The 56,396-nt window shown below is 44.4% G+C and overlaps 1 protein-coding gene across 1 annotated transcript; it reads right to left on the bottom strand.

Moving 5' to 3' along the window:
• Window positions 1–19,246: 19,246 nt before the first annotated feature.
• Window positions 19,247–47,194, bottom strand: LOC142303761 (TRPM8 channel-associated factor homolog). The gene is made up of 8 exons (XM_075345455.1): window positions 47,097–47,194; window positions 35,793–36,419; window positions 34,710–35,662; window positions 31,645–31,739; window positions 31,346–31,559; window positions 24,746–24,985; window positions 23,268–23,602; window positions 19,247–19,840 (listed from the first exon to the last, which is right to left on the bottom strand). The coding sequence occupies exons 2-8, from the start codon at window positions 36,407–36,409 to the stop codon at window positions 19,589–19,591; spliced, it is 2,706 nt and encodes a 901-aa protein (XP_075201570.1). The 5' UTR covers window positions 36,410–36,419; window positions 47,097–47,194; the 3' UTR covers window positions 19,247–19,588.
• Window positions 47,195–56,396: the final 9,202 nt, after the last annotated feature.

The raw sequence follows: 56,396 nt of genomic DNA, 5'->3' as shown, positions 1-56,396 counted from the left end.
GCGTAGCACATGACTACTTTACTATACCTAGACACCACCTCTATGCTTATTGCTGCCGCCGTTCTCAAGTTAATGGCGGTGCACAGGCTATGGGTGGACACACTATATACATACAGTACATACATAGATACATACAGTGGGTACGGAAAGTATTCAGACCCCTTCTAAATTTTTTACTCTTTGTTTCATTGCAGCTGTTTGGTAAATGTAAAAAAAAGTTCATTTTTGAACTCCCAATAAATAAAAAAAGAACATTTTTGAATTTACCAAATGGCTGCAATGAAACAAAGAGTGAAAAATTTAAAGGGAGCTGAATACTTTCCGTACCCACTGTATATAACGCAAGTTATAAATAAGGCATTCACCACTTAGTATAAAAGTTTATTTAGCGGTTCTACAAAGAAAACCGGAATTGTTGAGATAAACTTGGCTAAAGCCTGCTTTACACGAGATGACCGATTGTGTGATAGCACGATCGATCGTACCCGCCCCCGTCGTTTTTTGCATCACGGGCAATTAGTTGCCCGTGGCGCACAAACTCGTTTAACCCCCGTCACACGTACTTACCTTCCAGACGACCTCGCTGTGGGCGACGAACGTCCACTTCCTGGCGTGGGAGGGACGTTTGGCGTCACAGCGATGTCACACGGCAGCCGGCCAATAGAAGCGGAGGGGTGGAGATAAGCGGGATGTAAACATCCTGCCCACCTCCTTCCTTCCATTAAGCCGTCGTGTGCCGCGGGAGGCAGGTAAGCTGCTGTTCATCGTTCCCGTGGTGTCACACGGAGTAACGTGTGATGCCACGGAAATGATGAACAACCGCCGCCATTTTAATTAAACAATTTTATGAAACCTAGCGACGAGTACACGACTCACGATTTGTGTGCGATACTGCGTCGCTAGGAGGTGTTACACGAAACGACGTCGTGTACGATGCTGGATGTGCGTCACGAAAACCGTGACCCTGACGATGCATCGCACAATCAGTCGTCTCATGTAAAGCCCGCATAACCGTTTGCCTTAACAATCCCAGATGCTCAACGATGTAAGTGAACCAAGCCAACTGCATGTGTAAGATTTGCAGAGAGCTGGCAATGATACTGCTCTTATGAGCCAACTAGTCCGGGGAATCGAATGCCTCATCAACTAGTCACAGCCCTCATTTGCAAATTATAAACTGACTTTAGAAATACTTTTTATAAACGTGTTTGTGTCCAATTTAGGGAATTTAGATATTACAACTGCAGGGGCGCTGTCATGTTCACCTTAAAGAGATTTAAAAAGTAGTGGCCAACCCCTTTAATCTTATGTAGATGTTGGCTGCCATATAGTGAACATAACTGGGCTTATATGCATATGCAGCCACTTTGTAAATATCAAATATAATTATAGAGGCACTACCTCAATTTTGAAGGACTTTCTGTAAGTTTGCAATTCTTTTCTACACACAAAAGCCCATGAGTTCTCCTATGCTGGAAACTCCATTTCTGCTATAATACCAATTCCGAGGCATAATCTCAATGTTTCTGGACCTTGTTCAGATCCGATATAAAGCTGCGTAGTAAAAGAAGCTATATTGGAAGCCTTCCCCAGGTCTGTTCATGAAACATACCTATAACTAAGGCGCTGTAGACATGTGACCTGACATAGTGGACATGTAACTGAGCCGCTCTGGGCCATGGTCTCTTTGCCCCTTAGCCAACAAAGGCATTTATTTGCTAATTGCTTTCTTTAAACATTTCAGCAGTGCTGGGTTTTTCTCTTACCATGATGCCAAGGGGAGAGAAGAGATCTGTAACTATGAAGGTGTCAGATTGGAAGTCCACAATTGAACTCTTCATGACCCGATATGTCCATCCCCCCTACTTTGTCAGTGAGATCTATCCTGGAAACTTTGGCTGCTCCCTTCAGTGTCCTCCACCTCTACTCTATGATCATGAATAGTCACCCTTACCTTTTCTCCTCTCCCTGTTGTCTTGGATCATCAAAGCTCACCCATATCTGACCTAAAATATTATCAGGTTCCTACCCATGCTGCAACTCAGAATGCTGGCTGTAGCTAAGCGCCTCCTCTGTTCCAGTCAAACAGGAGGCACCCAGGTGACTCTTAATTGCTAAATTTAGTGCTATGTTCCAAGCTGAAATGTCCGAGGCCACTGCTCATATTGAAGCCTTTTTAAACAGAGAGTTTGCTGAATTTGGTCAACGAGTTAATTTTACTGAGCAGAGCTTTGATGAGGTCATCGCCAAGGTTAACCAAAACTCCAATATGGAGGAAAGGGATAGCAGAGGGTCCCTTAGCTTGAAGGACAGCTTAGGAGCACAGTTTTACATCCACATGTTTGGCATTGTTGTAGTGAGAAAGCCTGCTTAATTTACAGGGTGTGTGCCTCCTGAAGCACAAGCTGGGCACTATTATGTGCTGGGCATGACCAGGGCTTATTTGCAATTTTTAATTCTGCAACATTCACTGCGTTTGACTCCATGTTTGTTTTTAAAGACAAAATTACAGAATCGTCACTACACCCATATATGAATTCCCAGAGGGTTGTAATTTCCAAAATATGGTCACTTAAGGGGGTTTCTTCTGTTTACTGTTTTTATTCCAGTAAAATCTGATTTAACCCCTTAAGGACGAAGCCAGTTTTGTACTTAATGCCCAGGCCATTTTTTGCAATTCTGACCAGTGTCACTTTATGAGGTCATAACTCTGGAACGCTTCAATGGATCCCGGTGATTCTGACATTGTTTTTTCGTGACATATTGTACTTCATGATAGTTATAAATTTAGAACGATATTTTTTGCTTTTATTTGTGAAAAAATCGGAAATTTGATGAAAATTTTGAAAATTTTGCAATTTTCAAACTTTTAATTTTTATGCCCTTAACCCAGAGAGTTATGTCACACAAAACAGTTAATAAATAACATTTCCCACATGTCTACTTTACATTAGCGCAATTTCTGAAACAAAATGTTTTGGGGTTAGGAAGTTAGAAGGGGTCAAAGTTCATCTGCAATTTCCCATTTTTTCAACAAAATTCACAAAACCATTTTTTTAGGGACCACATCACATTTGAAGTGACTTTGAGAGGCCTAAGTGACAGAAAATACCTAAAAGTGACACCATTCTCAAAACAGCACCCCTCAAAGTACTCAAAACCACATCCAAGAAGTTTATTAACCCTTCAGGTGCTTCACGGGAACTAAAGCAAAGTGGAATGAAAAAAAGCAAAAAATAAAATTTTACCTAAAATGTTGCTCTACCCCAAATTTATTCACTTTTAGAAGAAATAACACAACAAAATGAACCCCAAAACTTGTTACCCACTTTCTTATGAACGCGCCAATACCCCACATGTGGTCAGAAACCTTTGTTTGGACAAATGGGAGGGCTCGGAACAGAAGGAGCAATATTTGAATTTTGGAAAGCAAATTTGGCTGAAATAGATTGCGGGCACCATGTTGCATTTACATGTCCGCTAAGGTACCTAAACAGCAGAAATCCCTCACAAGTGACACCATTTTGGAAACTAGACCCCTTGAGGGGTCTTATTTCCAGAATGGGGTCACTTGTGGGGGACCTCCACTGCTTAGGCACCTCAGGGGCTCTCCTAATGCAACATGGCGTCCGCTATTGATTCCAGCCAATTTTGCAGTCAAATTGCACTCCTTCTCTTCTGAGCCCTGTAGTGTGCCCAAACAGTTGATTTCCACCACATACAAGATATCAACAAACTCAGGAGAAATTGCGCAATAAATTTCATGGTGATTTTTTTCCTGTTACCCTTGTGAAAAAAAAAGCTACCTGGTTGAAGTAACAATTTTGTGGTAAAATTTTATTTTTTTATTTTCATGGCTCAACGTTATAAACTTCTGTAAAGCACCTGGAGGTTCAGGGTACTCACCAAACATCAAGATAAATTCCTTGAGGGGCCTAGTTTCCAATATGGGGTCACTTGTGGTGTTTTTTTGCTGTTTACGTACCTTAGGGGTCCTCCAAATACGACATGGTGCCCGCAATCTTTTTCAGCCAAATTTCCTTTCCAAAATTCAAATATTGCTCCTTCCGTTCCAAGCCCTCCCATTTCTCCAAACAAAGGTTTCAGACCACAAGTGAGGTATCACCGCGCTCATAAAAAAGTGGGTAACAAACATTGTGGTCAAATTTTTGGAATTACCTCTTGAAAAAGTGAAACAATTGATGCTAAAGCAACATTTTTGAGAAAACCCCTCGATAGAAGCCTTAAGGCTTTAATCTAGGTGTATATTGAGCATTTTGAATCCACGAATACTTCACAGAATTTGATAAGCTTAGGTTGCCATATTGAAATTTTCATTTTTTTCACAAAAATGTTGATTTAGCGACACATTTTTCACTTTTTCAAGAGGCAACAACAAAACATGTACCCCACAGGTTGTTATCTAATTTCTTGTGAGCGCAGGGATACCCCACATGTGGCCAAAACCTTTGTTTGGATAAATGGGAGGGCTTGGAATGGAAGGAGCACCATTTGAATTTTGGAAAAGTTGAAGTAAATTGCGTGCACCATGTCACATTAGCAGGGCCCCTTGGGTACCTATACATCAGAAACCCCCCACAAGTGACCTCATTTTGGAAACTGGACCCCTCAAGGATTTTATTCAGGAGTATAGTAAACATTTTGAATCCACAGGTACTTCACAAAAATGTTGCTGTAGCAACAAATTTCTCACTGTTAAGGGGGCTTTACACGCTGCGACATCGCTAATGCGGAGTCGTTAGGGTCACGGAATTGGTGACGCACATCCGGCCGCATTAGCGATGTTGCTGCGTGTGACACTGATGAGCGATTTTGCATTGTTGCAAAAACGTGCAAAATCGCTCATCTGTGACATGGGGGTCCATTCTCGATTATCGTTACTGCAGCAGTAACGATGTAGTTCGTCGCTCCTGCGGCAGCACACATCGCTATGTGTGACGCCGCAGGAATGAGGAACCTCTCCTTACCTGCCTCCCGGCCGCTATGAGGAAGGAAGGAGGTGGGCGGGATGTTCCGGCCACTCATCTCCGCCCCTCCGCTTCTATTGGGCGGCCGCTCAGTGACGTCACTGTGACGCCACACGGACCGCCCCCTTAGAAAGGAGGCGGTTCGCCGGTCACAGCAACGTCGCCGGGCAGGTAAGTCTGTGTGACGCGTCTGCGCGATGTTGTGCGGCACGGGCAGCGATTTGCCCATGTCGCACAACAGATGGGGGCGGGTTCCGACGCTAGCGATATCGGGACCGATATCGCAGCGTGTAAAGTAGCCTTTAGGCTATGTGGCCATGATCCAGCGACACGGCGTCTAGTACCCAGTGTCAGCCTCCTGCAGAAATGTGAGTGTTGTCCACGGGAGAACGCAGCTGCCCATGCCCACGATTTGGGTTCAGGCTGCTGTGGACTTTAGTTCTATTCTACCTGCAAAGAACACTCATCTCCGCAGCATAAATTGACATGCTGAGGCTCGGGAAGCTGCACCACAGGTCGATTTATGCTGCGGAGAAAAGAAACACAGTGGGCACGGGATTTCTAAAAATCCTGCCACTGTGCTTCTACTGCACAACGCAGCGTTATGGACGCAGGGAAAACACTCTGCGCCCAAAACGTTGCAAACCCTGATTGTGGGCACACAGCGTAAAATGCTACAATGGATGAATGGATAGATGTCAAACATATATAACGTCCCACCCCCCTGCATATTCTAAGCTGGCGCCCTTTAGTGCCTTTCATGTGACACTAAAGGATGCCTAGCCTTGTATTTAGCCCAAAAAAAAAAGAATTAAAATAAATGACGTGGGGTCCCCCCTATTTTTGATAGCCAGCTAGGGTAAAGCAGACAGCTGTAGCCTGCAAACCACAGCTGACAGCTTCATCTTGTCTGGTGATCAATTTGGAGGGCTCCCCAAGCTGTTTTTTTTTTTTTAATTATTTATAAATAAATAATTAAAAAAAACAAAACAAACGTGGGGTCCCCCCAAATTAGATCACCAGCCAAGGTGAAGCTGACAGCTGGGGTCTGGTATTCTCAGGATGGGAAGAGCCATGGTTATTGGACTCTTCCCAGCCTAAAAATAGCAGGCCGCAGCCGCCCCAGAAGTGGCGCATCCATTAGATGCGCCAATTCTGGCGCTTCGCCCCAGCTCATCCCGCGCCCTGGTGCGTTGGCAAACGGGGTAATAAATGGGGTTGATACCAGGTGTGTAATGTCACCTGGCATCAAGCCCAGCAATTAGTTATGTCACGGCGTCTATCAGATACCCGACATAACTAATTGACAGTAATAAAAAAAAAATTGACAACAAAAAAAAATTTATTTGAAAAAACACTCCCCAAAACATTCCCTGATTGACCAATTTATTGAAAAGAAAAGAAAAAAAAATCCACTGTAATCCATTTGGACGTCCCACGTCGACTCTGGACCTTCTAGAATATGGGGGACACGTTCAGGGAACGTATTCCCCATTTTCTAGGAGGGCAGACCCTCCATTTGAGGAGAGTGGGTGCAAAGAATCTGCACCCACCCTCCCTGGGTCACAGCTGCAGTGTGCCGAGCAGCAGCAGCAGCAGCCAGCGTCCTGAACACAGGAAGCTGTCAGCTGCTCTGCACGTGTGACCGGCGTCTGCTGAGAAGGAGCCGGAGGAGGGGGCCGCGGGGGATCAGCGCTCCGACAGGTATGTATGACACCGGGGAACACCGGGGGGGATAGGGGGGGACCCGGCAGGGCCTAGGGAGCAGGTTTCTGTCGTATGTGTTATGGCACATACGACAGAAACCATAGGAACAGTGTAAATGCGGCCGGCGCGCTGCTGTGCTCGCCGGTGCGCGCGGCCATCTTGGATTTTCGGGAGGGGGTTGGGGGTCGGGGGGGGGCACTTTGGGGATACCGAGGGGACCGGAGGGAACCAGGAAAAAGATTTTTCTCCCATCTGGCATGTTTGATCATGCCAGATGGGAGATAAATCATTTTTTACCGGCGCGGTTATTTACTATAACTTGATGATCGGTATACCGGTCATCACGTGACTGGGGACCGGAAAAACCGGCCCGAATCATGATCTCCAGGGTCTCAGCTACCCCCGGCAGCTGAGACCCCGGAAATTTTCTGACTCTGGGGGGCGCTAGACCCTTTTTTCCGACCGCCGTTAAAAAGCGGCGGATCGGAAGAAGTACCCTAATTTGTCGCCGTTAAAAGGCGTATCGGCGGTCGTTAAGGGGTTAAAATATGTTGCTCCTTCCCTTCCAAGCCCTGCCGTGCTCCCAAACAATAGTTTTGCACCACATGTGGGGTATTTGTGTACTCGAGAAATTATACAAAACATTTTATGATCCATTTTCTCCTATTATCTCTGTGAAAATTAAGATTTTGGGGCAAAAGCAACATGTTTTATGGCTCAATATTATAAAATTCAGCAAAGCAACTGGGGTTTCAGTGTGCTCACCACACATCTAGATAAGTTCCTTGAAGGGTCTTAATTCCAAAATGGTGTCACGTGTGGGCGGTTTCAACTATTGAGACACGTCAGGGGCTCTCCAAATACAACATGACATCCGCTAATGATTGGATCCAATTTTGCACTCCAAACGTTGAATGGGCTCCTTCCCTTCTGAGCCCTAACGTGCTCAAAAAGTAGTTTTCTACAACATATTGGGTATTGGCGTGCTCAGGAGAAATTGCACAATAAATTATACTGTACATTTTCTCCTGTTTGCCTTGTTAAAATGCTAAATTTTTGGCAAAGTAACATTTTTGTGGGAAAACATACAATTTTCAGTTGTTACTTTCACATTACTTTAGTTCTGAAGCATCTGAAGGGTTAATAAACTTCTTGGTTGTGGTTTTGAGCAGTGCGAGGGGTGCGGTTTTTAGAATGTGTCACCTTTGGATATTTTCTGTCACATAAGGCTCTGAAAGTCACCTCAAATGTGATGTGGTCTGTAAAATAAAAAAAATTGGTTTTGTAAAGTTTGTTGGAAAAATGAGAAATTACTAATAATCTTTTAATCATTCTAACTTCCCAACAATTTTTTTTTATGTTTTGTGTGACATAGATTTCTGATCTAAGGGCAAAAAATGTCAAAGTTTGAAAACTGAAATGTTCAAAATTTTCACCAAATTTGCGATATTTTCACAAATTCAAAAATACCGTCCTCAATTTGCCAGAGTTCTAACCTAGTAAAGTGACACTGGTCAGAATTGGGAAAAAAATGGCTCTGTCATGAAGATGAAAACAGGCTGGAGGGTGATGGGTTAAGTTAAAAATTGGCTTTGTCACGAAGGGTTTAAAATCTGATGTATCAGTCTGTTTATTGTTTTTCCCCATCTCTCATGACAACAACCATAAGAGAAAGGGCACTGCCCTATCACTCACCAGAAAGCCCAGAGCAAGATAAAAAGACAACTCCCTTTTCCTCCTGAAGTTGTCTTCCTGTCCTTTAGATAGAAGAGCCTGGAGCTTACAGCTCTAACATCAATAAAATATTGAAACACTATGAAGCAAAACGGACCTCCAAAACGACCACTGCCTTGCTGAAGAAACTGAGCATAAAGGTACTAGATCTAAACCCTAGTGAGCATCTATGGGGCCTCCTCATATGGAAAGTGGAAGAGAGCAAAGTCTCTAATATCCAACAGCTTTGTGATGTCCTCATGGAGGATGTAAGAGGATTCCAGTGACTCCTGTGAAACTCTAGTGAACTCTATGCCCAAGAGAGTTAAGGCAGTGCTTAAAAATAACGGTGGCCACACAAAATATTGATACTTTGGGCACAATGTGATCATTTTCACTTAGGGGTGTACTCACTTTTATTGCCAGTGGTTTAGACATTAATAGCTGTATTTTGAGTTATTTAGAGGGCACAGCAAATTTACACTGATATCCAAGCTGTATACTGATTACTTTACATTGCATCACAGTGTCATATCTTCAGTGTTGTGCCATTAAAAGATATAATAAAATATTTACAAAATTGTGAGGGGTGTACTTGTGGCACCCCAGTGGTCATGGGAGCCACAGTGGTGGTGTTCTCCTCACCAGAGGGCAATGCTACGCCTGGAGGCAGCAGGGAGACCTCTATGCCAGGTACAATCACACACACAATACTTCCTAATCCAGGTCAGAAAGGGGAGCTGAAGTCCTGTTTGCGGCGAGCTTTCCTTTACATTCTGGGCTGGGGAGGGGTTAGAGAAAGTGAAACAGGAAGATAGAACTCAGAACTCTAGTAGCAGTGAGGTTGAGCCTAGAATGTACGGACTGCAGTCAGGTCATGGGCGTGACCGGCTTGGTTGATGGGTGTGACCGTTTGGGTTGGGGGCGTGGCGATGTTTTTTCCTGTCCACTACAATCATGCAAGGGGGGCTTCACCCCCCCCTGCACCCCCAATCTTGGGGTCTTACCCTGAGACCCCCGCTTCTATTCTAATCAACTCTATGCCCATGTGGACTTAGAATAAACATTGGTTTTCTGTCTGGAAAGGTCGGGCTGGCAACATCAGGCCACAAGGGACAAGGCAAATTGGACTTAGGAAGAGGGATGCTGTGCTGCTCCAGGCCACAGCGACCCACAGAGTGCACTAAGGAAGGCCTCCAATGTACCTGGCAGAGAAGGGACTTCTCACTGCTCCCCGGCTGACCGGACCACTCTAACTTGGGACTATAACAACTAACCAGTAAAAGGTAAAGGTGTAGGACCCAGGGATATGGGGTACTCGGTTCCGGGCAGTGACTATTGGGAATGTCACGATGGTGGCCGTTACCCGGTTCTGTGCCCTGGGCCCTTTTTGTAATGGGGATATTTACAGGGGATTTGTGAATAAAGTTATTCGTGACGCCACTTGCAGTGATGCGGCTAAGTGTAGGGAGCCGCCACTGCAGGTTTTGCTGGGGCTGATGGAATGTGCAGCTTTGATGACTTGGGCCCTCCGCAAGTAGGGTATTACCCCAGCAGGTGTATACTGCAGTGGACGTCGGAAGAAGGAGTCCAGATAGGTATTCAGTGCAACTGCTTTACTCACTTTTCGGGTGTTAACTGGTTGCTCGAGGCCAGCTTGTTTCGCCTTCAGGTCCCCTTCGTCCCAGTGCCAGTATGGTTCTCTGGTACCTTCTGCTCCTGCACTTGTCTCTGGTAAGTGGGTACCCGTGGTATGGAACACTGGGGGTCCTCGGTTTGTGGTTTCTCCACCTCTGTCCGCCTGATGGTAGCATGAACCCTGTGGGGTTGGAGTGGTTGGAGTCTCTGGTCCTGTCCCCGGTTCTCTCTTTGCTACTGAGTCTTCGGATTCTTTAGGGTCAGCAAGGTCCTTGATGGTCCCTTTGCTATGCAGGTGTTAACAGGTCAGCTTGAAGATCTTTCCTGTCCTAGGGTCCTGTTCCCTGTCAGTACATAGTTCTGGGAGTACTCCACCGTACTCCACAGGCAACTACCTCTCCTGGGTACCAGGTCACCGTCAACCCGCGTCAGGGAGTCACTTCACTTCCACCTTTACTCCTCACCTGTCAGACACTATCTGCTGACGTCCTTTGTTCCCGACTACTCTCTATAGTCTGCCCCTCCCACCTGGTCAACTAGTGGACTGGAGTGGCTCCACCTCTAGGTGGCCATCCATGGTCCCACCCTAGCTAAGTACCATTGTATGGGGGATTTTGGGGAAAACTGGGATTACCTGGGTTTTTGGTGGCAGTGGCACTGGGATTCTGGGTACCTAAGGGGGTAGTCCCTGCATCCTGGTAGTGATGCAGAACCTTGTAGCATCCTGATGGTCTCAGGGTCACTACAAAAGAAACTACCAGCCTGTGTCGTCCAGTTACTGTTGGCGTCCTCAGCCCCGCTCCCCAGTGTACAACACCATAGACTACCACCCTATCATCCTCCCCGGGGCCCGCTCCACTTGTGGGGAGCAGAAACACCTTAGCTGTTACGACCATCTGCCCTGGAGGACAGCGACAGCAGCGGTGGCTAATCCCTGGCCGCATACCGCAGGTGGCATCACGAGACAAATCCTCCACCATCACCCCCAGCCCTTCTTTATTATACACCTCGGGGCCATTAAACCAAGTAAAAGGGGCCACCCATGACATCCCCAGACCCGACATCACCAGGCCCGGCGACAAGTATTTAACCCCTTGCGCCGTGGGTGCTACATACTCACTTCTGTGATTTACTGTATGTAGTTTATTTATAAAGTGCTCCGTGTGAGCATAAAGTACATCGAAATAAAAACCGAGAAATTATTATTTTGTCCTGAAATGACTTCCACGACACCGCAGGACGGTCTAATTTTGAAATGTCAGTCTCCATTCTCTAGTAATCAACATGGAAAAGAGAGTTGTGATTCAATTGCCAATAGGATAAGAGAACATTTACCAAGGGGTCTGCAGCAGCTGTGATATTATTTACTGTATGGGCAATTATTTTAGTTGTGACAATCACAACCTTTTCAGGTGAGCATCTCCATAACATCCTATCTTTACCTTTCTATATACTTGTCTCTCAACCCCCCACCCCCTCTTTTTCTTTGGTGCTCATTAAATCTCTAAGTTATTTTTCTTAAGTTTCGGGACAAAGAATGTCACCAGATGAACTAGTATTACATGCTTTTTTTAAATAGTCCAGTGATCATTTTTGTGCAAACAGAACAACACAGTTGTTAAATTTAGTGCATGCATACCAGCTGCTCCTTCAGTGTCTGATGTTTATCGCCTGGGGAAGTCTAGTTTAGACAAGACTGCTTTTTTTCAGAAAAAAGAAACTCGGCTTTTCAGTAGAGTATGTGTATTGTTTAAATCTTTCTTTATTGCATTTTTTTCTAATTTCGTCTGCAGCTTTTGTTTCATTTCGCAGTCTGAAAGAGAAAAAAAAGTGTGTGTGTGTATATATATATATATATATATGTATTTATGCGCGATGTGCGCGCACACACACAGTGGAGATCAAAATTAGAGAACAACACACAATTTCCTAAATGTTAAGGTCATTGTGTAGTCCTAAGTGATTATATCCTAACTAGTAAATAGCAGCATTTTAAGCTTAATTCCCTAACTGAATTTATTGTAAAGCACATAATAAAAATGTAAATGAAATAAATGTAAAAGAACACTGATCAAAATAAGAAAACACTTTGAGATTCCTGCAAGTTATTGGTATTAATCTAGCACCTGGTGCTAATTTCATTAATTATCTGACAAACCTTATGTAACTGGCAGCATAACTTTTCAGTTTGCACTGACTTTGTAAAAATGTTGTACTGTTCCAAAATGACTGAAACCCTCCAGTAGCAGGTTGCCCAGGTGAAAGCCCAAGGGGTGACCCATTTCAGCCATAGCAAGAGAAGTTGGTCATTCCAAGTTTGTGATTTCAAGAATATTGTATCTTTACAACATCACAAACTCTTTCAAGTCCCCCAAGAAGGCTAGTCGCCCTCAAACGACAAATACAAGAGAGGTCAGGAAAATGCGGAGAATCTCCATGGGTAATCGTTTCAACACACTGCAGCTGGAATTGCTCGCCAGTTCAGCAATGAACAGGGTTAGGATTTGTCTCGTTATAAAGTGTGACAACATTTAAGAGCATTTAGACAGAAAGCCCACTCTGCAATGACCAAACCTTTCATTAGAAGAAAGAATCAAAAGGCTAGACTCAGTTTTTGTGAGGAGCATGTTGTGTGGACAGAGGAGAAGTGGTCCACAGTTCACAGTGAAGGTAGCAAGTTTAATTTATATGGGTCTGATGGAAAACATTATGTTCGTCGACAAATTGGGGAAAGACTGAACCCAAAGTGTGTTAAGAAGTCAGTGAAAGGCGGTGGAGGAAGTGTCATGGTTTGGGGAATGTTTTCTGCAGCAGGAGTTGAACCTCTCATACAGCTACATGGCTGAGTGAATGAAAGTGTTTATCAGAATCTTTTTCAACAACACGTGGTTCCTTACTTGCGTTCATCACTCAATCAGCCAGCAATTTTCATGCAGGACAATGTCCCCTGTCACACAGCAAAATGGGTAAACAGTTCCTTGAAACAGAAAACATTGGAAAAAAGAAATGGCTGCCCAGAGTCCTGATCTAAACCCAATAGAAAATGTCTGGAAAATCCTTGGTGACAAAGTTATGGCCAAGAAACCCACAACAGTCAAAGAACTGTGGAAGAGACTGGAAGAAGAGTGGACCAAAATCACACCAGAGCAGTGTGAAAGAATAGTGATGTCCTGTGGCCGCAAATGTGCTGAAGTCATTCAAAGCAACGGCCTGTGCACTTTCTACTGATCGGTGACTGTTGTTACCTTTAGAAAATTTACTTATAATCTTTCTCTGTGTTACAGTCACTGCTGTTCTTGAATTATGATCATCATGTTTTGGGCAAAATAAAGGTTTTATGTTGATAAACTTTGGATCTTTTGTAAAACACTGTTCTAGTGGCATGGTGTACCCCTTACAAATAATCTTCAAAATGTTAATCATACATTGCTCTCTAATTTTGATCTCCAGTGTATGTTTTTGTACTCTTAGACCACAAAGACCTGCTTAGAGAATCCCTTTAATTTTCAAAGCAAGGTAAGACTTTGATCTGATCACTCTTCCTAACACTCTTCCTAACATTCTAGACTTAATGCAGGGGAGTGCAGGGGAGTGCATTATTCTATGCACCTGTTGACACACCAGTGATTCGATTTAAGGGTGACGATGGGATGCCATGGCAGTGAGAGGATCTGATGAAGACCCCTGAGCCTGTCTTGACGGTACTCCTGTAAGGCTGGGGCCACACGGGCATTAATGTGAATGAATCGCATGACACTCGGCTCATGCTCTGCTGGAGTGTAAGCCGAGTGTTATGTGATTGTCATGCCACTATGAGCCAGAAGGAAGAATCTCCCTATATTGCCAACTGATGTGATTCTTGCACTGCACTTGCATTACACCAGTGTATTGTGAGTGCAATGCGATGTTTCACTCACACCCATAGACTTGTATGGGTGTGAGTGAAAACAAATCGGATTCCACCTGCAGCATGCTGCGATTGTTTTCTCGGTCCGATTAGGGCTGAGAAAAAAATTGCTCATGGGAGCTGCCCCATAGAGTAACATTGGTTTGGGTGTAATGAGATTTTTTCTTGCATTCCACTCACTCCGTTTTTCTCGCCATGTATCCTTACCCTAAATGCCAGCTCATAGCTGGTGTTCTTACTGTTATTTTCGCTATATACAGTAGTACTGCAGTATTGCTATGTATTATACAAGTGATCGGATAATCACAGATTCAAGTTCCCTAAGGAAACTAATAAAAATAAAGTAAAAAATGTTTTTAAAAATATAAAGTTCAAATTACCTCCCTTTCCCCCATTAAAAAAAATATAAAATGAATAAACTCAAGCAGTAAACGGTGTAATGAAAAAAAAATACAAAGGACAGAATTATGTTTTTTTATCAGTAGGTGCAATACTGCAAAAAGAGAAAAGAAAACAAGAGGCGATGAAAACACTGTACATACCCCAAAAGGGAATCAATAAAAATTTTGGCTTAACCTCTGCTCATTCCCAATGTTCGCCCTCATAAAAATAAAAAAGCCTATACTCACGTCCGCTGTCAGCATGGTTCTAGCAGTGTAGGAACCCTCACTTGGAACCTCTTCCCTGCTTTCCAGTACATCTCATTATAAAATGAATGGTGCTGCTTAAAAGTACAACTCATCCTGCAAAAAACAAGCCCTCATACGGCTCTTGAAAGATGGAGAGGAAAAAGCAGAAAAGCAAAAACGGAAAATAGATATGTCAGGATGGGGTTAACGAACATGTTTGTGTATTTTGATTCATTCTTGTAACATAGCAAACAGTTACTATAGTAAGTAGTACAATACCATACCTATGCATAAAGTAAGCCACAAGCGGCTGTACTGTCTAAAATCAGATACTGGATGTGCGTTTAACCCCTTCATGCCATGGCCATTTTCCTTTTTTTTTCTTTCTTTTCCCTCTCCTTCTTCTTCCAACAGCCATAACGTTTTTTTTGTTATTTCTTGCAAAGTAGCTATATGAAGGCTTGTTTTTTTATGGGATCAGTTGTACTTTTGAATGACACCATTCATTCTGCCCCATATTGTACAGGAAAACAGGAAAAATAAAATCCAAATGCAGTGAAATTGCAAAAAAAAGTGCAAATCCACAGTTGTGTTTTGGGGATTTTTATTTACCATGCTCACTATACGGTGAAACTGACCTGGCAATATGATTCCCCAGGTCAGTATGATACATGGATACCAAATGTATATATTTTTTTTTTGTTTGTTTTTTAAGTAGTGAATAAAAATCGTAAATTTATAAGGATTTTTTTCCTCTTGTCACCTATTTCTGAGACCCATAACAAGTTATTTTTCAGAATCTAGTTCTGTGAGATGGCTTTATTTTTTTGTTAATTTTTTGTTTTATTTTTGTTTAATTTTTTTTTTTGCTGACACTATTTTTGGGTAGATACAATGTTTTGATCGCCTTTTAAAGGGAACCTGTCACCAGTTGTTTCCCTATTAAACCAAAAATATCACCTTCTGCAACTCCTGGGCTGCATTCTAGGAAGGTGCACCTTGTTGTTGGCCCCCCCTGCAGACCCCTAAAATAACTTTATAAAATCTTACCTTTTCCTATGCAAATGAGTTTCAGATGGGCGGGCTCTAATTAATCTCCTGTCCCCTCTCCTGTTCGCCCTCCCCCAGTCACGATTTACATGGATGACGATGCCCCCGTCATCATGCAAACTGCTGGAGTCTCGCGCAGGCGCATTTCGCTGTCCCCCTATCGCAGGGCTGAGCATAAAGTTTCCCTCGCGCGAGCGCCAGTGATGTAGTTGCGCAGGTGCGAGATTATGGGCGGCGCTGTGTATGACCTCACCAGCGTCATCCTTGTACCCGCCAGTGTCTCTCTCCAGTTATCACTACTCACCTAACTAAAATCTTCAATCACTCTCTCTCTTCTGGTATTTTCCCCTCCTCCCTCAAACACTCTACCATTATTCCATAATAAAAAAAACCCTCTCTTGACCCATCCTGCAAAAACAACTAATGACCAGTCTCCAATCTTCCCTTCATCTCCAAACTCTTGGAGCGCCTGGCCTATTCTCGCCTCACCCGCTACCTCTACTTTCACTCTCTACTAGATCCTTTACAGTCTGGCTTCCGCCCCCTACACACACACAGAAACTGCCCTTGTCAAAGTGACCAATGACCTTCTGACAGCAAAACGTAATGGTGACCACTCTCTGCTTATTCCTCTTGACCTCTGTGCAGCCTTCAACACTGTTGACCACCATCTGCTTCTCTCTATGCTCCATTCAGTTGACCTTAAGGACACTGCTCACTCCTGGTTTTCTTCCTATCTTCTGGCCACTCATTCAGCGTATCATTTGCTGGCTCTATATCTTCTCCTCTACCTCTCACTGTTGGGGTCCTCTCAAGGTTCAGTCCTTGACTCTCTTCTCTTTTCCCCCTACACTGCCCCAATTGGACAGACCATCAGCAAATTTAGCTTCCAGTACCATCTTTATGCTGATGAAACACAACTATACACCTCATCCCCTGACCTCACCCCCGCTGTACTACAGAACACCAGTGACTGGTTGTCCGCAGTCTCGAGCATCATGTCCGCTCTCTATCTGAAACTAAAGGGTGCTTTACATGCTGCGACATCGCTAGCGATTGCTAGCGATGTTGCGAGCGATAGCACCCGCCCCCGTCGTTCGTGCGACATTTGGTGATCGCTGCCGTAGCGAACATTATCGCTACGGGCAGCGTCACACGCACATACCTTTTCAGCGACGTTGCTGTGACCGCCGAGCAATCCCTCCTTCAAGGGGGAGGTGCGTTCGGCGTCATAGCGATGTCACTGCGGTGTCACTAAGCGGCTGCCCAATAGCAGAGGAGGGGAGGAGATGAGCGGCCGGAAAATGCCACCCACCTCCTTCCTTCCTCATTGCCGGTGGACGGCAGATAAGGAGATGTTCATCTTTTCTGTGGTGTCACAAATAGCGATGTGTGGTGCCGCAGGAACGACGAACAACCTCGCTACTGACCAGACAACGATTTTTGGTAAATGAACGACGTGTCGCAGACCAATGATTTTTAACTCTTTTGAGATCGTTTAAGGTCGCTCCTAGCTATCATACGCTGCGATGTCGCTAACGACGCCGGATGTGCGTCATAAACACCGTGACCCCGACGATATATCGTTAGCGATGTCGCAGCGTGTAAAGCACCCTTTACTCTTTCCAAACTGAACACTTCTATTCCCTCCATCTTTTAACCACCCTAAATCTGACATCTCCCTAACTCCTAGGCCGCAGGCTCGCTGTCTGGGTGTTATACTTGACACCAATCTCTCCTTCTCCTCCCACATACAATCTCTTGCCTGCTCCTGTTGCTTGCACCTCAAGAACATCTCTAGAATCTGCCCCTTTCTCACCATGGAAACTACAAAAACCCTCACCATCGCCCTGATCCACTCCCACCTTGACTACTACAATTCTCTATTAAATTGTCTCCCCCTAACTAGACTCTCTCCTTTACAGTTCATCCTTAATGCAGCAGCCAGGGTCACCTATCTGGCTAACCGTTTCTCGGATGCTTCTACTCTGTGCAAGTCATTGCCCATACATCACAGGATCCAATTCAAATAGCTTGTTCTCACCCACAAAGCTCTCCACAGTGCGGCACCCCCCCTACATCTCCACCCTCATCTCTGTCTATCACCCTACCCATTCTCTACGCTCTGCAAACGACTTTCGACTAACGTCCACACTAATCCGAACCTCCCACTGCTGTGTCCAAGACTTCTCCCGAGCTGCACCAATCCTCTAGAATGCTCTACCCAAAGAAACCAGGACGATCCACAACTTACACAGCTTCAGACGCTCCCTAAAAACACATCTTTTTAGGATGGCCTATCACACTAATCGAATTAAATTCACATAGTTCCACCACGATGGATAGATAGCTGGATTGTCATTGTAAATAAGCACTCGTACCATGTCCCCCCACCCCACCTCATTGTAGATTGTAAGTTCTCACAAGCAGAGTTGTCTTCGTTGCTTTAATTACTGTATTTTCTATAACTATTGTTTGAATGTGAACCTCTGAATTGTAAAACGCTGTGGAATATGTTGGCGCTATAGAAATAAAGATTATTATTATTATTATTCAGTCTGCACCTGTTCACATTAGAAAGATAGGATGTTGCATCATACTTTTTCTTAGATTATAGGGTAATGCCTTCTGATTGAGCACTCCTGGTCTTCAGCCTCAGGCGATTTTAATTCTCCATTTGCAGGTTCCTGTTTTCCCATAAATTGTAGGGGTTTTTAACCCAAAGAGAGGCATTAGTCTGATAGGGACCAAAATAAAATGAGGTTGTCTGTTGAGCTGACTTAAAATGGGCCACTTTTGTGTGCTAATTATCTCAATTTTTATATGTTTTTCATAGCAGTATTGCATGTCTATATTCCCATATTCATTGTTCCACATAGCTTAACACTGCAGTGTGCAACTGTCTCCTTTTTGTTATAATGTTTCATGTTTAGTATACACCTGTTCACATTAGAGAGGTAGGATGTGCCATCAGTCTTTTTCTTAGATTACACTGGGAATGGACTGGGGAAATCTTTATGTGACCACTGAAGAGGAAGGGGGCTGGTCCAGAAGTGACAACTAAACTGGGATGGGAATGGGAGAAACGTTCTGAACAACTGGGTCTGCTTTGGCAGTCTTGCTTTGACTTCTCTTGGGTGAAGAGGAATACTGGCTATGACTTCTGTACATGTGAGGTGACATTACTGCTGTGACTGATCATGGAGGATACCTGATGACAGTATTTGAGGTGGTTATATAAAAAACTGACCAACGCATCAAACAAATGTGAACAGTTGCCAGCTAAAAACACATTATAACTACAAAAATATATATAACTGCATTCTAGAATGCCAACATTGAATAAAGGAACTTAGCTTATGTATTGGCAAATGCATGTGAGCCCAGTGACCACGACAAGGTGAACTCATATAGATATATACCATGACCCTATCTGGGTTAAAAACCTATCTGCCTCTATTTGGGTTAAAAACCTACATGTCTAGGCAGAAATGATCCAGCAAGTAAAGAGGGTGGACAAAGCCTGGTATTTGAGGTGGTATTATGCCAATTGCAGACTTATTTAAATTAGGCCGCTTTCACCATCTGTCCATAAGAAGACTCCACTGAACACATTTGAGAGGCAGTAAAAGTTAAGCCAAAACCTTTTTATTCAAACTCGGAATGGGAAGCATAATGTAATTATAAAACAGTGGATGTAGTGAACTTACAATGAACAGAACCTCATTTTTATACAGTATTCTCTGCTTATTTCCAACCCATGTAGACCCATTTTTCTAACAGCAGATTACAATACATTAAAAGAACAAATGTGATATGCATCTATAACGTAATACATCAACATTGATAAAAAGCAAAATATATAACTCTATAGTTAAATAGGAGATTGCATACGGTTTAGGTTCCTGAATTATTAAGAAAATACAATTCACTTTCAGAGAGTCTAAGTTTTTGGTTTACTTTGAACTGACATAAGATTTCATAGGATTCTTGTCCCATTCAGGCAGTGTGGATAGTTTGCTGCTGGTTGCGTCATCAATGGGCCATCCCCAGCACTTGAAGAATGGCGCTAGGTTTTTATTAACTGCATGAGAAAACTTTTCTGCCCAAAGATTCATCTTGACATTCTTGTTATTGCTGACATTGGTCATTGTTTGGTACTCTGAGAAAACCTTTTTAAAGGGGTCCCACCCGAAGCCTTCTTGTAGCTGAAAAGGTAGAAATAGAATAAATTGTGTTATTATGATTATTATGTAAAATTAATTGTTCGAAGTTATTTCAATAAAGTTGATCGGTCAAAAAACTTCATAGTATAAGCTATATAAACATTAATAGATATCTCACAGCTGATGATGATGGTATGATTACTTTGAAAATCTATTTCCGAATGCCTATATAATTCTGATTAACAGATAAGTATTTTATGAGTCAGGCAGTAAATCTTTTAAAAAAGATTATACAGTATTCCGATATTATTTTTTTTAAAATAAGTACACCATCCTCATCAGGTGTAAGAGATTTATTTAATATATTATGTAGTTTGTGTTCTGAAATCTGGAGACCGTTTCTCTCCAAGGGGGCTTTCCGTACTTTAAAACAAATTGCGTATGGGCCCAGGATGAAGAATGAAAACTAAAAACCTGTACTCACTCCCCAAACTGGCATCACTCCTCTGCATTAGCTTTTATGTGTCCTCAGGCTTCCTGACACAAGTAAGCTTACCATTAGGTATTAATAGGCTGCAGCCTTCCCATTCTTTCTGATCAGGACCCTGAGTCCATACACAATAATTTACACTGAGAGCAAGTGTATTTAGGAACACTCATTTCACGATAATAATGCGGTCTAAACAGGCTGCCAATCATCCAATGAACAAAATAAATGCTTGCTTTTCAAGTTAAATGATCTTTTGCTGTGCTCAAAAGATCATTTTTCTAAGTCCTGCATAAAAAGGACCTGTGATACCAAGACAAATATCTCTGAACAAATTAATAAACTGCATGTATGTAAGTACTTGGATAAGAATACAGTAATTAACTAGAGCCAGCATGGGTTTGTAGCAAATAAGTCATGCCAGGCTAATCTAATTTCCATCTAAGATGAAATCACTGACTGGGTAGATCAGGGTAATGCGGTAGATATAATATATCTCGACTTCAGCAAACCAATTGACAAAGTATCTCATACTTTTCTTATTGAAAAAATGACCAAGTATGGGATTGACAAGGCTACGGCTAGGTGGATTCATAACTGGCTCAATGATCGAACTCAAACAGTGGTAATCAATGGTTGCTTATCCAAGTGGAAGAGTGATTCAACTGGGGTACCAGAAGGCACTGTGTTGGCCTTAGTGTTGTTCAACATTTTTATAAATGATCTAGAAAAGGGAACTGTAATCAAATTTTCAGACAATGCAAAGCTAGGAAGGATAGCTATCACTAGAGAAGACAAAGAATGGATTCAGAAGGGTCTAGAAAAGCTGCAACAATGAGCAGCGACAAATAGAATGGTATTTAACAGGGAGAAATGTAAAATTCTACATCTGGGTAAAAAAAATGAAAATAACATCTAAAGAATGGAAGGAATAGAAGTAAGTTACAGCATGTGTGAAAAAGTCTTGGGTATACTAATAGATCACAGACTGCACATGAGTCAACAGTGTGATGCAGCAGCAAAAAAGGCAAGCAATTCTGGGATGTATAACAAAGCATAGAGTCTAGATCACGTGAAATAATTATCCCCATCTACTCGTCTTTTGTCAGACCTCATCTGGAATACTGTGTCCAGTTCTGGGTACCGCATTTAAAAAAAACATTGAAAAACTGGAGCAATTTTAGAGAAGAGTGACCAGGATGGTGAATGGACTGCAAACTATGTCCTACGAGAAACAGTTAAAAGATCTGGGAATATTTAGCTTACAAAAAAGAAGGCTATGAGGAGACTTAATAGATATCTACAAATATCTGAAAGGATGTCAGTGTAAAGGGATCATCCTTATTCTCATTTGCACATGGAAAACACGAGAAATTATGTGATGGAACTAAAAGGGAGGAGACACAGATTAGATATTAGAAAAAACTGCTTGACAGTGAGGGTAATCAATGAGTGGAACAGGCTGCCACGAGAGGTGGTGAGTTCTCCTTCAATGGAAGTCTTCAAACAAAGACTGGACAGACATCTGTGTGGGATGATATAGTGAATCCAGCATTGAGCAGGGAGTTGGACACAATGACCCTGGTAGTCCCTTCCAACTGTAACATTTTATGATTCCTATGACAATCGCAGTCTATGTGCACTGAACAATCAATTACAGTTTGCTTGGTGCACATTGGATCGCCAGCTGTTTAGCGTTGAAAAATCATAAAGATTTATAGTAGAGGAAACCGCTTTAGGCAATGTACAGAAGGCTTCCTTTAGATGCAGATGCAGCTGCCAAGTTTTCCCAGGTAAAACCGATTCAGAAAAATAGTAATGGTCATTTTATTAAAACAGCTTTAAGCTATGTGCACATGTTGTGTACTGCCATAACAAATACTTTGCAGCGATTTGGCAGCACGTGCGCTTCAAATCGCTGCAGAAACACTGCGTAATGGATGCAGTGTGTCGGCAGAATAGATGCCGATTTCACGCTCTCTGGATGCTGCCTCTCCCATAGACAGAGTGGGAGCAGCATCTACAGCGCACAAAATAAGTGACATGTTGCTTTTTTGAGCGCAGCGATTTGGATCAAAATTTTAGCATGCAAATCGCTTCGCTCTCAAAAGCAACTTGCGGATGGATTATGCACAATCTTCATAAATTATGCTGGGGACGCAGGACGCATGCGTCTACTCTGCAGTGCAATAAGCAGCGTAAACGCATGAAATTAAGCAACGTGCGCACACAGCCTTACTGGCAGTTTTGACATTGTTCTCTGTTCTTGCTACCATTGGTGTCTTTTACGCTATACTTAGCTTAGAAGCCACCCAAAGAATAAACACGTTACTTCTTTATACCCTGAAGCGGTTGAAAGCAGTGACATAAGACGGATGTGCACAGCAAAGTCGTTTTGACATTGCTGTGAATTATGTTCATTTTTGTGGCGCTTTTCTGGCACTTTTTCAAGAGGATTTCGGGCGGAATCTGCCTGAAAAAAAGCCATTGTGTGCACATAGCCCAAAGAAGGAACACACATATGGGCTATTCTCTGGCTGAAAGAAAAAAAATGATGGGCCAAATCATAAAAAAATGAACACCAGAAAACTGGTGGTAAAAAGTTGCAATTAAACACGCAATTGTGCAAAAACTTTACGACTTTTGGGGTTTTATTCCAGCTCGGGCAGCTTTTTGAAAACTAGGTGGAGCTTAGTGGAATGGGCTTGGCCTACAGCAACTAAACAGATTCACTATGATTGGATTAGAGCCCATTTTCTGGTGCACGGGCAGCTCTTGGTGTATTTGGGGTAACTTACTCAAGCGGACTCTGGATCAAGACTAGCATACCAAACGCCATTCTTGATGAATCACCCCCCCATCCTAGAATGTTGTTTTACAGCAATACTTTACATTAAAAAACACAGGTATAGGAGACTATTAGGATTTTATATATTTATTCCACAACTTGAACGATTATTTTAAAAGTTATGCCTAAAATACCTGAAGATATGTCTCAAGCGCTGTCCATACGCTCCACTCATTAAGATTGGCTCCATTCTTCACATACTGCTTGATTCGGTTTTCTCTGGCGTCTGGCTTGAGGTTGGGGTGAGCTTTATCCCTTGAGATTCCCAGCACTGTTTCATGCACATATACTGCCCACAGGTTACAGGTGGCTTCTGTGGTGTGAGGAGGGAATTCCCAAACTCCTCTCTGCTCATTGTGACCAAGCTCATGTATCGGCCCCCACAGATCTTTCTTCATTTCTGTAATGCTTACTAATGTAGTGGCTGATGGTAAATGACACATTATTGGGTATCCAGCATGCATCCAACCTATAGTAATAAATAAAAAGAACATGTTTAATGTGAAAATAGAAGGTACAACCACTCTGCATACAAAAAATACTTTATTTCTACACATGTTCTACCCATATAACAATCATTAATGAAAACCTGTCAACAGGATTTAGAACTATAGAGTAAAGACATGGTAATAACGGCACTGTGATGTTGATTAAACTGATACCTGCAGTGAAGGAATCTGATCTCTAGTTGTTAAATGCTCTTCATTTAAAATTTTCATCTGATGGCATCTTCTGTGCCTTGGTCTGCATCATGGCGGGGCTTGGGGGAGGGTCTTCTTCTGCTTCTCTGCCCCTCCACCTGCCTCCTTTGTTTCTTCTACAGGTCATTGATTATTCAGTGACCTGCCTTCTTTTTGAAATTCTGCACCGCCACCATCATTGCGGTTTGCGGCGCATGTGCAGTGTGATTCTACAAGTGGTCTGCAGGTCTTCAATAAAATGGTGCCAGAGGTGGCACATGCACAGATCGAGATTTCAGCTGAATGACCTCTTCAGTAAGTCGTAATCTTGATCTGCGCATGCACTGCCTCTGTGCCATTTTATTGAAGACAGTCTGTAGAATCACACTATGCACGGTCTTCCATAAAATGGCACTGGGAGTGGCACATGTGCAGATCGAAACTTTGGATTAATGAAGAGATCATTGAGTTGAAATCTTGATCTGCGCATGCGCCCTTTCCGGTGACATTTTATTGATGACCTGCAGAGTGACACTAAGCACATGCCGCCCACCGCAATGATGGTGACGGTGCAGAAGTTCAAAAAGGAGGCAGGTCACTAAGTAATTAGTTACCTGTAGAAGAAACAGAAAAGGTAGGTGGAGGGGTGGAGAAGCAAAAGATCCTACACCCAAGTCCTGCCCCAATGCACACCAATGCATAGAGGACATCATCAGATGAAAACTTTAGAGGAAAATCATTCAACATCCACAGGTTGGATTCCTTCACTGCAGGTATCAGTTTAATCAGCCTCACAACGCCATTATGGCCATTACTTTACAGAGTTAGATCCTGCAGGCAGATTCTTTTTTAAACAAAATTATTACATGAATTCTTAGAATTTTGTTCAAGACTAGTGAAAAGAACAAAAATTCTCAAGAAGATCGACTTACCAGCTGAGATTTGCACATCCGTAACAAATCTTTCCGGACGTGGAAATTTCTTTGGAATTGCAGCAAGATCAGCTATAGCTTCCATGATCGTATCCCACTGAGCCATTAAAGCGTCTGGATCATCCAGTGAGCGGATTGCATCAGAGGGGACAGTAAGGATAATGTTCTCTGTAAGAAGCTCAGCCCAGGGAGATGGATATTTCCGAATTTCTTGCACCCAAGATGAGTTGCTAGTTTTACCTAATAAAAGATAAGAATTTCAATGTAATTGTGTTTTCAGGAGTTTTTCGTTCTTCCATTGATTTAAAGGGGCAAATATCGCCGAATATATCACTTTTAGAGGGAACCTAACTGATTCTGATTAAATTGAATCTGAGTAGAATTTTCGTGACTTTGCTGAATCTGACAATATGTGACATTTCTGTCATTCAGCTAAAATTGCACTTGCCATATTACACATTACAGAATATTGTATTAGTCTTAGGGGTACTTTGCACACTGCGACATCGCTACTGCGATATCGTCGGAGTCAAATAGAAACTAACGCACATCCAGCGCCAGTAACGATGTCACAACGTGTAAAGCCTAGATGCGCCGATAAACGATCGCAAAAGCGTCGTAAATCAATGATCTGTGTAGCGTTGGTCATTTCCATAATGTCGGATCGACCGCTGTTACGATGTTGTTCCTCGTTCCTGCGGCAGCACACATCGCTGTGTGTGAAGCCGCAGGACCGAGGAACATCTCCTTACCTGCCTCCACCGGCTATGCGGAAGGAAGGAGGTGGACGAGATGTGTACGTCCCGCTCATCTCCGCCCCTCCGCTTCTATTGGCCGCCTGCCGTGTGACGTCGCTATGACGCTGCACGACCCGCCCCCTTAGGAAGGAGGCGGTTCGCCGGCCAGAGCGACGTCGCAGGGCAGGTAAGAGCGTGTGAAGCTGCCGTAGCGATAATGTTCGCTACGGCAGCTATCACAAGACATCGCATGTGCGACGGGGGCGGGTACTATCGCGCTCGGCATCGCTAGCATCGGCTAGCGATGTCGCAGCGTGCAAAGTACCCCTTAGAAGGAACAGATATTAGATCACATGATTAATTGCAGCCAATTAATCAGCATGGGGTATCATGGCCTGTATAAAAGGTTCAGAAATGTATCAACTTACTCCACTGCTCGGCTGGCCAATAAGGCCTTAAAGATGAAAGAATAATGACATGGCCGATACCTCACCCGACCTAAACCCCATTGACGTCTGGGCTCTTTTTCAAGTGGAGATTTACGGTAAAGAAAAACAGTCACCTGTCTGATTAGGGATGCTGAGGTTGGTGCTGCCCAAAAGCTTGATCATCAACAGTTTAATAAACTGACAGACTTCATGGATAGAAGACTCATGACAGTTATTGAAAAGAAGGGGAGCTATATGGGTCACACATACATTATATATATAGAATTATATAATTTTTAGTTATTTATCTTTTTAACTGTCCGTAATGTATCTTTATATAATTTTGAGCTTTTTGGTTATTACTCTCACTTTAACAGGTGAAAATAAACAACTGAGATGGGAAAGTTAATGTTTTTCATTTAGTTGCATAATATTTCTGCACACTAATAGTTGTACAATGGTTGTGCACACACAGATATTCTCTTTAGAAAGGCAAAACCTCATTTTTACTTTCTTAAATATTCAGGTTTATTAACCTTATGGATTAATCAACGGCACTATAGACAGCAAAAATACAAATTGGCTAATAATTGTTCACCCAGTGTATTACTCTAAATTTACGTATGTGCATACCACGCTGATACTGCTGCCTCCGGCCTGCTGCTGGTGTTTTTTTTATTGGTGTTTATTAAGTTTTTGATGGCTCCTTTTTAGAAGGTGGAAATTGTTCAAAAAACAAAAGCTGATTCTATTGCAGTAAATGTGTATGATAAAAAGAAGTGAAATAGATGGTATAATGTAAACAAAAAATACCATGGCATCTGGCAATAAAAATGTAGAAGCCATTAGAAGGAACGCATGACCAGGTGTGATTCCCCATAATGGCTGGCAGATATTAGATCACATGATTAATTGCAGCCAATTAATCAGCATGGGCTATCATAGCCTGTATAAAAGGTTCAGAAATGAATCTGCACCACCATTAGCAATAGTACATCCAAAAGCAGGTCACAATAGTCCTCCTTTGCCTCCAGGAATCATATTATTGGGAAGATAATGTAGGACGTTATGATCTATTTGGTTCATCATTCATCCCAGTCCCAAGAAGAGGATGTTGCCTTTGACTCAATTTTTTTGTCAATTTCAGTCAATTTTCTGCCCATTCTACCTCCTCGTCTTTGACCACTAGTGACGTGCTTTGTCCTCTAAGCCACAGTACTCTGGGTGTAAAAGAAGATAATTCACAACTTCTATTTAATGCATTGGATGAGAACAGCCAGCGTTTTGACTTGCATGAGACTATGGTGAAGGACATGACTGAAATGCCTAGCTGTGATGGCAGTAGTAGTTGGGGCACTAGCAGCCATGATGGTAGGGGCACTTGCAGTTATGGTGATGGCACTCAGAGTATGGGCACGTTTAGTGGTGGAAATCAGGAAGGAGAAGAAAGGTACTCAAAACATTTTCCACACTGAGACACGTGTCACCTGATTAAGGGATGACAATGATTATGTGGCCGACAGGGTGAGCAGGTGATGTTAGAGAAAGAGGTTGGTAAAAGAGTAGAGCTGACATCTAGCTAAAATATCTGCCCAAGGCAGATCTGCTTCTATTGCGGTCAGCTTGAGAGAAGCTAATTGTCCAGGCTCAACAATGCCTGGAAACTCTGCTCAAGGTCTTGGTGGTTGTAAATCCCATATGGGTCATTTCCAGTGTGGGAATTCTTTTCCACATTGCCAGGCGTTAACTCTTTTGACCTGTGCAGGCTCTGTAGTAGGAAAATAAGCCATGGACCTCCCAGCACAAATAGACTAGGAACTACAGGTCTCTATCAGCACTGGAAGGAGCATAATCTGCTCATATGTTAAAAGCAAACTGGCCAGTAACATGAGCAAGTCTCAAGACATTTCTTCTCATTGTGATCGTCTTTCTGGTAGTCAGTTATGATACTGTTATACGCCTCCTTCATTGCAGCGTCAGTTACTCATACTCATGTGCAGTCAGGAAACAACTACTAGTGCCCAGTCATCCAATTGTGTGTCAACTCAACTCCTAGCTGGTCAAATTGCTGTTGGTGCAGTCGCTGCACTACCGCTTATGCTATGTGCTTATTTAGTGATTTGAGGATTTTTTAAAAGTGGATCCACTAAAAAAAACACCAGAAAAATAGCTTAAAACTGCTTGATTTTTTTTTTATTAATTTCAAAGTAAATCTTTTTTGCTGTTCATATGTAGATTTTTTTAAACATTTTTTAATTTTTTTGTCACTTCAGGCATTCAGGAAACAAAAAACTACTCCAAAAACTTCCCAAAGAAGGTGCGTTTCCTTAATTGGTTTCTTCTTGAAACACTCTTAAGGGTGCTTTACACGCTGCGACATCGCTAGCAATCACGTTAGCGATGTGATACGCCAGATCGCAGATGCGATCTGCCGAGATCGCACATGTGACCGGCGCTATAAAAACGACCTATGTGCGATCTCGACAGATTGCATCTGCGATCTGGCGTGTCACATTGCTAATGAGATCGCTAGCGATGTCGCAGCGTGTAAAGCACCCTTTAGTGTTTGAATATCTCATAAAATTTCCATGTGCACACAGCCTTTGAGAATTCCACTGCCTCTTGGAAAATGATGAGTGCGCTCAGACTGTAAAGATGATATCCAACTGCCATTATTGATAATAAAAAGAGGTGCCCACTCTATGCTCTCACGTGCAGTAGAATGGGGCCTGCAGCGGTCTACCATTGGGCTTGAAAGAGTGCACACCTGTGTCAACATGTGGAGCAATAATTACAGCCATGGATACATGTTTTTCAGAGACCACGTGGTATATTTTTTGAGTGCACGTCCTCAACTATCATAGTTGGTGACACCTCCATGGTTAGGCACTAAGTCTGTTTTCGACACCCGGTAGTGCCTCCTCCACATTCTCCTCAATGGACATATCCCTGTTCCCAACAGCCAGAATACTGCACTCACTCCCCGCCCTCAGTCTTTTTGTTTTTGTGAGTTGAAGCACTGCCTTGCTATCCTAAGCTTCTGAGCATGGGTGAAAAAAGCAAAGTCAAGGACAAGTTGCTACTCTATATAGATAAGCAAGTTTCTTCCTATCAACTACAAATAGTCAGTGTCAGGAACATTGTGGTTGAACTCCATATGGGCAAAGTACCATATACACTCGAGTATAAACAGAGTTTTTCAGCCCATTTTTTTTATGCTGAAAACGCCCCTCTCAGCTTATACTCGAGTGAGGGTCCCACAAAAAATTATTCTCACCTGTCCTCCTTTGCAGTGCCGCAAAGCATTTAATTGAAATAAAGCGCTAATGGCAGCGGCGGCATCATGTACCGGCTGAGATCACCTATGTGCCTGTGATCTGGAAGAAGCAGGTAAGAGGACACCGTGGGAACGGAGAACAGGCGAGAAGAATCTTTTTTGTGTGTGTGTGTGTATATGTGAACAACGGCATAAAAGAGAACCAGTAGGAGGACATTACTAAATGATTGGCACATTACTACAGGGCACAAGGATAGGCCCATTACTACAGGGCACAAGGATGGGGCACAGTACTACAGGGAACAAAAATGGGAACATTACTACAGGGCACAAGGATGGGCACATTACTACAGGGCACAAGGATGAGCACATTACTATAGGGTAGATGCTAGAATGTATGGGCTCCTTCCAGGTATGACATATATGGGGTGTGTTCAATATGCAGCCCGATGTTTCCAGACAGAATATACATTATTTTATAAGTCCACATGGTCACAGAGTTGTTTATAATAGAAGGGGTCTGGTGGGAAGACCCTCAGGCGGGGGTGTGCAGGGGGGGAGAAGCCCCCCTTGCAAGATTATAGTTGATGGGAGGAAACATCACCATGCCCACCAACCGAGCCGGTCACGCCCATTAACCATGCCGGTCAGACCCACTAACCTGGAAGGAGCCCATACATCCTCAGCTCAACCATTACTACAGGGCACAAGGATGGGGCACATTACTACAGGGCACAAGGATGGGGCACATTACTAAAGGGGACAAAGATGGGCACATGACATTTTATTGGTATCTATTATTAAAATTTACCAGTATCTGCTGCATTTTTACACCCTAGGCTTACACTCGAGTCAATAAGTATTCCCAGTTTTTTGTGGTAAAATTAGGTGCCTTGGCTTATGCTCAGGTCGGCTTATACTTTAGCATATATGGTAAACATGCTCCCTTTCTGATTCATGACTTAAATTTGATTGAGTAAATTTTCATTAAAGAAATATAATCACTTGAAGAAGGTGGTGCTCATGTCCAGTGTTTCAGCTGTTCTATTTCTGCAACGCCTGGAGGCCATTCTTTGTCACATAAAAATAGACTTTCCAAACACCACATGATTTGTGACGTTTCAATGCGGTGGAATTCAATGCTGCATATGTCAGAATCACTGTATGAGCCGCGTAAAAAGCAGTGATGGACTATATAATGCAGCTGGCAAACTGGAGTTTGGATTACTTTGAAAATCAGCAATAGTATGAGGGACCCGTGGTACCTACTGAGGCCTTTCAAAGAGGTTACTAATTTTGTCAGTAGAGAAAACTGTGGCATCAATTATGTAGTTTTTCTCATTTATATTGGAAAAAATGGTCAAACGTTGCAACAACGGATGATGGAAGAACACAACTTCCCCATGTCCATCACCACCCTGGGGCTATTTATTATACAGCAGATACACAACATGTGTAGAAACACCAGAACGGCAGGCATTTGCCCCCAAATAGGGATATTTTTGAGTGTTTTTTTATTTAACAAAGCATAAAAAGTCTGACAGTGCAGTGTATTATTAACCAAGCTTTTGTTTACCACTGATTACTATACAATAAACCAAAACCATATATGTTCATGTAGCTTTGACATTACTAAGGTTGTCTTTGCATTAAAAAGCTTGAAAAAGGTCCTAGGAGTCCACATTGTGGTATAGTACAATAATTGGAGGCTTTGGAGTACTTTTAAGAATAGATTTGCAGAGAATTGAATTTCCCCCGCAAATTTGGCAAAGTTGACAAGTTTGAATATCACAAGAATTTTTATTCACTATTCTCAATGTCAAAACTAATAATTTGCAATGAAAGCTCCAAAATAGCCTCAGATACAAAAGTGAACACAATTCAAAATGTTTAGATATTTCTTGGTTACTATTGATGGCTATTTGCCGTGAGTTTATCATAATCACCTGTGATGTCGCCATAATAAAAAGTGGTAGATGCGTAACAAAATCTTGGTTCTGAGATATAAGAGTAGCAGCACCATCGATCACAAATTACTGACATATGGTAGAATTCAAAGTATCTCAAATATGACTTGGCTGTGGAGCGCTGCCTTTTATTGTGTCTGGCTCCGCTGACCTTAGGACATATAGAGAAAATTAGGGCATTCTATACTTACCTTTTATAAACATAGGAGCACGTTCTACTCCTTGGACTGAAATCGTAACATTGCCCAGTTGACTTTTGGCTTTGACAATAATGTAAAGAAGTCCGCCCCAGACACAAGATATAGAAAGCTTCTCATCTTCAACGCCCTTTCTACGCACAACCACTGGTGCACGACAATACTCCTTTGCACTACTCAGGTCATCTGAGTGACAGCCAACCTGCACCTGTAATAAATATTATATTTTTACTACAATTATCAGTCTACAGAAGTGATCAGTGGACAGAAAAAGAGACCTCCCTGTAGATTACCTGGAGACCTTTACCCACAGCTGAGGCAGGAAACACAAGGGTTGCTGTTTTCCGAGGAGGCAAGTAAAGTCCAGTACTTCTCCAGGCATCAGCACCTGGGGACAGAATACCCATTCATAAATATGCTGTCTTTGGCCTTCTTTCGGAACTGTTAGGCCTCATTCATAAAATAGTTTTTTTTACGTACGAGAAAAACAGACTGTGTTTCATCAGTGATTTTCATTACAGTTTCAGAGTTTGGTTGGATCCCCATCACTTTTTCTCGTACATGAAGTAAAAAAAAAAAATATCTCCACCTTCTCCTTTCTAATAGTCTGTGAAAATTAGATGGCACTAGGATGATATTTAAGTGCTGTTCAATTTCTTCACCGACCCATAAACTTGTATTGCTGATTTTGACCTGACACTTGGATCAAAAATGAACAGGTCTCCACAATTTTCCAAGAAGAAGAACCGTTCCGTACAAAATCACTGACATGTGGACAGCCCTATTCACTATTAACAGGTATGTATCACAGATAGTACTTGCACATGAAGGCCTTAGATATAATGATGGAAGTATTTTTTCCAAGTCTTTCTTATTGTGTTTTTACTGTATTGAGGCACCATAAGGAGGCCTACAATGTGTTTATAGCTCTAAAGTATGTGCCATAGGGATCCTTTACAGACTGTGTACATTGCACCAATCTTACATGAGCATATTAGACGTGTATTTATAAACCCATGTTACAGTCATTTATGCTGGCTCAGACTCAAGCCTAATGTCTAATAACAGGATCATAAGGAACAATGACACGGTCATTAGGTCCGCAGTCTGGTTGGGACTCCTGACTATCATTTATTTTTGCCATGTATTTTATAAACTCCACTCAGATTTGTGAATTTTATTTCTGCCACAAGGGAAAATTTTGCTTATAGTTATAGCTATGAAAAATATCTTTAAGGCCTTATTCACACATCTCTATTCATCTGTATTCATAAGCTAAACTTAGGAGTGGCTCCAGAATTTATTATTGGTGTGACTCTTTAATTACAGTTTTCTCTCTGTAAGTCCCACTCCCAATTTTGACTTGCAAACACAGATGCAAAACACTTGCTAAATATTGATGAACGGCGTTATGTACACTGACCTATAAAAAGTAATGTAGGCACTGTCGATATGAACCATAGAAACCAAACAGATTTCAGCTTCTAGTTTATGGGAAGGTGAACAGATTCCTTGGATTTAACTGTACTTTATATTTTTCTACACTGTTCTCAAATTAGACTAAAGCGGGGTTTACACGCAATGACATCGCTAACGAGATGTCGTTGGCGTCACGGCATTCGTGACGCACATCCGGCCTCGTTAGCGACGTCGTTGCGTGTGACACCGCAGGAATGACCGGTAACGATCAAACATACTCACCATATCGTTGATCGTTGTACAGTCGTTCCTATGCCGATTATCGTTGCTGTTGCAAGACGCAGGTTGTTCATCGCTATGTGTGACACCGCAGGAACGAGGAACAACATCGTACCTGCGGCCGCACGCAATGAGGAAGGAAGAGGTGGGCGGGATGTTCGTCCCGCTCATCTCCGCCTCTCCGCTTTTATTGGGCGGGCGCTTAGTGACGCCACTGTGACGCCGCATGAACCGCCCCTTAGAAAGGAGGCGGTTCGCCAGGCAACAGCGACGTTGCTAGGCAGGGAAGTATAATGTGACGGGTGTTAGCGATGTTGTGCGCCACGGGCAGTGATTTGTCCGTGACGCACAACCAACGGGGGCTGGTACGCTCGCTAGCGATATCGCTTGCGATATCGCTGCGTGTAAAGCCCTCTTAAGACTAAAATATCCCAACTACCCTTCCTCTTTGTACGCAAAAATGTTTTATTAGCAATGAAACAGAGCAATGTCTTCTCTTCCGCTCTGCTCTGTTGATGGGGTGTCTCTACCAATGTCATGCTAATTGACAGCCGACTCTCCTCTTCCTAACTGTGGGGAGCCAGCTGTCAATCAACATGATGTCTGCAGTGATCTTTAGTGACGCTTAATTGACAGAAAAGAGAAAGAGAAGAGAAAGAGCTGCTCTGTTGGCAAAAGGTGAAGTAAAGCTGTGGTGCCAGGGGTCGTCGCTGTGCAGAACAAACAGATAGTTAGCAACTATCTGCCTTATTAATTCTCACGCCATTAAAAAAAAATAATAAAAGTCCTGGATAACCCCTTTAAATATAGGCTCATCTTTAAGATTATCAATTTTAAGCTTCAGTGCAAATGATATAGTGGCATGTAAGTGCTTGTTTACATGTCCCACACTAAAACTCCACTCATGATGCCTCACTTTACACTAAAGTTTAAGGAAAACTTATAGTTCATTTAATCCCATTTTTCTCAATAGGTTAGTTAGTGAAAAAAGGCATGAATCCTGAAAGAATGCTATAGGCTGTGCTCCTGCAAATAGTACTATAAGAACAGTGTTCTGCCAAATGAAAAAAAAAATGTATACCATATATTGGTACATATACCTTTATCTCTTTTTTGGGGGGTTGGAAGAGGAATAATATTTTGCCTATGTAAACAAGCCCTAAGGTAAAGAAATACAAGATTTGATGATTAGAGATGAGCGAACCCAAGGTTCAATGTTTGTTGTTCGTACCGAACACAGACTTTACCAAAAAACAGAGTTCGGGTTTGGAGCTTGGGTGTTTTATGTATGGAAACCACTCATGCAAACATCACTGTGCTTGGGTACGCTCGTTGCTCAGTCCAGTGGGAGCCGATTGCAGTGTTTGATCAGCTCGAACTGGGAGTAACAACAGTATGATCAGATGTAGTGTACACACCCCCCCAAAAAATGTGGCTAGGTGCATGTGGGCAGAGACCCGAACAGCCGAATTAGTGATTTCCACTGAGATTCAGGTCGAGTCTGGGTCCCAAACTGAACTTTATTTAAAGTCCGCTTGCACCCGCCAAACCAAACTTCCACCGGTCCCCTCATCTCTTGATGATCTGTACAAACAGAAAAACATTGTGAAATTTAACATGAATATAAAATATACTGTCAGGAATGAGAAAAGTACTTTACCAGGGTTTGTGCCATCAATCTGCACTGTAATAGGGGGTTTACATGGACCACCATCACATTCTACATCGTGTAACTTATCCATACAGCTGACTTCTTGGGCAAGACACATCATGAAAGCTTCCTTAGAACAGCTTTTTGCTGGACACTTTTTGCTGACATTTGGGATACTACAACCATGTGCTAGATGTATCAGTTCTTCTTGTAGAGAAGATATGAGAGGGCTGGCTGGCATCCTCATGAATGTTGAAATATCTTGTCTGAGTTTAGACAGCCAATCGGTCATTTGTTGTGTTATCGGAGCCCCACTACTCAAGTCACTTAACAGTTGAGAGACAGCTCTAGGAAAATGGTAGGTAGTAGCTTCTGCTTGAGGATCCAAAACTTTATAATTGCCCTGAGATACTGTCCGCCCCAAAATGGTGATTCCAAGCTTATTGAGGACCTTGTTTCCTGGATATTGAGAAAGCACGTTTGGATTAGAGTAAGACCAGTACCAGGCATGGCCACCAATGAGCAGCCCACCACCTTCTGCCACAAACTGCTGGATTTTTGCTGCCTCAGCATCACTGTATGATGTGCAGCAGTACACACTGAGATCAGATGCTAAATTAGATTCCATACATTGTAAACCTTCAGCCTTTAGGACATTTGTAAAATTAGCCAGTGTTTTTATAACACCAATTTTTCCTTGTCTTCCCTTATCCAGCCATGAGATCGCATTGAGTAAAAAGGTTTTGAGCTGTGGATTGCCAAAATAGCCTTCATGTGTCCCCACAACAATACGCCCTCTACCATAATATGCTGCACCAAAAAAACACTGATTACTGTTGGTTAGACCAATTGGAAAAGTCAGAGGTCCATGAAGAAAAAGTTCTGAGGGGACACATTGACCACTAATATCAATGCTGCTAACACCTTGCATAAGATGCTTTAAATCCGCTGAAAAGGTCGCACTGTGGAAAACATAAAAGAAATAAAATGAATATCATTTGGTTTTATTTGATAATTGGATTAATCAGGAAAAGATCTATATTATTACATCTAGTTGATGATAAATAGTGAAGAAAAATCATTAGTACTTACTCTTTGTAGAATGGGCACCATGGTATTTTTTCACTCACTTTAAAGTTCCCTTTTTCTCCACATTGACCGGTAAAATATATCCCAGCCACAGAAGTTATTTTGTTTCCAGGAAAATTGCACAGAACATTGTCTTGCTTGTGGCTTTGTGACCACTGCCAGGCTTGAGCTCCAATGAGAAGTCCTCCACCTTCTTTTATGAATGAGACTATTTCCTGTGCCTGATTATCACTATATCCATTTGTACAGAGAACTCCCAGATCTTTCTTCAGACCGGAGATCTTTTCAACCTTGTGTCCAGAGGCAGAGAGCATCTGTTCCAAGTTATTGAAGTTCCCGTCAACTCCAATTACTGATTCTGACGAAGGTTTCAGCCAAGTTATTGCATTTTTGAGGATGTCCATGAATTGGGGCAAGTTCAAGAATGCCTCGTGGCTCATGACCACAAGCCGACCCTTCCCATACTTGGAGGCAGCAATAAGAACATGTTTTCCAGGACTTGCTATGACTGGAAAAGCTTCCTCACCAGTCAGGAGGAGATTGCAAGGAACATCTTTTCCTGAAAAATGTATACTACAGATACCTTTGACCAGAGAACGGTAATCTTCATTAGCAGCCATTTTCTATGCTCTGTAACACAAAATGAACACTTTTTGTCAGACTTTAACCACCTCAAGTCTAGGATTTGATGTTTTAGGAGTTCTACATCTTTATATTGTTTAGATAGTCAAATAATTTTTTCAATTCTTTTAATCATGTTACATTGTCCTAGTTTTGATTTGAGATATATATATATATATATATAAAAAAAAAATATATATATATATATATTTTTTTTTTATATATGTATATATATATATATATATATATATATATATATATATATATATATATATATATATACACACTCACACAGTGTTTTAAAGAAGTATTCATACCCTGCAAACTTTTCCGCATTCTATCACGTAGCACTCAAAGTCTCAAATATATTTTATTGGGATTTTATGTGATATGCCAACAAAGTAGAAAGTATTTGTGAAGTATAAAGGAAATCCTACTTGATTTTCAAAGTATTTAAAAAATATAATTCTGAAAATCATGACGTGCATTTGTATTCAGCCCCTCGTATTTTGATACACCTAAATAAATAACAAGTGACTACTTGCCTCCAGATGTTACCTAGATAGTAAATTGAGCTCCCATGGGCATGGTTGAGGACATATTAGGTGTCACCTGGAGCTCCCCAGAAACCGAAGTATGGGAACCCACGTGGAGAGCACAGGGCCTGGGAACTGGGAGCCCTGACAAACACAGGTGTAAGAGGAACAGCTGGATGGAGGAGCAGTGCACTGAGTATGTCAGTGTCCCTGCCAGTTAGTGCATTAACCTGCTGATATGAAGTTAATCTGCAGGTTAGTAGCATTCTAAAGCTGTGTGGCTGCTGGACTACATGTAAGGTTGCCAGGAGGTAATGTAGCTTACTCTGTCCGGCAGCCTCCATCTTTCAGTCATAGAGGTGCAGCCAGTGCGGCTTCAGTCACTGCTCTGCATACAGTGAGCGGTGTGCACTCATTGACAACTGACTCATCAGTGCATTAGTGGGCCCTAGAATTATGCATTTGTGAAATTTGTACAAGGATGTGTAAATCTGTGATGTTACAATGTTGATAAAATAGTTAAAGTATCTTCTAAAGGTACACCTAAGCTATTGTATTCAATGATTTCAAACACACTTTATGCAACCCTCCGAGGGTGGAATTTATGAATACACCCTAGTGTGCACTGATCTGCTTTCAGGATAGCCTGGCAAATGCAAAAACTGTTGCTAATAAAATATTATCAGATGTAGCGTGCAGATATGGAGTTCCAGAAGTTATTAAGTGTGATAAAAGAAGCCATTTTACTAGTATATGCCTATAAATCGTGAAAGCTTACAGAATACAGCATACATTCCATACACTTTAACATCCAAAGAGCAGTGGTAATGTAAGAAGACTAAATGGTACATTGAATCTAATACTACAAAAAGCTATTTCAGAACCAAATAGGCCATGTGTCACAATTCCTCTGTGCAGAGCATCTTGCACTGGATAAGCTCTGCTGTGTTTTCTGGACTGCTGAGCTGGCAGGTTGACTGTCTGTGCAGGATTCCATTCTGGTTCTGGGAGGTGTGTGCTCAGGTGTTTCATCTTTCTGGTAATTGCCCTGTTTCTTTACTGAGTATGCTCCCCCAGAACCTTGCTAGTCGTACATTCTGGTTTGGTAGTTGTGCTGTTAACCTGTCTCTTTGCTTTGTTCTGATCTGTTTTCTGACCCCGGACTATTGCTTGACTTCTCTTTGCCTGCTGCCTGTTCCTGTCTTGGCTTTTGACCCCGGACTGTTATTTGACTATGTCTCAGTTTTCTCCCTGAAGTTATTATGTGTCTTCTTGGAAAACTGACCCTGGATCGTGACCTGACTACGCCTGAATTCTCCCTGTGTCCATATGTGTCCTCCTGTTACCAGACCCCGGCTTTCCTGACTACTCTTCCATCTGTTCTACCTGTAAGTAGTGGCTTGCATTACACCATGTAAGAATACCTTCCAATCGCTTTACACACAGTAAGCGTGACCCCTAACATGAAATTCTATTTGCACTCCCCCTAAAACAGGTTTAGGGTTGCGTGCCCACGATCAGAGTTATGTAGCATTTTGGATATATCTTACTTTCGTTGCATCCGCTGCATTCTCCCATGCTGGAGACTTAAGAGACTCCACATGAGAAGATCCACTGTCCCTACAAGGAACGCATGATCTGCAGCCTGGAGAGACTGGGTGACATTACAGAAACATATAAGGAAGAGTTTGGAACCTCGATTTGATGGTCTTTACCAGGTCCAGCTGTCTACACCAACTTTTATGAAAGATGAAGGAGAGTCTACTTGGATATATGCTTCCCATTGTAACAAATACTCAAAAGATGCTCAAAGAGAAGTATTATCCTGTGTCCCTGTGTTATTCTGTATCCAAGGACTGACAGAATGGAGAAGATGGAGAAATTGTTTTCTCCATTGTAGAGAGCTGCCACGCCCCAGGGCCTTGGGATACTCGGTTCTGGGCGGTGGATAACGGGGATCACCGTCACAGGTGGCCATGCCCGGTTCTGTGACCTGGGGTGGACTCGGTAACAGGGTTATTTTGTATGTTACTCATGACGCCACTGGCGGATTACGGTAATAAGATGTCCCGCCGCTGCTGTGGTTTTAGGGACAGATGGTATAGCAGCAAGTGTGTTTGCACCCTCCGCCAGTAGGGGCTTAAGTCCCATGTAGGTGTGCTGCGCCTTGTGATGCGCCAGTAATAGACACGATACAGTTCTTGCAGATTAACTGATATTTACTCACTGGATGTTGCAAGTGCAGTTTAGTATGGATGGTCAACCGACTTTCCTTTGTCCCGGTGCTTATTTGAGACCCAGTTGAGCCCTCCGTGCACATGCAGAGCTGATGGTACCCTTGCCTGAAGCTATCGGTGACCTGCGGCTCTCCGCTCCTTTTCTTTCCGGGCCCAGAATGAAAGGCCTCCCGGTCCCTTATGGGGTAGGTTACTGCTCGGTGCCCTCTCCCGGGTCCTATATATGAGGCTATCTGTGTCCCTGAGCCTATGGGTGGTGTGGTACCCTGGAAGTCACCACACATGGCTGGATCAGGAGACCGCCTGGAGCTGTCGTCTACTCTGGGGTCCAGTACCCCGTCGTGCATAGTACCTGGGATCTTCTGTCTACCCTCAGGTTACTACCTCCTAGTCGCCCTTTAGGGTCTCCTCACAATCCTCACACCCCTCTCACTCACTGACTCCTTTCAACTGTCACCCCTTCAACTGTCGTTTTCCTCTACCTACTCTGCCTAGCAACCCCTATCGCTTCCCACTAGCCACACCCCTTCCCCAGGCTAACAGCTAAGGGATTGGTTCTCACATCTGCCCACTGTTAACCCTCTACATGCTGCGCCCAGTTCTCAGGGAATGTGCCCCTACCTGTGTGTAAGGTGTGGGTTGTCAGCAGAGGGCGTTCAAGAAAGCCTTAGGATCCTGCAGACCACTGGGGTAGCATACCCCAGGGTGCTGCACATCTTCTCCTCATCCTCGAGAATTGGATCACATTATATCACACTCTGATCAGTGTGTTATTTGCATAATTGACCCAACTCTCTTAGATGAGACAATACACGGTCATCAAGAATCAAATATCCAGCATCAAGGAGGATAAAAATAAAACTTGCCATGAATAAGACTCTCTGGTCGAAACGCGTCGGATAGATCCACTTTTTGCACTTGTGCCTCTGTGTCCACTGCACAGTCTGTATGTTTTTATACTTATACAAATAAATACAAGTTTTATTTTTATCCTCCTTGATGCTGGATATTTGATTCTTGCTGCCTTCGTCTCCGCCCGGGCCAGGGCGTTCCTTGCATCGGTGCAGAGTCCAGGAGTGAAGAGGGGTGAGCTGACAAATCTCTCTTTCTACATAATACACGGTCATCTGTACAAAGTCATGTTTTGTTCACAATCAAATTGTAAATTCCATGAATTATCCAAACAGTGGAATAAAAAGTTTGTTAAGTATCATGACTTAACAGTACAGGCAGGAAATGTTTGCGTGGGTTTTTTTTAGTCCCACATGTAAGAGACCTACTGATAGGGAACTTAGATTGTAGATACGGTGATGATGATGTCTGTAAAGCGCTATGGAATATGTTGGTGTTATATAGGCAATGCATAATAGATGTGAAACTAATTACTTATTTAACATCTTAATTTTAATTGGTAATTATTTGTATTCACACCCAATATAATGAGGCCTTTATATAGTTCAAAAATTCTATTTATAATTAGGTTTCATTATCAATGGTATAAATTGGTTTAGTAATTGTTTCAAATATATAAATGCATTTCTAAAGTTGGGTGACAATTAAATAAGATAGAGATCTGGACACCCATATCTGATTATAACATCTAGAAATAGTAGAACAGGGTGTAATTCTGTAGACACTTAAGATGTCGTAAAGAATAGGTCAGATCTTATCTTCCATTTTTCATGTACAGCGGCAGCGATCATTGCAGGGTGAAACCTTGTCTGGGCGGGATCGCACCATAGACATAGGGGGCTCTAGTGTTATTTCCCTCCTTCAGGGGTCACTCACATCCGCGAATCAGTCTGACTTTCATCCAGGACAGTAGGAGGAGTGAAATCCGTCACCTTTTTCTCCCCTAGCATCCATAGGACATGGGCACTGACTCATTGAATCACATGGGTTTGAGTGCAATGCGTTTATTTCTTGCATTGCACTCATCTGTTTTATACACAAGTGGGAGCGAGCCCTCAGTAAACGTCTATGGTGTGGGTGGAATGTGGGTGTGGACACTGAGCGGTGAAGATGATGTCTCCAGGGTGAGGGCTCCTACTTTTTATTAAACCTTGGCGGAAGTTGCTATACCATTAGTAAATAATAAGTTTAATTAGTATTTTAATTATGTTTTTATATGTAGGACTGAGGCTAACCATTGTTTTAGTTTCAGACGTGTAATTCCCAGAATGCCTTGGAATGTCTTGGCTGAAGAGGACATGCTGTCAATTGTAGTTGCACAACAGAAGTAAAAAAAATATTAACTGTTCTTCTTTAATCATAGGGTGCTCCATATTAATGGATATAACTCTCCTCACCTTGAGGTGCACTTGAGAAATGATGGATGCCTATAGATGAAGTGTGATGAGGTCTCAATTAAGTCAGGGGTCACTTCACAACATGCACCAGGGGCGGACATATAATTGGAGCAGCCTGTGCAGTTGCACAGGGGCCCAGGAGATTAGGGGGCCCATTTCTGCCTCCACAGTAATTGGAATTGTGCTTTTTGATGCGCTATTAGTCTGCAAAAAGCCCATATATTGTTCCTTGCCCAGGTGCCCTTTTCTGTCTGTGTCCGCCAGTGACATGCGTCGTACATGTACAGTGCAAGTGGGTAGCGTCCGAGCGCACCCCGATTCAAGGCAGGTAATGGCTGTGTGTTACAGCAGGATCTGCCTCTAACAATCTGCGATTGTTAACTTGTTAATGCTGAAGTCAAACTCTGAAAGCAGCATTAACAGTACACTGGCATGCAGGCACACCATTCTATTGGCCCATCGGTGCGCCCGTGACATGATCGCGGGATGCCGATGGGTTGCAATGACAGCTGGGGGTCTGTTAAAGAAGGAAACAAAAACGCCGGTCTGATGGAGCGCTATAACTGAATAAAGGAAACCAGGGGATGTTTTTTGGGGGATTTTAAAAAAACAAATCTTTTATTAATGGTCCCTTATAGCTACAACGCGTTTCAACAACAATGTTGTTTTCCTAAGGTGAAATCTGAGGAAAACAACATTGTTGTTGAAACGCGTTGTAGCTATAAGGGACTATTAATAAAGGGATTGTTTTTTAAAATCCCCCAAAAAACATCCCCTGGTTTCCTTTATTCAGTTTTAGTGACAGCCGAGCCGCTCGGATCCGGACTTGCCGGGTGGTGGCTCGAGCGTCTCCGGACCCGGGTGCCCCATGGTCCACTTCGATCTGAAAGGGGACTGGCGCTTTAAGGGGACGTAGGTGTACGGCCGGTGCCGTGTTTGAGTTTGTGACGCCACCCACGGGTTGTGGTGAAGGTGGGCACCACTGCTGCGGTTACTGGGCACCCGGGGGAGATGTTGCGCAGCAAGATGTTAACCCCTCCGTGGGAAGGGATGGTGGCCCCGGGACCCGTTGGGGTGTTTGTTGGGCGGTGCAGGGAGGTGCGCGGCCGGAAGGCACTATTGTACTTACGATTAGTAACACACACAAGTTTCTGGTAAACCAAGATGATGGTGGTCGGTGCCCGCAGCCGGCTGCATCTGGTCCCCCACCCGGTTGGTGGTCTCTGCCTTTCTCCTGCACCGTGTTTTGTATTGGTGGGCTGCCTGCACTTCAGCATCAGGAGTCCGCTCCCCGGCTCTGTGGATGTCGGGAGAGCCCTTTGCCCACAGACACTAGCCCGTGGGATCTCTCTGCCTGTGCGGTGGCTTCTATCCCCCTTGTTGGGCTGTTGTCTTCAGTCGGGACTTTGGGTGGGAAAGGACCTAAAGTCCTAGCCTTGATCAGTTAATTAACTCAGTCCATTAGCTTCTGGACCTCGTTTCAGGGTCTGAGTACCCCCCTTTGTGCTCCGGTTTCCAGTCGGTTCCCCGGGTCGGTACCGGCGGGCCACTACCCTGTCCTGGTCCCTTACGGTTCCACCGAGCCGTCTTCCCGACTCCTGCAGGCTGAGGCCACCGTATGCCTCCTAGCCAAAGGTGCCCGGGCTCCTACCCTGGCACCTGTCAGTAAACTGCAGACCTGTGCCACAGGCCTGCTTCCACTCTCGACTCACTCCAAAACTAATCTGCTCTCTGTTTCCCGTCTCAGGCTCTCTGAACTCCTCGGTGGGCGAGGCCAACTGCCTGGATCCGCCCCCTGGTGTGTTCATCAAGCCCTGAGGGGGATGACTAGGGTTTTAGTGGTTGGCTGATGACTCCTTGTTAGGGGACAGGTGTCGTGCAGGGCGCTATCTGTGACTACCTAGCTAGTCCAGGGCGTCACACTAGCGCTCCATCAGACCAGCATTTTTGTTTCCTTGTATATGTAATCTTATGTGGGAAGCCTGGCAGGAGCTTCTTAGAATAAAGGAGACCGTGAAGATAACTAGTGATACAACTGTTGGATACCGGACGCAACGCTACGAGATCAGAGGATCTGCGGTGATGTCACACTGTGTCTGATCACATGATGTCTGGACCAAGAGCACTACAGATACAACGTTAACGTGCGGCAACAGGAGGATTCCAGCAAGCAATATCTAGCCTACTACTGGGGTTGTGCGGGGGCGCACAAACCTTTAAGGTGAGCAGAAAAGAAAGGAAAGCTTTTTAAAATAATAATTCCACTGGTGCTTCTCATTGCACCCCTATTTTTCACTTTCTCCTGCATGTTTTGGGGGTCTGTTAAAGACCTCCATGTTCGTCATTATGGAGCTCCCTTGAAGCCCTGCCTGTGGCTGGTCTTCAAAAGAGACCATGATATTATGCTAAATACAGCATACTGTGGGATTGCTGTATATAGTACAAGAGCTTGTAGTCCTCTACGGGGGGCTAAAAAATACAGTGCAATTTAAAAATATATGTTTTAAAAAATATTGCTCTCTTTCCCCCACTAAAAATAAAATAGTAATAATAATAATAATAATAATAATAATAATAATAATAATAATAATAATAATAATACATCTATGGTGTTGCCACATTTAGAAAAGTCCAATCTATCAAAATATAAAAATAATTAATGCTCACACAACTCTATTGACTGAAAAGTGAGAACGTTACAGGTCTCGGAAAATGACAAAACAACTCAAAATGTTTTTTTTAAACTTCTGATTTTTTTCACCACTAAAATAATAAAAAAAACTTGCCAAGTCTGTTAGAGCCCTAATAGTACTGATGAGAAGAATCATATTAGGGGCTTAGTTCACATCTGTGTATAAAATATCGGTCTGATTTCATCGAGGAGAGCTGGATGAGTTCAATCTGTTTCGTCTCACGTATGTTATGCGAGTGGGCGATTTTACTTCTTGCCTATCATCCGTATGCGTTTTTTTCCTCAGCAGCTATTATTCTACAGTCATTTCCATAACCATTTACCGTGTCCTATGCTACAGAATGGTGATGTAGCTGGAAAAAATGGATGCCACTAGGATAGCTTGTGTGCAGTCCGTTTTTTTTTTCTTGTACCCATAGTCTTGAACAAGTGAGTCTTGTCCGATATACACGGCTACTCACCGCATGCTGGAATGTCTTCCTCAGGCCGATTACAGCCGAGGAAAAAAAATCGCAGATCAGCACTGACTCATTAAATAACATGGGTCTAAATCCAATCTGATTTTTTTATTCGATTGAGCTCGCCCGATTTATACACTAGTGTGAGCGAATACTAATACCGATATCTTCCTACAGCAGACGAGGAGTGGAATCGGCGCAGTCATGGAACATAAGTCCTCGTGTTCTGCAATACATTACTGCCATAGTATAAATAAATAAATAAATCTTTATTTTTATATAGCACTAACATATTCCGCAGCGCTTCACATACATCAGGAACGCTGTCCCCATTGGGGCTCACAATCTAAATTCCCTATTTGTATGTCTTTGGAGTGTGGGAGGAAACCAGCGTACCCAGAGGAAACCCACGCAAACATGGGGAGAACATACAAACTCCTTGCAGATGTTGTCCTTGGTGGGATTCGAACCCAGGACCCCAGCGCTGCAAGACTGCAGTGCTAACCACTGAGCCACCACAAGACTCCAGTGCTAACCACTGAGCTACCGTGCCACCCAGTATGTAATAACATAAGTACCATAGTAAGTGCTGAACTATCTGATATGATTGTTTTATCATGCATTACTTACATGACACTATCATATTTCACAGTGCTTTACAGTCATCATCACTGTCCCCATTGGGGCTCACAATCTAAGGTCCCTATCTCTATGTCAATCAAAGGCGACACGGTGGCTAATTGGTTAGCAGTGCAGTCTTGTAGCGCTGGGGTCCTGGGTTCCAATCATACCAAGGACAACAACTGCAAGGAGTTTGTATGTTCTCCCCATGTTTGCATGGGGTTCTTCCAGGTTCTCCAGTTTCCTCCCACACTCCAAAAAACATACTGAAAGGGAACCTAGATTGTGATCTCCAATGGGGACAGTGTTGCCAATGTGTGTAAAGCGCTGTGGTATTAATGTGACGCCCTGGACTAGCCAGGTAGTCACAGGTAGGCCCTTGCACAACACCTGTCCCTCACAAGGTAACATCAGCCAACCACACAAAACTCTAGTCACCTCCCTCAGGGGGTGTGCCCAGGCGGTTGGACACGCCCACCGAGGAGTTCACAGGTCCTGAGGCAGGAAAACAAGTTTAGTTAAGAGTTTAGTTTGAGGAGACGATGAGAGTGGAGCTGTAAAGAGGAGTAGAGGAGTAAAGTCTGGCAAGTGTCTGGGTCGTAGCCTGGACACCTTTGGCTAGGAGGCATACGGTGGCCTCAGCCTGCAGGAGCCGTGAAGACGGCTCGGTGGAACCGTAAGGGACCGGGACACGGTAGTGGCCCACCGGTACCGAACCGGGGACCCGACTGGAAACCGGAGCACAAATGGGGGTACTCAGACCCTGAAATGAGGTCCAGAAACTACTGGACCGAGTTAATTAACTGATTGAGGTCTGGACTTTAGGTCCTTTCCCACCTAAGTCCCGACTGAAGACAACAGCCCACCGAGGGGGATAGAAAGCCACCGCACAGGCAGAGAGATCCCACGGGCCAGCGTCTGCGGGCAAAGGGCTCTCCCGACATACTCAACGCCGGGTAGCGGGCTACCGACGCTGAAGCGCAGGCAGTCCACTGCTACACAACAAGGTGCAGGACAGAGGCAGATACCACCAAACCGGGTGGGGGACCAGACGCAGCCGGCTGCGGACACCGACCACCATCATCTTGGTTTACCAGAGACTCGTGTGTGTCAATCATTGTGAGTACAACTGTGCCCTCGGGCCGCGCACCACACCAGCACGTCCTTCCCAAACGGGTCCCGGGGCCACTACCCCTACCCACGGAGGGGTTAACACCTTGCTGCGCAACATCTTCCCCGGGTGCCTAGTAAACAGCAGCGGTGGTGTCCACATTCATCCCAATCCGTGGGTGGCGTCACGAACTTAACCAAAAACCACGGCCCCGGCCGTAAACCTACGTCCCCTCCAAAGCGCCAGTCCCCTTTCAGAGCGAAGTGACCCCGGGTCCGGAGGCGCTCGAGCCACCCACCGACGAGCCCGGATCCGAGCGGCTCGGCTGCAGTCGAGCGCGGGGCGGTACATTAACAGCTCTATATAAATCAATAAATATTATTATTATTATTATTATTATGTCTTTGGAGTGTGGGAGGAAACCAGAGAACCCGGAGGGAACCCACATAAATACACGGAGAACATACAAACTACAAACTCCTTGCAGATGGTGTCCTTGGTGGGATTTGAACACAGGACACCAGTGCTACAATGCTAACCACTGAGCCACCGTGCCTCCTAATATGATGGATGCTTTGTACAGTGTATATTAGATTACTTATTGCAGCAGTAAATCTCCCATATCATGGCTATTATCCCAGGCTCAGGAGTAAATGACCGGATCAGACACATAAAGGTACAATAAGCCATATCTTACACTACAGTGCATAAAACACACATACCTGTCACTGCAGACAATCCACAAAGAACATGGAGATATAGACTGCCAACACTGATGTTATATGCAGGAGAGGGAGTGAGCTGTCCCTGTCCAGCGAATCATGCACAGGGTGTGGGCAATCTGGGCAGGCACAGAGGTGACTTGGCACCAACAGATCGATCAGATTACAGCGTCTGGGAAAACAAGGAACTCAAAGTTTCCTTCTAGTGAAAGGAGCTCCTGAATGCACTGAGCAGGCGCAGTAAGGACAATGTGTAATTCAGCTACATGGCCACTAGAGGGCTCTAAACGTTGTATGTGGCCAGCCAGTGTTCTGTGTGTTATATGGCTGCAGTGTGACACATCCTATTGCTACCAGGTGCAATGACTATTTTTATATATTCCGTATTTCTTTATACAATGAAGCTCTGGTAATCCAGGTGATGATGGGACCTGACACATAACTGGGTATCCAGTATGCAGAGATCCTATAGTAAAATAGTATAATAACAGACATAAAACAATGGTGTATATACAACACAAAGCTGTAGAATGTTTTATATAAGCTATAGTCATGATAGTCTGACAAGAAAGTGTGTAAAGCCTGCTTTACACGTTACCATTAAGCAGACGATATCGTATGCGATTTGACACGTCCCCATCGTATGTGCGGCACGTTCAATTTGTTGAACGTGTCGCACAAACGATTATTTCCCGTCACACGGACTTACCCTTCCATACGACCTCAATGTGGGCGGCGAACGTGCACTTCCTGGAGTGGGAGGGACGTTCGGCGTCACATCGACGTCACACGGCAGCCGGCCAATAGAAGCGGAGGGGCGGAGATGAGCGGGACGTAAACATCCCGCCCACCTCCTTCCTTCCGCATTGCCAGCGGGAGACGCGGGACGCAGGTAAGATCTGTTCATCGTTCCCGGGGTGTCACACACTGCGATGTGCGCTACCCCGGGAACATTGAACAACCTCACGTTCAATGTTTAGGAATTGAACGACGTGCGTGTGATGAACGGTTTAACGTTCAATCGCAATCGTACGGAGGTTTCACATTCTACAATGTAACTAACGATGCCAGATGTGCGTCACTTACGACGTGACACCACCGACACATTGTAAGATATATTGTAGTGTATAAAGCGGGCTTAACTCTTCTCGGTCTTTCTCTGAGCTCCTCTCAGCTGATTTTGATCATAGATTGCATCAAAGTACAATGTGCATGGAAATAAAGAGCCCGTAAAAGACAAATGTTGAACATTTGCAAAAAATATATTTGTATCCTTAAACACATGCATTTATGTAAAAAAAAGTCCTCATAGATGGACATTCCCTTAAGATTGTTAAGGAAATGTGTGTCGCCCAGGGTTATGGTGTACTCGGTCGCGGGCGGTGTATTGCTGGGGAGATGTCACTTGGTGGCCGTTGCCCGGTTCCGTGACCCTGGGGACGCTTTTTAAAGGGGTATATTTACAGGGGAGATTAGGTAAAAGATTGTATCGTGATGGAACTTGCGGTGTTGCGGCTATTTTACTGGAGCCGCCGCTGCACAGTTCTCACTACTGGGGCTGGTGTTAGTGGCAGCCTGGATGTTAGGCCCTCAGCAAGCAGGGCCAGGCCCCAGAGGATAGATGATGTTGAGGGATGCAGAAAGAAGGTAGGCCACACAAGGGGTTGCAGTGTAACTGGTTCCTTTACTCACAGTAGGATGGAAACTGGTAACCCGAGGAAGACTGGTCTTGACCGCTGGTCCCCTTAGTCCCAGTGCCGTTGTAGTGATCTGGTGGCTTCTTTCCCCTGCACCTGTCTCTGGTTGGTGGGTCCCCATGGCTTGGAGCGTCTGGGGGTCCCCTCCTGGTAGTCTCTCAACTTTAGTCCGTATGACGGTAGTGTGAACCCTGTGGGGTCGGTTTCTCTGGTCCATTTCCCAGTTCTTCCGTTGCTACGATGTCCCGAACTTCAAGGTCAGTGAGGTCCTGGATGGTCCCCTCACTGTGCAGATATTATCAGGTCTGCCAGGAGCATTTGCCTGACCTAGGATTCTGTACCTCATTGGTGCTATGGTTCCAGGAGTACTCCACCGTACTCCACAGGCAACCACACGCCTGGGCCCTCAGGTCACTATTACCCTCCTCACTCCTGACTCTCCACACTCTCTCACTGTCACTTACTAACTGACTGTTTCTCCAGTGTCTGCCCCCTCCCTCCTGGTCACCTAGTGGACTAAATCGGCTCCACCCCTAGGTGGCCATCCATTGGGTCCAACCCTAGTCTGTCACCAGTCTTTGGGGAAATGGGGGAAAAATAGGGATTAACTGGAATGTTTTGGTGTTATTAGCACTGGTCTTCTGGGTCCGTGGGTGTAGGCTGGCAGCCAACAAAGGCGCTCAACACAATGAAATCCTAACTGCATTGCCCCCTGGGAAGTATGCAAATCAAAAAAGGTCCTAGGATTTCACTGTGTTGCGCGCCTTTGTTGGCTGCTGGCAGTGTTTTCTCTGGCTGTTCTCCCCAAGATCAGTGATTGTTTTGTCTTGCTGGTACACTAGGCATTGCTCCCACCTAGCCAGAGTCCTACTCCACATTGATGAGGGGCAACACCCTGAAACAGCTGTCTGTGGATGGATACCTGGCCTTGGTATTTCCCTTGTTATATCTTTAAACTCGTCAAAGAGTTTGATATTGACTAAAAGGGCCACTTAATATGGTGGTTATGGTGGTTTCCTAAAAAGAGCCACTCCTTGGTAAGGTCCTTCCCAGAGGGATATCTGGCTATTTTCTGTGTCGAGACTCTTAACAGAGGTAATAACTCTAGAACGCTTCAACAGATCCAAGAGATTCTGATTTTTTTTTTTGTGTGACATAGTGTACTTCATGTTACTGGTAGAGATGAGCAGACCTGTGCATATTGTGGTTTTCCGAATTTGCACGGACTTGAAAAAAATTTGGTATGGGAATCGAATTTGACCTGAACTTGACCCCAGACAAACCCCATACAAGTCAATGGGACCCGAATTTCTGTGCTGAAAAATGGCTGCAAAATGGTCATGGTAAGGGTTAGGTGGCTGCAAAAGTAAGCAAAATGGGGGTAAGGTTCCCGTTACATGTAGCAATGTACAAAAGAGAAAAGATTCTGCACAGAAAATCAGGGGCACGCTGAATGAATGTAAATATCGAAAAAACCTTTATTTCTGTGCAGAATCTTTTCTCTTTTGTACATTGCTTCTCTTTTCTGCACCAGGGTGCACCTCTTTCTGACCTTGTATTCATTGTAGTGGTGCGCTCCGCTCTCTTGTCTCTCCAGCCGTTACATGTAGCATCGCACCAGTGATCCGACCAGCGATCCGACCTGGCAGGCATCGCTGGTGTGTCGCTACATGGTCACTGGTGAGCTGTGAATCAGGCAGATCTCCACAGCGATCATAAATCAGCCAACAGCCACCAGCGACCCGTGTAACGACTGCTCCCTGCTTACTCAGAACGGGTGCTCCGAGCGTCGGATTGGCTACCGAAGGAATCTGCTGTAATGCCAGGCCTGGATTCAGTTACCTGCTTTGCACTCTGGAGCCTTCAGCGTCAGCCTGAACTGATCTCAGAGTCTGCAGGACTGCACCGCGAGCGCCGAGTGATTGATTCCCCGGCGATTGCAGTTCTGTTCATAACAGCTGCGGACAGGCCGGGCTGCACTCCGGAGTTCAGGTGAGAGCACCGGAGATCAGCCTGGGATGTCTGCAGCTGTCATGAACTGAACCGCAATCACCGGGGAATCAATCACTCGGCGCTCGCGGTGCAGTCTAGGCTGCAGTCTGGAGCTCAGGTGAGAGCTCCGGAGTGCAATGCAGATAACTGAATCCAGACCTGTATTACAGGAGATTCCTTCGGTAGCCAGTCCGACGCTGCCGCTCGTTGGTCTCCCGCCGTCAAACACGCCAATGCGTGCTGCACAGTGAGAGCAACAAGCAAAAAAATCGTCCTGATCTTTTTGTCACGATCAGCGGCCTCGCAGCAGAAGCCCACTTGCTGCTGCTTTTCACACACAGCGATATCGCTAGCGAGGTCACTGATATGTCTCAAAACCTGTGCTTGAAAGCTAGCGATCTCGCTGTGTGTGACGGGGGTTTAAGAGCAAGACAATTGCCTTGCAAAGAAACATTGATAGGGAAATGATTTAACCCTAGAACGCGCAAGCATAACAATCTACCATAGAAAACAAATGACCTAGAAGGCCTGCGAGGCCCCAGGTATGCGTTCTAGGGTTAAAGGGCTTCTGTCACCATAGCAATTGTGGTCACATAACAAGTAAATTAAGAAACTAACATTTTTAGCAGTGACCCCAGAGAGCAACAAGTTGAACAAATGGCCCCTATAAAGCCTGTATTGTCAGTTCACCCACAGTCAAGATTACCAGTCTTCCCCCAACAGAGCAACAAGTTTAACAAATGGCCCCTATAAAGCCTGTATTACCAGTTCACCCACACAGTCAAAATTTCCAGACTTCCCCCACAGATCAATAAGTTTAACCAATTTCCCCAACATAGCCTGGCTCCCAGTTCACCCACACAGCCAAGCTTGCCAGAGTTTAACTACAGAACAACAAGTTTAACCATTTTACATTAGGTACAGACAAGTCCTGTGTAATTAATGACTTATTCATCTTAAGGAAAGTTAGCTTGTTCACTTTAATTGATGATCCCCCCTGCCATGCTAAACACACATTCAGACAGTACACCTGCGACAGGGGAGGCTAGTAAGCTGAAGCCATGTGTCCAATTTTGAGACCCAGAAATTAAATGGTGCAGACCCATTAGTAAGCACTGATAGACATATGAACATGTACTCTTCCACCATGTTGGCTAATCACTGCCTCCTAGTAAGACGCACCATGCAGATGGTCTTGCTTGGATGGGTTGATGTCCTGTAGATGAATTGGTGCCACATTAAGGCCATGATAACACTTCCTTCCAAGGTGGTGCCAGTGCAACAGCTGCATTGGCCACTTCCTCCTCCTCTTCCTACCTTATTCTTCCACTGAGCCCCCAGTGTCTGGTGGGAAAGCCAAAAGTAGAGCCTCTACCAGCGTGCACTTACATGCATGCATTTTATCATCTGACTCCAGTAGTGAAAGTAGTGATGCTACGTTATTTTTGTGGCATGGATCCAGCTGGGTTGCCACCCGGTAGCTGGCACTGGTCAGAATTCGGACAGCTCACCTGTCATTGCGCAGGCACAACAGCATGTATTGACTCATGTGTGCCAGGCTGCTCGGAGACAACAACCTGTCTTCATCCTTAGGTGTGTGGACTGGGACCTCTGTATTCCCCCAGCCATGTTGAAGTGATGCCACTGAGTATAATTCATTACACCCCTGCTGTGTAAACAGTTTTTCCTCCTCCGAAACTGTCTCCCGGCTGGAAAGTTGTGGACATGCCCACTGTCAGGACAGGTACCCAACCTTGGAGCCCTGTGTGGACGACAACCTTGAAAAAGGTGTCAATGTTACCTGTTCCTCCTTCTCCTCTTCCTTCTGTTGTATACCGCCCCCGTGCAAGCAGCCGGGCTGCTGCTGCTCGGATCCGGATCCGCGGTGGCTCAAGGGGTCTCCGGATCCGGGGGTCGCGCGGCCACTCGATTAAAAGAGAGGGAGATATGTACAGGGGTTTTTTGGAAAGTTTGTGACGCCACCCACGGTGCGTGGTAATGTGAGGGACTACCGCTGCCGTTGGGGAGCCCGGTGATGATGGTGTGGCAGCCTGATGTTTAACCCCTCCGTGGGTAAGGGGTTTGTGTCCCGGGCGCCAGTTGATGGATGGGATGATATTTGGGTGCCTTGGGGAATAGGAACAGGTAACTTCCAATGTACTCACTCAGTCCTGGAATAACTACACCGACAACTTGTAAACCAGAATTCTGAGCACCACTGCAGCTTGCGGGGAGCACACCTGGATCCGTGCCCTTGGTGTTGCTGTTAGCCTGTGGCCCTGTCCTTGGCACCATCGTCTCTTTTGCACCCGTGGGTATAAAACTCTTCGGGTCCCGCTCACCCGTATGGCTAATGGAGTGAGCTTGCTCTCAGGGTTCACGCATAGGATTTCTTTGGACTGTAGTGGGAAAGTCTTATCCCATCGATGCGCTAGTACCCCGATTTTGGAGCAGGTTGGGGATGACACTTGAAGTCTTCACCCCTGTCGTAAATTACCAGAACGCGTGAAGCTACTTTCCGGCCTGGGGTCCACGTACCCCGTCGTGCCCTGGCCCCTGCCCGGTGATAGCTCAAGGTTGCCGGCTGCCCTCCTCGGCAGTCCGTGCCCCTTGACACTGTCCCCTGCGACTGGGTTCCAGCTCCTACCAGGCCTAGACCAACGTCTGCCACCTAGTACACAGAAGCTATCCTCCGTGACCTCTCCCTCTCGGAGAGTCACTTCACCTCCTCTCTCCACTGTCTGAACTCAACTCTCAACTGTCACTGTCCTCACTTTCTCTTCACCAACCCCCGAAGTGGGCGGCCCTATTCCCTTCAGGCCCTGTTACGAGGGGGACCCGGGGAAGCGTGCCAAGATGGGAACTGGACAGCTTCCGCCGGTCAAGGTCCACTGTGCGGTGTAAGGAACCGCTGCTATGGTCAGGAAAGAGTGAGCGGGTTGCTACTAGTGATCGTCTGGAATGTCACAGACGATCTATGTACACCGGTCCGCCCTAACCCGTGAGGGTTGTATGGCTCGGGTCTCCTCGTTCGGTGTACTTGTTGCACGGGGACGCACAGAGGTGCCTACGCACGTGTGCCAGCGGGAGTCACAGGAATATGGCACGAGGGTAGCACAGAGGTGCCCACGCACGTGTGCTTCAGTAATAGGTGAGTCCGACAGAGACTCTAGGAGCTCACCTGGGACAGGAACACAGCCTGCTAAACAGAATACTGCCAGAGCAGCAAGGCAGGGGCAAGACCTGCAAACCAGGTGCTGCATAAGCAGCAAGGGCAAAGCCCACAAAAGACAATGACGTCCGTACAGTGGCGTGACAGCACACTGCCAGACATCCAAACATTGAAGGACGGTCACTCGCCGCCATGAAGGCAGGGGGAGCTTTTAAGGAGGCGCAGCTCCGCCCAAGGGCGGGCGCGAGACGGACGTGACGCAATCAGGATTCGTGACGTCCTGGCCCGGCCAGTCAGGATTCAGCACATCACCAGCCTCGTCATCGGGCCGTGTGATAGTGAGCGAATCAGAAGACGTCACGTGGGGCACATGCTCATCTTCCTGCCTCTGGGTCATAAAGGCGGGATCCTCGGTTTCACAATGTGCAGAGATAAGGGAAGTCCTGCTGCTTCCCTGAGCATCCATCCTTTGCACACTGCGCAACCTCTCAGACCCTCTGTGATGCTGTGCAGGAGGGCACGTGGCAGGCAAGGGATGGGAGACCGCTTCATTCCTTGCAGTGGGAGAACCACTAGGTGTCACCCTTCTGCTGTGTCTGTGAGCAGGCATCTCTTGCAGACCATGCAGTCTTCCAGACCTTCGGTGCTACTGAACAGAAGGGCTCGTGGCAGACAAGGAATGGGAGACTACCTCATTCCTTGCAACTGGAGAGCCATGAGGAGTAACAAGGCCCCCCAATGGTGTATCTGGTAGGTTAAAGTGGGAAGTGTTCCTAGGATTTTGATTGGCTAAGCTGTTAGCAACACCAAAGGACCAGGATCCGTAAACCAAGGAGGGTGGATACTGTGCAGAAGGGCAGATTGCACAATACCCTGTGACGATCTGATAGGCCAGGGCGTCACAGTCGCACCACCTCACTCATCAAAGTCTGAAGTGTTTTTTGAACCAGGCATAAAAGTGGTATAGTAACTCTGATGATGGTGTCATCAGCTTTAGCCATGTTGGTTGAGTATTCAAAGCAGTGCAACATGGCACACAGGTCCCTCATGAAGGCACACTCAGTAGTGAAGTGATGTTCCACCGATTTGCAAATCTGCCATGCATGCCAAAGCGGAAACTCCACTATTGTCTTCGAATGCTTGAACAGTCTCTCTAGCATATGTAAGGTGGAGTTCCGTCTTGTTGGTATGTTGCATATAAGGCTGTGAGTGGGAAGGCCAAAGTGACTCTGTAGTGAAGACAGGCGAGCAGCAGCAGGGTGAGAATACCAAAAATGCTCAGAGACTAAATAGACTTTCTGCAACAGCTCTGACATATGTGTGATATTTTTAAGGAAGCCCAGCACCCCAAATTCAACACATATGCCAGGCAAGGGATGTGCGTCAAATTGCCTAGCACCAGAGCTGCTACAAGATTTCTCCAATTATCGTACACCATCAGGCCGGGCTTCAGATTCACCAGCAGCAACCACTCATCTGTCTGTTGTGTGATACCGCTCCACATCTCCTGCACAGTGTGGGATTTGTCCTCCAGGCAGGTAACTCTCAGAAAAGCCTGCTGTCCTCTCCCCCTGGCTGGCTGAAGTTGGTGTTGCATGTCTTCCTCTCACTGGATGAGGAGAAGGTGGAGGATGTGGAGTAGGAGGAGGCGGCAACACTGACAAACAGGTTTCCAGCAATCCTAGGTGCTCGTAGGACATGTTCTCAAATGCCTTACGCCTCTGGCCCAGCCCCCACTACACTTACCCACTGCACCAATCAGAGTATATGTATATATATATATAAGGAGTTCAAACAAACTAACAAACCTACAGAAAAAACTCACTCCACTAGATGATTAATAAAAAATGTTGCCATCTTTATTAAATAAATCAAGCATAAAAACACATTAAAAGATAAAAGGAGAAATAATACAGAAATACACCCAACGGTAATAATTGTTGGAATAACACTGAAAATAGAAAATATCAGACCCTGTAGTGATCAGTTACATCAATAGCCATATTCCAATACATCAATAGCCATATTACAATAGTAAATTATTATTATTTATTATTATAGCGCCATTTATTCCATGGCGCTTTACAAGTGAGAGAGGGTATACGTACAACAATCATTAACAGTACAAGACAGACTGGTATAGGAGAGAGGACCCTGCCCGCGAGGGCTCACAGTCTACAGGGAATGGGTGATGGTACAATAGGTGAGGACAGAGCTGGTTGTGCAGTGGTCTACTGGACTGAGGGCTATTGTAGGTTGTAGGCTTGTTGGAAGATGTGGGTCTTGAGGTTCCTCTTGAAGCTTTCCACGGTAGTGGAGAGTCTGATGTGCTGAGGTAGAGCGTTCTAGAGTATGGGGGATGCACGGGAGAAATCTTGTACGCGATTGTGGGAAGAGGAGATAAGAGAGGAGCAGAGAAGGAGATGTGAGGATCTGAGG

Source organism: Anomaloglossus baeobatrachus, chromosome 4 (assembly GCF_048569485.1).
Source record: "Anomaloglossus baeobatrachus isolate aAnoBae1 chromosome 4, aAnoBae1.hap1, whole genome shotgun sequence".
NCBI classification, from domain to species: Eukaryota; Metazoa; Chordata; class Amphibia; order Anura; family Aromobatidae; genus Anomaloglossus; species Anomaloglossus baeobatrachus.
The sequence above is the reverse complement of the archived record's forward strand: the minus strand, read 5'-3'. Positions and strand labels throughout refer to the sequence as shown.

Coding starts and splice junctions, on each gene's coding strand:
- LOC142303761 (XM_075345455.1), bottom strand. CDS start 36,409: ATGGCTGCTAATGAAGATTACCGTTCTCTGGTCAAAGGTATCTGTAGT. Junction 31,740..34,709: donor GATTGATGGCACAAACCCTG/GTAAAGTACTTT, acceptor TTCTGTCCCCAG/GTGCTGATGCCTGGAGAAGT. Junction 19,841..23,267: donor CGCTTGAGACATATCTTCAG/GTATTTTAGGCA, acceptor CTACCTTTTCAG/CTACAAGAAGGCTTCGGGTG.